The sequence below is a fragment of the Muntiacus reevesi genome, chromosome 4 (genome assembly GCF_963930625.1).
Source record: "Muntiacus reevesi chromosome 4, mMunRee1.1, whole genome shotgun sequence".
Classification (NCBI taxonomy): domain Eukaryota; kingdom Metazoa; phylum Chordata; class Mammalia; order Artiodactyla; family Cervidae; genus Muntiacus; species Muntiacus reevesi.
This window is the reverse complement of record NC_089252.1, coordinates 158,780,305-158,852,393: the sequence shown is the minus strand read 5'-3', so window position 1 is coordinate 158,852,393 and position 72,089 is coordinate 158,780,305. Positions and strand designations below refer to the sequence as shown.

The window sequence follows — 72,089 nt, the reverse complement described above, 5'->3', positions numbered from 1 at the left end:
CTGGTGAGAAGAAGGTGCTTTTCAAAAAACAGTGCAGAAAAGTGAAACAAATTCATGGAGAGGGCTGCCACAGAGCCACGTCCCTAGATCTGGGATGTGGCGGCCCAGAGGAAAATTCCCAAGAATCCTAAGTCCTGTGGATGGCCAGAGGAAGACTTCCCAAGAATCCTAGGTCCCGTGGATGGCCAGAGGAAGACTTCCCAAGAATCCTAGGTCCTGTGGATGGCCGCCCTATTGCTCTCCATGCTCAGAGCCTCTGTGCTGACAGAAGTGAGCCAGCTACAGAAGTGAGTCCCCAAAGTCCCCTTTGAGACACCTGCTCCGAGGGCACTGCACTCAGACGATTGACGTTATGACTTGTCCTGAGGTTTCATGCTACGTTCAGTCTCCATGGCAACCCTGACTCTCTGGGTACCACCCCAGGGCAGGCTGGGATATTATAGAGCTGCTATCTGGGAACTCTAGGTCAGACTGTTTGCTGGATGAACAACAAATCCCTACTGCTTTGACTGAAAAAATGTGAAAATCACATCTAAGAACCAAAAATTCCTGGAGGAAAAAAAATCTTAAAGAATATTCTTCAGTGAAAAATTTATATTATACCTTGCTTATAATTAAGGAAAAAAAGATGGAAAAGAGAAAAAAGATGGCAAGGAAGCATTTTAAAATGCTGACATGGTTTTGATAATGGGCAACTTATTTTTCTATCTGTTTTTTTCCAAAATATGTAATGTGTTTACTTTTTAAATGAAAAACATATATATTTAAATTCCCCCTTTCTAGGATGGCTTATATCTTTCTTTAGGAGTTAGAAGGGGATAGATGACCAAGAGGAGAGAAGTCAATCTTCTCTGCCCTTTATGACCCTGAGTAAATCATCTGATTGCTTTGATAATTGCTCATTTTTAAAAATGGGGAAAATAGTAAAACAGTAGGACTCTATAAAGTTAAGGTGAGCAATGAATGGATTAATCTGGGTAAAATTTTTACTACAAGTCTAGCTCACAGTACATGCTCCTGATAATGTTAGTTATTCTGTGTGTGTGTGTGCTAAGTCACTTTAGTCATGTCTGACCCTTCGACCCATTGGCCGTAGCCTGCCGGCTCCTCTGTCCTTGCGCTTCTCCAGGTGTGATTGACTGACTAGCTCATAGTGATATTCTCATAATCGTCAGCATTATCGTGACCACCAGAGGGCACGCCTGGCTCTGGAGTCCACCGTGGGGAGCTGGTCGTTCATGGGACCCCGGGATTCCCATGTTGCGTGCCTGTTCTTGGTGGGTAGATGTGAGAAAGAAGCACGCGGATGCCCCTTGCTCGCTTGCTGATCTCTGAGATACCAGCCATGTCCTCGGAGAGAAACTAGCTTTAGATCAGAAGTGTCTGACTCTCTCTAGCAGTAGTGGCAGCTGACCACGTCACTCTCAGGAATGCACTTGCGATTCAGATCTTTCCTCTGGAGTTCCCATGGCCAAGCAGGGATGATGTTCCCCGTTCAGCACTGAACAGGGACCTCTCAGGGATGGTGAGGTTGGAGGAGCGGCAGGTGAGTGGCCTGAGGTTTCTACTGCTTGGGTTGGGTGTGGGGCACAGAGGACAGGCCTGTGTTCTCTGTTTTACTGGTCGCTGGCTCTGGAAAGCCACATGGAAAGAGCATAGAATCCTGGATTAGTCGAATCCCGAGGCAACTTCATGCAGAGATGCAGCTTCATTTTCTGTCCGATCTCTCTCCAGCCCTCACCTCTCCGCTAAGCTCCATACTTGTCTGTCTATCCAGCTGTCTACTTGGATGGGGTTTAATAAACCCAAAATAAAACTGTTTCTTCTGACTATTAACAGGAAGCAATAGCTATTAATACTACTATAACAAAAAGAAAACAGAGAATGAACCTGTATTCTCAAAGTGTCATTCATTTACTAAACAAGCGCATCCTGAGTGTCCACCCAGTGCCAGAGAGTAGACTGATCTCTGGGGTGGAAAGCAGGTACTGCAGTGATCAGAAGAGGCACAATCCCCCATCAGGGGTTTATGTGAGGAGAAACTGAGTGACTCTGGCAAGGAGACTGGCTCTGCTGCTCTGCTGCGCACTGGTGAAAAGCGAAGCCCTCAGAAATGTGAGGAGTGTTGTGCTCGCTTCTGGGTACGTGTCTGAGTAGAGCCATTGTGAAACTGACATGTCTTGAGTAGAGAGAGAGCAGGTTGTAAAGGGGCTCAAGGCCAGGAGATGTAAACAACAGTTTGGATCTTGGTTTGGCAAGACTGGGCTTCCCTGATAGCTCAGTTGGTAAAGAATCTGCCTGCAATGCAGGAGACCCCAGTTCAATTCCTGGGTCAGGAGGATCTGCTGGAGAAGGGATAGGCTCCCCCACTCCAGTATTCTTGGGCTTCCCTTGTGACTTAGCTGGTAAAGAATCCGCCTGCAATGCGGGAGACCTAGGTTTGATCCCTGGGTTGGGAAGATCCCCTGGAGTAGGGAAAGGCTACCCACTCCAGTATTCTGGCCTAGAGAATTCCATGAACTGTATAGTTCATGGGGTCGCAAAGAGTCAGACACGACTGAACAACTTTCACTTTGACTTCAAGATTTGGTCTCAAGAAAAGATGTGAGCAAGTGTGAGCTGGGACCTTATATTGTGCTAGTCGCTCGGTTGTGTCTGACTCTTTGCGACCCTGTGGACTGTAGCCCGCCAGGCTCCTCTGTCCATGAGGATTCTCCAGGCAAGAATACTGGAGTGGGTTGCCATGCCCTCCTCCAGGGGATCTTCGCAACCCCGGGATTGAATCCAGGTCTCCCACATTGCAGGCAGATTCTTTACTGAATGAGCCATCAGGGAAGCCCAAGAATACTGGAGTGGGTAGCTTATCCCTTCTCCAGGGGATCTTCCCAACTTTGGAATTGAACCGGGGTCCCCTGCATTGCAGTTGGAGTCTTTACCAGTTGAGCAACCAGGGAATCCCTGGGACCTTAAATAGATGCAGCAGAATGGCATTCTTCAAATGTCTGGCGCTGGGCCTGAGTGTGGAGAAAGAGGGACTCATTAGCTGTGGATCCAGGGGCAGATTGAGAAACAGTGGATCTGGTTGCCAGGAGGCAGCTTTGACCCCAGGGTCGAGAGGCCATCTCCTGACTGTGGTGCTTCAGTGTACAGCGGGTCACCTGGTGGAGGTGAATTGTCTTTTACTCAAGGGATTCGGCCAGATGAATCTTGGCAGGGATGTTATAAGGAGGATTCTATCAAAGGTAAGGCACTGCTCTAGGTGACCCCGAAATTCCCTTTTCACCCTAAGGTTCTGGGAACAGGCAGATTGACAGCATAGAAATGCACCATGAATGCATTTACTGTCACCAGCCTGGAGCTGGTGCGCTATTAGCAACCTCTCAGGACTGTTCCTGATGTCCTGCACATGAAAGGACTCTCCATCCCATGATGTCCCAGTAATTCCAAAAGATAGGAGCAGCTGGATCTTGGGGGCCCAGAGGCATGACGAGGCTGAAGCCCCAGCTCCTCTCCGCCTGGGGCCCTAGGCTTCTAGTGCTACAGCCTTGCCTCTCTGTCCCATCCTGACCTGCCTCCTCCCCCGACTAGCATCCCCAGACACCAGCTTGCTTGGGAGGGGAAGCGGCTCATTCATTACCTCCTTGATCTCAGATAACACAATCATCTTTCTTGCATTTTCCCTACTCATGACTCTTAGCTGCCAATTTCTTGGTTGTTCTCTTTGGTAGACAACCTATTTGGAAGAGATTAATGTCAACAGAAGTTTAAGAAATGAATAGGTATGCGTGGGCTCTCGTTAGACCTTGGATTACCGAGGGTGTGATGCTGGGAAAGATAGAAGGCAAAAGGAAAAAGGGGCAGCAGAGGATGAGATTGTTAGATAGCATGCCCGACTCAATGGACACGAATTTGAGCAAACTCTGGGAGGTAGCGAAGGACAGAGGAACCTAGCGTGCTGCAGTTCACGGGGTTCACAGAGTAGGATGACCTCAACTACTGAACAACCACAAGCGGGGCTCTGCGTGGAATGGAAGGAGAGCCGGGCTGCCCAGGGCACTGGGGGTGCTGAGCGGGCCCTGGCAGCCGTGTGGGACACCCTTCGCCTTTCTGCCTTCCCCCTTTCCTCTCATCCTACCCCGTGCTTCCTTCTTTTGTTTTCCTTGTTACCACATTAGACTCAGGGACCTTTGCCCCTAGCAAGCTTTGCCCCACTGGACTACTGCCTTTCAAAGTTTCCCGGGTTCACATCCATCCCTGCGGCTGGGACTGGCAGGGCCAGCAATGCCCTCCAGGTGGGGGCGCCTAAAGCTCACAGGGGTGTCCTCTGGTCTGTGGCCAGGCCCTGGTGCCAGGGGACCGGCCTAGTCAGGGGGTTGTGCTTGGGATAGGTATTGTTGTTGTTGTTGTTTCCCTTATTTTTGCATGACTTGGGCCTTCAGGAAACACACGCTGAGTTGCGGTGACTCAGATAGTTTAAAGGGCTTCCCAAGGGGCACGAGTGGTAAAGAATCCACCTGCCAGTGCAGGGGATGCTAGAGCCTCGGGTTTGATCCCTGGGTCAGGAAGATCCAGTGGAGAGGGAAAGGGCTATCTGCTCCAGGATTCTTGCCTGGAGAATTCTAAAAACAGATTAGCCCGTTGGGGGTGAGCTACAGGCCATGGGATCACAAAGAGTGGAAGGACAGGACTGAGCACACCCACACACACAAATAGTTTGAAGAGACTGGAGCCCTGAAACCACAGTCCTGATTGTGTCCCAAACCTTCTCCCCTGGAGGCAATTTCAAGAGCATCTAAGATCCTCCGGCAGAATTCAACATCACTGTGACCCTCGGCTTTAGAGGGATGAACTGGAGATGTGATCAGGGGCTTTCCCAAGCTCAGCATGTGAAATGCTGCCACCTAGAGGCGGGCCGAGGCCTGTCTTTGGCCTTGGCCTTTCCAAGTGGAGTTTGCCATCTGCTGCTTTATCAAATGGGCTTAAGGCAGGAAATTTAAGAAAGCATGTACCTAGATCTTTGACTCTGTGAAAGAGTCATTTTTGTACTTCGGGGAAGAAACATTAAACATTCTCATATCTTTCATTTATTTAAAAAAATTTTTTAGCCTTGCTTCAAGGTATGTGGGATCTTAGTTCCCTGACCAGGGATTGAAACTGTGCCCCCTACGTTGGAAGAATGGGGTCTTAAACACTGAACCACTAAAGAAGTTGAAACACTCTCAAATCTTACTTTTGTTATGAAGTCCAGCCTATTTCATTAAATAATAATAAAAATAGTTCACAATTGCTGGGCCATAACCTTGCACAGACCCTGCATTAATTGCTTTAAATCCACTATTTCATTTAATTGTTAAAACAACCCAGTGAGGAAGGCACTGGCTTTAATGTCATTTCACAGTTGATGAAATTGAGGCTAAGGCGTGTCAAGTAAGTTGACCGGTTGTGCAACTAGCAAGTGTCTGAGCCTGAATACAATTGTGTACCTTGGCTTTTAATCACAATACTATTTAATAACATGGTGATATAATAATGAGAGCAAACATTCATTAAGTGCTTACTCTGTGACAGGCAATGTACTATGACTTTTGTAGGTACTAACTCATTTAATACTCACAGTAACAGTGTTGCTATTATCCCCATTCTATCTGTGAGATAAACAAGTCACAAAATGGTTAAACAACTTCACAAGCAGGGATGGATATGGGACTTGAACCCATGTAAACTGAGTCCAAAAGCTAACCTTCTTGCCCTTAATATTCTCTTCTTAATGTGGGTTGATTAGACCACATTTGAAATTTGGTTTTATGGGTAGAACATAAAGTAAGAGCAAGCGCTTGCTCTGTTTTCTGTGTTCTTGGTATCGTGTGGACCACAGAAGACTGGATTTGCCTTACATAACATTTTACCACTGACCACCAGAAGTGTACCCTGTCTGCTGAAAACCACACCAGAGAATTGTGAGCCTGGTACCCAGCCAGCCCCGGGCTGTGGATGCATGGTGGCCGTGATGCCCACATGTTCCATGTCTGCTCTCTTTGATTCCAGAGGCCCCGCGGCATGGGATTGTGTGTGTCAGCAGCTTTCAAGTTCTAGATGTCACCACCAACTCTGGACAGCTCTGGATCTCAGGAGCTGTGTTTGTGCCAGAACTGTCCTACATGTCTGATGGGGTCACAACGGGGTGGAGTTTGCGAAAGCTGCTCATGGGGGGTGGACTTGGGGAATGGACGAGGTAGTCCTGGTGGCTGTGGGGAGAGAGACCTCGGAAGTTGATGGGACAGTGGGAGAGTTCCTTTCTTTTTCTAAAATCTTGTTTCTTTATTTGGGCTGGGCCTGGTCTTCGCTGCTGTCCAGCTTTTCTCTAGCGGTGGGGAGTGGGTTGCTCTCTAGTAGCGGTGCGCGGGCTTCTCCCTCTGGCGCTCCTCTTGGGGAACACGTGCTCCAGGGCATGTGGGCTCGCTAGTTGCTGCCCCTGGCTCCAGAGCCCAGGCCCAGCAGTCGTGGCGCGTGGGCTTAGCTGCTCCGTGGCACGCGGGATCTTCCCAGACCAGGGATCGAGTCCGTGTCTCATGCATTGGCAGGTATGTTCTTTATCACTGAGCCACCAGGTAAGCCCCAAGAAGTCCCCTTCCAATCTGATGCTTCCTACTCTTTGTTCTCAAACTCCTTGGGGCCCTTCTCGCGGGCTCTCTGGGTACCCGAGAGTGTATTATGAGGAGCGTCCCTTTCTGGGAAAGCGCCACACACAGGAGTGTTCTGCTCTCTTGTGTTCGGTGCTTCTCCTGACTTCTGGTCTTTCCCCAGTTTCTTGTCCCTCCTGGCTTTTATGGACTTTCTTTCCTAGGTAATGAGTGGGTTTGATCTTCTTCCCGGCCATCACTTGCCCCCTCTCCAATAGGATTTGCCAACTATGGCTTAGCTGTTTCTTCTTCCCCTACTTACTGACCTGCCCTTTCCCTTAGGAGAGTGAAGTCGGCTTGTAAAATTTACACATCCTTTCATCTCCCCTCGCTGTGGAGCTGCCCCCATTATACCGCGCTCCATCTTCCTTGCTCTGGAGCTGACCTCAGAGTGACCGATGGGTCCGGAGGCCGATGGCTGGAAATAGCAGGAGGGCTCTGGGCTGCGTCCCCCCACAGTCAGGCAGGCAGCCTGCCAGGGGCTGTGACCCGCGGTGGTGGCGACGCGGACCCGAGTGGAGAGGCTCAGGTTTCTCCAGTGGGAATGACACAGAAATGACTTGCTATTCTTGGGTCATCTGAGATGTGACAGCCCCGCATGGCCTGCTGCCCGCGGGACCTGTCAAGGTTAATGTCACGAGTCTTCGTGTCTCGAATGATCTGCACTGTTGTTGAGCCCAGGAGAATACAGAGACTGTACCGGTCAACCAGAGATGCAGGTCAGAAAAGAAACGAATTGGCAACAGAGGGCTGCTGGAGTCTCCAGCAGTAAGTAGAAACATGCTCTGAGATCATTAGCTTTGCACCTTCTTATTCTTTTCCTCTTTGCACAGTTTGGGAACTCATAGTGGTTGAGGTCTCCATGGAGCTGGTGACGCTTAAGTAAAAGAATCTGAACTCCTGATACCCACCAGGGCCAAACAGGCAACACCTGATTGAAGCAGGTCTAGCAGAGGGCATAGTAGGACTATTAAACTGGAGAATCCTGGCTAAGCAAGAGCTATGAGAAAATCCGATTCAGACCACCAACCGCCACTTTCCCACTGCAGACTGAAGTTGTGTGTCTAACTTTCTCTTAGACTGCTAAGTAAAGTAACTTATTAGTTAACATTTTCCACTTAAGGGGCTTCCCTGGTGGCTTAGATGGTAAAGAATCTGCCTGTAATGCAGGAGACCAGGGTTCGATCCCTGGGTTGGGAAGAGCCTCTGGAGAAGGGAAAGGCTACTCACTCCGTTATTCTTGCCTGGTGAATCCTATGGACAGAGGAACCTGTCAGGCTACAGTCCATGGGGTCACAAAGAGTGGACGTGACTGAGGGATGAATGCGCGCGCGCACACACATTCCACTTAATGTTAAAAAAAAGACAAAATCAGATTCAATAAAATTGTTTTTAAGTGCTTCTACTGTTGCACTTTCTCTTCATGGAAATGGTTCTGGGATGCTCCAGTATAACCCCCCCACCCCTTGGGTGATGAACAAGTGACAATGACCTCATACCGAGTTTAGGCCCTAAAGTCAGCATAGAGTGAGAACACAGGGAGAGTGAAAACTGCTCCTGCAAATCTCTTAGGGAGGTTCCCTGTCAGGCATATTATTAATTACCTTTTTCAGGAAGTCCATATGGCCTGGATGTTAAAAATTGTTGGAAGACTTTCATTTGAACAGCGGATGAAATGGTTGGCTTATGTTTAGGAGCCAAGTTGTTTGGAAAATTCTCGTGCTGTGTCTTTAAGCACCAGAATCACTCTCGGCACTTTGGAATCGGGACTAATTGAGTGGGCTCTGCATCTGGCATCTCCCAGTCACTCGGAGATCTGTGTTCCCTGTAGGGAGGGTGGGAGTGAGGGGATGGGGACCTTTCTTTTATGCACATCCGCAATGCTCCTCTCTCCTTTTTTAAAAAACTTTTATTGGAGTTTAGCTGATTAACAATGTGGTGATAGTTTCAGGGGAACAGCCAAGGGACTCATCCATGCATGTACATGTATCCATTCTCCCTCAAGCTCCCCTCCCATCCAGGATATAATGTTGAGCAGAGTTCCCTGTGCTATACAGCAGGTCCTTGTTGATTATCCATTTTAAACATAGCAGTGTTCACATGTCTGTCCCCAACCCCGAACCGAACCTTCCCCCAACCTGTCCCTCCCAGAAACCACAAGATCGTTCTCTAAGCGCACAGTGCTTCTCTTTCCTTTGCTGAGCTCGCTTAGATGAATACATTCGATGTGATTCGAGCATTTGGAAGGATACACCTACACACCTCACATGTGTGCAGAGAAGGAATCAGTGGTCTTGTGCTGAATACACTTGTTTCAAGCTTTGACTAGTGGCAAAGTACAATCCTAGGTTAAAGCCAAGAGTTGAAGTTTGTTTCTGTGAAGGCAGGGATCATGAGAACAGGTTTAACTTCAGGGAAGGTGTTTACAGAGACATACACTCTGGAGTTGGGCTGTTCTTTAGGGAGACAATGCATTTCCTCATAGTCTATGTGCAAAACCGATTTTGCGTCCCTCCCCTGCCCGTTATTAGCTCTGTGACATGAGTACACTCTTTCACCTCCCTCAGTTTCCTTATTTGTAAAATAAGTATAGTGATACCTCACAGCTCATTAAAAGGACTACATATGGTAATGTGCATAACAGCATTTCAACCATAGCATTTGATGCATAATAGGTGTTCCAAAAAGGTGGCTCCCAAGGTTTCCCACCAAATTCTGGAGCTATCGTGGAGCTGCTCCAGTGGTTATGGTAATTGATTGCTCATCTGCATACAGACATTTCTATCCTAACCTGTTTCATTGGGTTTTTTTGGATGCAGTATAGAGTGGGCTCAGATGGTAAAGAATCTGCCTGCAAAGGGGGAGACCAGGGTTTGATTCCTGGGTTAGGAAGATTCCCTGCAGGAGGGCATGGCAACCCACTCCAGTATTTTTGCCTGGAGAGTCCCCAGGGACAGAGGACCTTGGCGGGCTACAACCCGTGGGGTCGCAAAGAGTGGGACAGCACTGAGCGACTACGCACATACAGCTCATTCATAAAGTAGTAGAATCAGCAATGAGCCCGAGAGACCTGGACTGAGACCCCAGATTGAAATTTTAACTGTTGAGAAACCCCTGGCAAGTTATTTAACTTTTCTACTTCTCCCTACATAACAGGTGATAGTACCTGGTGAAGGTTGATTTAAATGATGTACGTGAAACGCCAGGCACACCCCAAATACCCAATAGATGTTAATCCCTCCCACCCCCACCACTGCCCCCCTTCTCTTTTTGTTTTCTTTCTGCCATTTGGGTCAGTTTTCTCAATATTCATCATCACTGTCTCTTCCTTCGTCCCCGTCTATAAAATCTCCAGAACTGTTATCGAAACAAGATTTTGAGAGAGACCTTAAATCATGTAGTCTAACCACTTATTTCAGAGCTGAGCAAGGTGAAGTCCTGAGGTTCCAGAAACTTGACCAAGTTCACACAGCTAAGGTTGTGGTTGCCTTTGATTGAGATTTTCAAGTTTCCTAACTTTAGCTCTAGAACTAATTTGCTTTATTCATTCATTCATTTTTTTATTTCAATCATTCATTCATCTAACTTTTTTTGGAGTTGTTTCAGACACTGTTCTAAGCCCAGGGTTACACTGATTGAATAAGACAGAGAATGGAGGTTACAGCCCAGTGGAAAAGGCATGGATGCCTCCGAGGACCGGTCAGCATTCTCCCCATTTCCACGGTACCTGTGAGACTGACCTCTCACAGCTGAACCCGAACATTCTTCCTTGGCAGAGTAGCAAGGGGCACATAGCCTCTGAAGGGGAACCAGGAGGAGCGAACTTAGGTTGAAAAGAGGTGAATGTGTCATTCAGGAACTTGCCTGCATCCTCACCTTCTGTGGTGATGAAAGTAATCAAGCTCCAGTTTTACTGGGAAGAATGTGACTAATCTTTTGCTTGAAGGTGTTTTCTAACCTTGAAAAGTGCTTTCCACTTTGGAGTTTGTAGGGTCCCCGACCATGTGTATGAATAGCAAGCCTATCATTAGTATCAAGGATGCTGGGTTTCTTGAGGAATAATGAGAAGGTGGGTTCTCTCATTCTCTTCTCATAAGAGAAGTTCTCTTCTGAAGTCATCTGCAACTGTCTCAAGCCTGGCAGCTGATCCCTAAGGCCAGGGCCGGGTGGCAGTGAGCACGGACACCCGGGCCATCTCTGAGCACAGCCTGTTACAGAGTCAAGACTCGTGGGAGAGAGAGTGGGGAAGCCTGAAGGCTCAGGGCAGATCTCAGGCCGTGAGCAAGTGACACTGGGCTCCTGGCGTGGTGCCTCCTCCTCTGCTAATCCATAGCTTGATCGTGGACTCCACGCCTCTGGATTCAGTCCTGACTCCTTATGAGTGTTGAAGGACCCCAGGCTATCCCTGTGACACCATCATTGCTTCTTCTTTACCAAAGGCTCCTTATGTATCAAGCGATACCTGTGCAGCTTAGTCAGTCTGATCAAAGAGATGGCCTATTTTAGTGAGTTTTTGTGCAGAGGTGGGTATAATAGGAAGAGTTTAAACACTCTACACACAAAACGGGGAAGACCACCAGTTGAAAGATAACAGGAGGAGAATGCATTTTGAAGAAAGCTTGTATTTAGTAGGGACGAGCATGGGTTCTACGAAGTTAAGGCTCACCCTTCCTTTTTTCTATTCATAACACCCTATCCTTCAGTCCTCTCAGATGCTATTTTGTTTCATACTAGTGTATCTGATTTATAAGAAATACATGGAGCTAGTAATATGTGGTTATTTAGTAGAGAGTGTTGTGGGGGGGGGGGGAATTGGCTCATTCTATGAAGAATAATAAAACCAGATCACTACCTAACATTATAAATATGACAGAAGAAAATGGTGGGAGAGTATTGTGATATAGATATGGAAAGACTTTCAAAAATCTAAAACAAACCAAAAAAAATGAATGAACTTGATCATATTAAAGTTAAAGATACCTATTCAACAAGCAACACCACGGGCACTTTTACTGCACACACAAGAAACCGGAAGAGATTGTGGTTACGTCCCAAACTAACAAGGATCTGCTATTATTCTAGAATATAAAAGGAACTCTCCGGAGCCAACAAGAAAAATATAGAATCCCCATTAGATGAAAGGGCAAAGCATTTGAAAAGGCAATTTTTCAGAAGAGGAGTTCCCCAAAGAATTAACAAGCATATGAAGAGATACTTGATGTCATTTAAATCAGAAAAGTGTCATGTAGTAACCAGTAATGTTTAATTGGCAGGTAAACCCTGGTTAAACAGCAAGTAGGCGCCATGTTACACTTGTTAGGCTGGAAAAATTAGAAATGTAGGTGATGCCAAGCGTGTGGCAGGGAGGGGGTAGCGGAGACAGAATGTGCAGCTTGGGGGCGAGGGGAATGCCAGCTGGGGCTGCTATTCTGGAGCACCATTTGGCAAGAGTCGTCAGGTCTAATGTATCCTGGCCCTGTGACCCAGCGACTCTGCTCATGGGCTTACACCTCAAAGAAATTCTCCTAAGGGGCCATAAAGGAACACATCTGAGGTGCTTACTGTGGAGAGCGGTGGAGGCAACCTGGGGAGTAGATAAGTAGGCTCCAAGACATCTTAGACCATATGGGAGTTAGAAACAATGGATTAGATGTTACAGGGAATTGTGTGCGTGTGTGTGTGTGTGTGTGTGTGTGTGTGTGTGTGTGTGTGTGTATGTTTTTGGCATCCGACTCTTTGCAACCCCATGGACTGTAGCCAGCTAGATTCCTCTGTCCATGGACTATTCCAGACAAGAATACTGAGTGGGTTGCCATTTCCTGCTCCAGGGGATCTTCCAGATCTAGGGGTTGAACCTGCATCTCTTGCATCTCCTGCCTGGGCAGGTGGAATCTTTACCCTTGCGCCACCTGGGAAGCCTATACAGGGAACTTGGGAGGGTCTTAAAGCATCATATGGAATAAATGTTTAGTAACTAAAGAGATAGCTGGGAAGTTTGAGATCAACATGTGCACACTGCTGTATTTAAAATGGATAACCAACAAGGACCTACTGTATAGCACAGGGAACTCTGCTCAATGTTCTTTCGTAGCCTGAGCGGAGGGGAGTTTGGGGAAGGATGGATCCATGGGTATGTATGGCTGAGTCCCTTTGCCATTCACCTGAAACCATCACAGCTTTGTTAATTAGCTAAACTCCAATACAAAAGAGAAAGTTAAAAAACAAAATCAACAGAGAGATGGATGAAGCCTATGGTATAAGTACTTATAGAAGTTAAGATACCTGGCACACAGAACAGTAACACATCTTTTGTAAGAATGTGAAGGGCTTCCCAGATGGCTCAGTGGTAACGAATCTGCCTGCAATGTAGCAGATGCGGGTTCTATTCCTGGCTTTGGGACGATCCACTGGAGAAGGAAATGGCAATCCACTCCAGTATTCTGCCTGGGAAATCCCATGGACAGAGGAGCCTGGTGGGCTACAGTCCATGGGGTTGCAAAAGAGTCAGGCATGACTTAGTGACTAAACAACAGTAAATATAAACAAAGGGCTTTACATAAATAAATTAAAATGGTTGGGAAGGGGATCAAGATTGGGGATGAAAGGAAGACATACAAAGAAGCAAGTTGACTGAACTTCAGAAACCATTTTGATTTTTACCTAGACCTGCAGAAGAGAGTGACAGATGGGTGGGAGAGGATGGAGGGGCCAGTCTCCCACCCCCCAGCTTTAGCTAAATGCCTGACAGTCTGCAGTCACTAATGTTTCATGAATGATTTGAATCAAAGTTCAGCTGGTGCCATTATTCAGAACTTCACTAATCCTCTGATGTTATTCTGGAAGTGCTGGAGAACGTATAAGGTAGAGAGACCTGTGAGTTTGCTTGGCCCATGGACAGGAGGTAGAATGATCCTACCCACTGTAACTATTCTCTACTGAAAAATAAAATGGCTGATTATCTGTATGGTTTATTTGTTTGATCCTAAGTAAGACATATATAAAGACCAAAGCTGGATCAGGTGTCAGTCCATGGTCTAGCAGTTTATTGGCACAAACTTCTGAATAATATTTGGCATAATATACTGTTGTTGCCCTTTATATAATATACATTCTGAGAAAATTATAGTCATGCTAGCAATGATGTTAAATTACTCTTACAGGTAAGAGCCATCCATGGAATTCTCTAAGGGTGAACCTCAGGGTTTCCATCTAGTTTTTCTGGATTTGACATATTGTTTAGCATCATGGGAGAAATGGTGATTCATTCATAGTTTATACACAGAAAAAGAATTTAGCCAGTTGCTGGGCTCATCTGTTGTCTTGTGGTTCTATTTCTTCCTCTAGCACTTCTCTCTTCATGCATCTGCTTGGTGGCTGTCTCATTTTTACCTTTCTGTTGTTGTTTAGTCACTAAGTCACGTCCGACTCTTTTGCTACCCCGTAGACTGTGGTCCACCAGACTCCTCTGTCTATGGGATTTTCCAGAATACTGGAGTGCGTCGCCATTTCCTTCTCCAGAGGATCTTTCCAATCCCTAGATCAAACTTCTCTCTCCTATTGGTAGGCGGGTTCTTTATCACTGAGCCACCAGGGAAGCCCATCTTTCTATTGGCCTAAATTAAATTTCCTAACCTGAGTATTTGGGGCTCCATGGTTGTTGTGAGCATCTGTCTTGTACATTGCAGGATGTTTAGCAATATCCCTGGCCTCTACCCGCTAGATGCCAGTAACACTCCCCAGTGTGACAACACGTCTCTAAACATTGCCAAATATTTCCTGGGCACAAAATCACCTCAGGTCAATAACCACTAGCTAGACAAAGAACTTGGGACACATCAGTGTTTCTGTTCAAAAGCTATTTTAGAAATGTTCTTATCCATCTTCAGGAAACAAGATACAACATGCCTTTTGCTGCTTCTGTTAGGTAAATATCTTACACGTGTGTGTCAGTCACTAAGTTGTGTCTGACTCTTCTGCAACCCTATGAACTGTAACCCAGCAGGCTCCTCTGTCCATAGGATTTCCCAGGCAAAAATACTGGAGTGGGTTGCCATTTCCTTCTTCAGGGGATATTCCCCATCCAGGGATTGAACCAGTGTCTGCTGTATTGCAGGCAGATTCTTTACCATTGAGCCGCCAGGGACCACTAGTTGGTCAGAAAAATGATTCCAGGGACTTTCCTAGTGGTCCAGTGGTTAAGCCTCCATAGTTCCAGTGCTGGGGCACAGGTTCGATCCCTAGTTGGGGAACTAAGATCCTGCATGCCACACAGCCAAAAACAAAGTGAAACAAACAGAAAAGATGGTTCTAGGTAATCATCTGGCCAAAATGACTTATGGTGGAAGGAGAACTGGGGCCCATTTTCTAAACTAATTCAGAAACAAAATACAAAAATGAAATCTCCACACAGAATTAATAGAGTAATTAAGGTCAATGTGTTTTTTGTGCCCCTGTTTTCCAGGGTAATTGCTTCAGTTTTCTTTTTGCCACAGCTGGAGTTGTCTAAGATTCGCAATATAAGAACAATCTTGGTATTCTTGAATGGCTTCTTTTGACTCAATAATCATTGCCATGAAAATACCGTCCTAAAAATTAGGGTTCATAGAACCAAGAAAAATGGAAAGCATGTGAAAGGATTGACGATCTACCTGAGATTGTTTGAAAGACAAAATGAGGAAAATCTGTGGTTATTCCTATTGGTACCACAGCACGGGCACATCAGAAAATGACTGAGGTTGATCGTGTAGAGGATGATTGTGAAGAGGGAAGGGAATTAGATTTTAATTGTGCTCTTGTTTAGAAATTTCTTTTACAGTTGTAGTTATTATTCACTCTTTGCTGATATAGGGCCAGGTTTAGGAAGATTGGTGCCCTGAGAGGGTCCTCTAATTGCAAACCAGAGATGTTAAATCCTCAGACCTCCCTGGTGGCCCAGCGGTTAAGAATCTGTCTGCCAATGCAGGGGACATGGGTCTGATCCCTGGTTCAGGAAGATTCCACTCGCAAACGGGCCACTAAGCTTGTGTGCTACACCACTGAGCTGTGTGCTCTAGCGCCGGTTCTCGGCAACAGGAGAAACCGCTGCAATGAGAAGCAACTAGCGAGAAACTGCCGCTCCCCAAAACTAGAGAATAAAAAAATCAAAGAAAGCAAAACAAAAAAGAAGGTTAAATCCTCTAGAATTATAGTGAAAAGGACAAATGCAATTGATCATTCTCTAGATCCACTTTTTTTAAATTAGATTAGAACATCTCCATGTTCTAATTCTTTTTTTTTTCCTGGCTGCCCTATACGGCTTATGGGATCTTAGTTCCCTAACTAAGAGATCAAACCCACAGCACCTGCAGTGGAAACTCAGAGTCCTAGCCACTTAGCCAGGAAATTTTCTAGTTCCACATTTTGATTGAGAGAATTGATATGTAAAATGGGTTAGGGGCAGAGTTTGTCACCATGGTGATGAGGCTGCTATATTGTGGGGACTGAAGGTATGAGAAAAACTGGAGAAAAGGAGGATGTATGAGACATCAAGAAGCATTTGGGGGAGGAAATGAAGCCAAAAGAGAAATTGGAAGCTTTCTGGATGAAGGAGATTAGAATCCTGGAGAACAGGGGATCCTGATAAGCAAATGACTGATGTCTTTTTTTCTGCAGTTGGTGCCAGATCTATGAAGACATCAATTCCCAGTCAGACCCATCACCCACACAGTGCTGCCTGGGGCTCCCTGCCTTTCACATACACTCCCTCAATTCCTCACGATGGCCAGTAAGGTGGGGCAGAGAAGAACCCATTTCACAGATGGGAATAAGAGAGACAAAAGGAGGGGGCTCACTGAATCACTGAAGTTCACAAAGGCCCTGGGAGACGAGCCACACACTGGGCGTCTCTCTCATGCCTCGTGGCTGCCTGGCCTCAGCAGATTCTCAGAGAGCAGAGTTTATGATGGGAAGCTCTCAGAATGATGACTGAGGATTGAATCAGCTTCTCTGGAGAAGGAGGAAGTTAGAGGGGGAAACACTTAAAAAGAGAGGTGTATGAAGGTTGAGTGAGTTTTTTCTTTAGACTAATGGTAAATTGTATATTTCTCCATTCTATTTAAAATATATTTTCCAGAGTTTAGCTGAGCTGGGCTGCATTGGATGCCTGGAGTAGTGGAGGCAGTGACCCAAGAAATAGACAGGACCATTACAGAGAGGAGAGAACAGCCTTCTTTGTTTTGGAGTGGGCAGTTATCCCTAAATTCTTAGATGACAGAGAAAAAGCTCCTGGGCCTTTATCTTTACTGACCTGTGGACCCAAGCATCAGGGCAGAGTTGTCATTTCTGGAGAACAGAAGGAGAATGCAATAAGTAGGGCTTGGCCTCATTGCACCTCTGGCTTGTGGATTACATTTAATGCAGAGCAGAGCTGAGCCTGTTCTTGGAAAGGATAAGCCCAAATGACTAAGCTGCTGATTGTTATGAACATTCATCCAGCAGGTGGAAGTTTCCAGAATTTAGGTGAAAATGGGCTCAGCGGAAAATAAAATCAGGCACAGGAGAAGAAATTATTTTGTTTTTGCCACTTCGGTCTGTCTGCATAAACTCACTTTATAGGGAATTCCTTCATCTGATCTAGGCAACTGTTGGCTGGAATTTATAGCTGAATTCAACCACATGGACTCATTGAACGAGCCATTAGTCAGTTTTCAGTACAAGGAGGAAATAGAAGCCACCTCAAATTTTGATGAAATACTGAGGAAGTTAAATAATTCTTTGGACAAAGGTGGAGGGAGGCAGAGATAAATGAACCCTCTTAGTACTCCACAAAATGTATGATTCTAGTTGTGTATAATTTATCACCTTGGATTTAGGGACAGAAATTGATTATATTTCAAAAGCAGCTAAGTAGAAGCTTATTTGAATTTGAGCAATAGATAAAGCCAAAGAGAAGAGATTAGAAGATTTAAGTTGAAACATCCAAGAAAATAGCATTTAGAGATCGGAAGAGGGACACCCCTTGTGGTCCAGTGGCAAGAACCCGCCTTCCAAATCAGGGTACTTGGGTTCCATCTGTGGTCAGAGAACTAAAATCGCACGTACCATGGGGCATCTAAGCCCACGTGCTACAACTAGAGAGAAGCCTATGTTCTGCAACTAGAGAAGCCCATGTGCTGCACCTAAGATCTGATACAGCCAAATAAACAAGTAAGTGTTTTAAAGAAAAGAGTGTGGGAAAGGTTAGGGATCCTGTGTTATAGCTGTGTTGCATTGGGGCCTGACTTCATAGTCTGTAGATAATGCTTCAGGAATGCAGGTACCTTTCCCAGGTGTAACACTGTTGACCAATATAGAGAACCATCAATGGATACCATTTCTTCCAATGTTATGACCTTTTAGCTCTTTGCAAAAAGTTAGTTCAAGTAAATGTCATTGCTGTCATGCAGCTGGGGTGGCCCGTTAGGTGCCATGTCTTGTAAAAACGTGCTATGTATAACACTGCATGTTGGGAGAAGTTGGGGGAGGGAAGTGAGGGTTCTGCTAATTTTCTTCTGTCACCGAAATGAAGAGGACCATGGCTAGGCTTCATGCTGGAACACTGCCCTCCTGTGTGCATGCATAAATGGTCAAGGTGGACTTCAACGGGGAGGCCTGGGACAGGCCTCCAAGGCTGGAGAGTCTTATGCCCGGCTCCCGTGGGGCATCCTCCAGAAATCTGGGCAAAATGCTGGCAGATCCAGGGCCCTACAGACAACATAGCAGAGGGATGAAGCATGCTGGACCAGAGTGTGGGCTCTGAGTCAGAGAAACCTGGGCTTGAATCTGAGCCCTGCCATTTCCTAGTTTGGTAATTTTAGTCAAATTATTTCTCTAAAGCCTCTGTTTTCTTCATCTTTAAAATGGAGATAGGGACTTCCCTGGTGTTCCAGTGGTTAAGACTCCATGGTTTTAACTGCAGGGGGTTGGGGTCCAGGAACTAAGATCCCATATGACATGCAGTCAAAAAAAAAAAAAAAAAAAAGAAAGAAAGCAAACAAGCATTGGTCTAAGGTATATTATTTGAATAAGAGAATAATAATAACTAACATTAAGAAACAGAAGACTTCTTTAAAAAATAGATTAAAAATAGGTAAAAAATAGAACCTATGGCTGATTCATGTTGATGTTGACAGAAAACAAAAAAATTCTGTAAAGCAATTATTATTCAATTAAAAAATGAATAAGTTAAAAAAAACTAAAAAATAAATAGGACTGTCATAGCCAAGGTTAAAAAAAAATAATAGAGCTAATAGTATATCAATTCATGGGATTCCTGTGAGTATTAGTAGGATTATCTGTGAACTTTACATGCTATTGTGAACACTCAATAAGTGGTAGCAATTAGGATTATTTTGTTTCTTAAGCTTGCAGTCAATCATCATCACATGACCAAAATAGAGCAGTATTCTTTAGACATGGCCTTCCGGGCAAAGTTGGGAGCCCCCAGCAGATAAGACCAAGAACTCCTTGGAGGAGGTTAGTCAATGTTCCCTCCCCATTGTGATCCTGGACTCCCTAACTCAATACCCTACTTCATCCCAGACAACCTGCCAGACACAGTAACTGGCCCCGTGTTGTGACATAATGGGGATTTTTACTTAAAGAGTCGGAGTGGAACGGTTTTAAACCTTGTTATTTGCTTCTGAAGCACTTGGCTATGCAGCTCTCACGCCCTCATGGCTTCTCCATGCTCAGGACCTAGGACTGGTTGCAGAAGGAGACGGCCGCGACTGAGAGGGGGTGGTGGGGAACAGAAAGCTCCCACGCTCCTTCCTGTGAGGCTGGGAGAAGTCAGGCTGGATGTACTGACACTTTAATTGCTCCCTCAGAAACTTTGCCAAAACCTCCTTGAAAATCATGGCAGGGAGTAAGCAACAGGGTCGGCCGGAGAAAACGTCACAGCCTGAAAGTGGGGGACGGACTAGGGTCACTGGAGAGGGAGCAAGACGAGGGGCACGAGAAGGATAAAAGGATGAGGAAATAAAAGCAGAGGAGAGGAAAATTAAGTGCTGAAAATTGAAACGAAAATTGAAGGGAGATGGAGCTTCCTGATGCTGATGAAACTTAAGAATTAGGAAATGATAATAGTTACAGAAAGCGGAGTGAGATGGTGAGAAAGCCTCACACAGGGAAATTGGCCTTAGGAGGGGGCTTTTGAGGCATCATATGATCCATCTCCCTGTCTTTATAACTGAAGAAAAGAAGAAAGGGGGGATAAAAAGGGGAAGAGAGAATCATTCATTTCCCTTTTGGCAAAACTAGGGGATCGGACTGTGATCTATAAAGCCTTTTTCAAAGCTTAACAATCTATGAATTTATAAGGCAATCTATGAATTTATAATTGATAACAATCTATGAATTTATATGATTCCATATTTAAGGTACATCACTGTGGTCTGTGTAACTTCCATGAAAGTCACTTTGTGGTAGATAGCATGAATGTGTTTGATCTTCCCATAATGTCAGTATCATAATGCCCTTCAAAGTTTTAAGTAGCTTACACAGCATGATCATTTCAAAAAAAAAATTGACCAGCCTCCAGGTATGTTATGGAACTACTGCTTGAACTTTTGGGGAAGTAAGACTCCAGGCTAGAACCAGGTCCTAGAATGTTCTGGCCTTCCCTTGGGAGACTCCTCCGTCTGATCATTGCTGAACTCTACAATATCCGTTTCTTTGGTGTCCAGGTTTTCCATTAGATACAGCACATCGGGAGAGACTCGAGGACCAGCCGCAAAGGTGATTCCACTGGTCTCTGAGGCTGTTTCTGGGTCCAAGAAAGGAAGTGGCTCAGGGTTCATGGGATCCAGACTCAGGCCTGCCAGGGAGGTGCGGCTGGACTCCAGGAGCCTCCACTTTTGGGGGGACTTGTCCTTCTCATGAGGGTCTTCCTCAGAGGCAGACTTGAGGCTGTTTTTCTCAGCTTTGACTGGACCAGTCTGGGAACGAGGGTCCCTAGGAGGCACCCCTCTCTCGGAGGAGCACGGGACCGACCCCACAGGCTCCTGCTGCTGCTCAGGCCTGCTGGGCTGAAGCCCTGCAAAGTCGGAGCTCTGGATGGAGGCCGTGGAATCGCGGTGGTCGTGCTCTGCCACAGGTACTAGTGCCCTGGAGGCTGTGGCCAATACCTCGGAGGCCTGCGGCGTTTTGATGGGGGAGCCCCTCACGCTGGACTGTGGACTCAGGCTGCTCTCTCGGATGGTGGCCAGCTCTCCCAGGCTGGAGTGCAGCTTGGGGCTCCCCTTTGGAGACCGGGGGTGCCTCCCGGCGGCCGAGGCTCGGTGATGGCTTCTTGGAGGCACATCCAGCAGATCCCTGGTTGGGCTGAGGTCGCTCGGGGGGAAGAACATGGAGCTGTCGCTGGCCTGCCTCCCGTAGCTTCTCCTCCCGGGGCTTGAGGCGTGTTCGTGAGCGCTCAGGAACCTCTTGACTCTTCTAATCACCGAGCGGCGATGACCGTGCTTCTCAAAATCCCACAACCACTCGTCACCCGGCAGGTCAGACCCAGACAACCTGAAACACAGGAGGACAAAATGCAGGCAGAGCAGCTTCAGGGCTTGACCTTGGGGCCAGAGTCTCAAAATTAAGGACCACGTTTGCGATTTTCACATTGCAGATTTTGAAATGGAGGAGGGAGTGAGGTACTTTAACGTGAGATAATCTAGCAGAGGTTCTCAAACTTTTGGGTCACCTTTTACACTTTTAAAAATTACTGAGTACCCTGGAGAGATTGGTTTATGTGGTTATAGCTACTGCTATTTACAGTGTTGGAAATGATGACTGAGGACAATAAAAAAGCACAAGAATGTACAAGCGCACATTCCATGAACTCAGTGATGACATCATCACATAGCATGTAGCCTCTGGAAAATTCCATTGTATACTCACAAAAAAACAAGAGTAAAAAGGGCATATAACAGTTTACTGTTATTATGAAAATAGTTTTGACCTTAAGGACTTGGATCTCGGGGTCTTGGTTCCTGGGGGATTTCTAGAGGTCCCCGCCCAGACTTGGAGAATCACTGATCTAGAAACTTGGACATTAAAAAAAAAAAGATACAATATGTGTTCTTTCTCTTCTGTTACAGGTGAACTAAAGTCATGTTTTCCCAGGGTACATATAACCCCTCAAAACAATGGATCCTAGCTAAATTCAAGACAATCCAAACAACAGCTAACATTTACTGACCATGCCCGTCCCATGTACTAATTCAATCAGGGTATATATAACCCCTCAAAACAATGGATCCTAGCTAAATTCAAGACAATCCAAACAACAGTTAACATTTACTGACCATGCACCTCCCATGTACTAATTCAATCAATTATCACAATAATCGTGTATGTTTGTGTCATTATTCACGCTCTGCAGGTGAGGAAACTGAGGCCCTAGAGATTCATTAAGGCTATATACAGTTAGTGAGGGCTAAACCCAGAATATCTGATTCCAAAACCTTTGTTTTTTCTCCTAATAATCCATTTGTGTATACTTTATAAAAGTTGGTGGAAGTTAATGTATGATTAGACAGAGGAAGTATATTCAGGGAATGTTTGAAATTAGACATTAAGCTTTCATTCTTAACGGAAGTGGAGTGCTAATTCTGTATGCATCGCAGACATTTTAACCCATAGTAACTGACTGTAAAAACAGTATGAAGCTAACTAGAGCCTTACTTGCCGATTTGCTTCCCTCCAGCACTAAAAACAAAAACCAAAATGGTAGCTCAAGAACTGCCAAACAAAACACACTCTGCCCCTCATGCACACTCCTTTCTATTTGCAGAAACAGAACTTCTTGTGTCTTATTTTCCATCAAAAATTTCAACCATGGAATTTGAAATAAAGTTAAGGAAAAAGACATTTGCATGACATGACAGCAACAAATAATTGTTAAAATGGTCCTCTCTCTCAAACATGTGTCGCCTTAAAAAAATTATAAGTACTGTAAGCGCCAAAGCCTTTGTTCTTAATCCCTTCTATATGAAGTCTGCTACGTAGGGGTCAAATGTTGAGGTAGAGCCCAGGGACAAAATAACATGTACAATATATTCTTTGCACAGAGGTCTTTGATATCGTTCCTTGCCCATGCTTTGTGTTTCTGTACTTGTGGAAGGAGTGCATCCCTGGAGGTGGTATGGAGGTGGTTGGGCTCCACTGGTGATTAAGTCTGGTTGATTTGGTATTTTGAAGAATACTCTGTTGAATTTTTAACCTTGAGACATAAAATAAACAATCCTGGGCTTCCCCGGAGGTGCTAGTGATAAAGAATCAGCCTGCTAATGCAGAATGCAGGAGGCACAAGAGATGCAGGTTTGAATCCCTGGGTCTGTGAGATCCCCTGGAAGAAGAAATGGCATCCCCCTCCAGTATTCTGGCCTGAAGAATCCCATGGATAGAGGAAGCTGGAGGGCTACAGTCCATGGGCTCGCAGAGTCGGACACGACTGAGCATGCACACATGTACGCGCAAATAATCCTACCATGTTTAACCTTCTCCTTCAAGGCTGAAATAAATGGATGATTGAGATAACAGTAAGGGATACTGTTCAGTAAGGTAGGCTCCTGCCTTGGATCATGTGGTTATTTGTGTCGCATCTCCATGAATGTGCAGTCTTCTTAAGGAAGCTCCAGGAAGAACTACTTAAAGACTTGCCCTTATACAGATGCTCCTGCTGACTCTGGGAGCAACAGTGACGTGGCCATCCCATTCCAGTGTTCGCATTGACGTCTGCAGTGACAAGATGCTAAAACTGGGTGCCTTTTATGAGACACAGAGGAAAAAATTGGAACAGCATAATATTGGTGTAACCTGAAAGGGCAAAGTGAGTGGCCAAAGAAAACGTCATTCCTCCATGTTAATGAATAAAAGATGGACGATTGTGATGATTAACTGGCTAAATGTGGTGGGATGGCATCTGATTACCACCTTGTACTGTTATTCTAAAGCCCTGGCAGTGCCCTTGGCTATCAGATAGCCTTCTGGCCCAGCCTCCAGCCGGCACAGCTCAGATTCTGTTACACTGACTTGAGAAACGCAGGTTCATGCTTCAGCAGCCTTGGTGACACTCCTTGGTGCATTTCATTAGGTTAGATCTCCATTAGGTCAGTCATACACCAGGAACCCATTTAGTTACAGAGGACACGGGAGCAGTGGATCCCTGAGATCGACATGCTGGACATGCCCTGGGAACTGAGGTGTACCTGACAACATCTCTTTATAAGACAGGTCTCTGTCCTCCATGTGGGATCTTGACTTTTTATTTGGGATTTGTTAAAGTGAAGATGTTAGTCACACAGTCATATCTGACTGCTTGCCACCCCATGGACTCTATCCTGCCAGGCTCCTCTGTCTCTGGGATCTCCCAGGCAAGAATACTGGGGTGGGTTGCCATTCCCTTCTCCAGGGGATCTTCCTGAGCAAGGGATTGAACTCAGGCCTCCTGCATTGTTGGTAGATTCTTTACCATCTGAGCCACCAGGGAAGCCTATCTTATTTACTTCTTTTTTTCCCCTTAACTACTTCTAAGCCACACAACCTTGTAAGAATGACAAAATCTTCTAGGAAAAAATGTTAGTATTATTATTACTTCAAAACTTCATGAATCCTATAGAAAAACCTTTCTAATTATGCACTGATGTAGTGGATGTATACACTCAACTGAGGCAAAGGATTAAGGCCTTGGGTCATACATTGGAGAAAAACAAATCAGTTGCAAAGTGTAAACACCAGAAAGGTCAGTGTTCTTGCTGTTCTTCTACTGATTAACCCGCTGACATTGGGCAGGATTACCCATGAGGTCCTATCGCACCTTCCTGCCTCTGAGACTGTGGTATGGACATGTGAGATTTATCCACATACCTAACTGAATGCATTGAGCATCTACCACAAACACATTTGTTGCCTTAAACTCTATATAACATAATTTAAAAGGAGGAAGAAGACACATTTATAAATAGCTAAATTGGGGACAAATTACATTAAAGAAACATTTATTTGGTTGTGTGGGGCCTTAGTTGCATCACCTGGCTTCTTTGCTGCGACGCACAGGCTCAGTAGTAGTTGGGCACAGGTTTAGTTTCCTGAATGCATGTGGGATTTTAGTTCCCTGACCAGGGATCAAACCTGCATCCCCTGCATTGCAAGGCAGATTTTAAACCACTATACTGCCAAGGAAGTTCCCAGAGTAAGTTGTTGAGTTGGTCTTTGATACTGCATTGGAATCAGATAAACAGAGAAGGGAAAGAATATTTCAGGTGGAAAAAGTGACTTGAGCAAATGAGACAGCAGGGAAATTTAGGTGTTTGTGAATAGGAAATACTCAGATTTGTGTCAAACACAGAATAGTGTCAGGCGTAAAACTGGTAGTCCTGGTCCGTATCATAGAGTCACATATACCATGTGGAAGGATTGGGACTTTCCCCAGGGGCAGCGGGCAGCTGGGGGTTGTCTCTGCGAGTGGAGGGCCGATCTAGAGTTGTGTCATTTGGTGGTCATGTCCCAGGGGAAAAAGCTACATGGAGAGCGACACTGTTGAGTGTTCTCGTCCAAAAATGCTTTGGACAAGGAACCGGAGGTGGGAACTTTCCATACCATTAGTCAGAGAGACCTCTTAGTGGGTCTTTGGAAGAACACTTGGTGGTCTGCGGTCTGGGGGCAGTTTTATGAACCTTATGCTGGAGTGATGAAGGAAGCCCTCATGCTCTCCACGTTATCAAAGAGCCAAAGTGAAACTCCCCTGCACAGTGGGCTTAATGACCTTTCTTCCAAACGTTTTTGTGATGGAATATTTCATTGCCAACCCCCAAGGCCCATCTCCTTTCTCTGACAGTCATGGTTCCCGATACGACGACAGAAACTGTGGTTTGAGAATAAAGTGGTTTAATGATTAAAATATGCAGAATAGGGACTTGCCTGTGGCTAAGACTCTGTGCTTCCAATGCAGGGGACCTGGCTTCAATCCCTGGTCGGGGAACTAGATCCCACAACTAAGTCTGCATGCCGTAACTAAAACCCAGGGCAGCCAATTACATAAAAACAAGCATTTAACAAATGCAGAATAGAATATATTAAAGATTCTTTATTCCCAAGTACCTTTTTAAGTCTTTTTAGACTTTCTTCTCCTCCTTATTTAATTTTTAAAATGTACCTTTAGTACAGGATAAGTACAGTCCAAATATAACACCACTTAAAATGCCCCAAAACAATTATAGCAGAAACATTATGTCATAGAATGTAAGCACCCTTATTATATTGCTATATATTAGAGAAGGTCAGCTGAAAAATCTAAGTCTTATGTCCTGGAATTCACTCGGACTGAGATAGGCAGGTAATTAGAGACTGGAGGACATTCATGGAAAGCTCCATGCAGCCGTTAGTGTCCAGAGGATGGAATTTGAGAATTACCTCTGTGGATAATTTATTTCAGGAGCTTGCAGAGCCAGGATGACTGCTGCCTAGGCTGATGCTAACTAGCTGTGTGACCTTTGGAGAGTCACTTAACCTCCCTGTGGCTTAGCATCATACTTGAGAAACTAAGTATGATGTATGAGAATCTAAGCATGACAACAATACTCAACTTGTTTTACAAGGGTGTTTGCAAGTTCAAAAGGAATAATAAATGTGGAAAAGTTTTGAAGGGTAGACGATATAAAAAGGACTCTGTCAATGACTGGCAAACTTTCAGAGAGGATTTCTAAGGCACCACTGACTACATATGATTGGAAGAAATAATAGAGTCTGTCTGAAGGTCACTCCCTTTTATCCTTAAGAGTGTCCTTTAAAATGTTACTACACCTCCAAGCTGCTACCTAGCAATTAACATGTTGGAAGGGATGACTACTGTAGTCATTTAATGATGAGATGAGGATGTCGAGTAGATGGAGGGCAAATGAAAGGATAGGAGGAACTGGTTTTTTTGCAAGAAAGTTGATAAAACCAATCAGATGGCGGGACTGCCCTCACTTGCCTCCCAATATTGTTTTTGGTGCCATTTGCAGACATTGTCAAATCCCGCAAAAAAAAAAAAAAATTATGGCACAATATAAATCATCAGTGTAGAAAAAACAAGAATGAGAAAGGTTGTGGCATGTATTGGGCCATTTTTGAAAGGGAGGAGGAGTATACATCGGGGAGAGAGAAGAGGTTATATTAAGCTCTGCGGGCTAGTTGGTTCTGGAAGGAGGGAGAGCACGCATTATTTCTACAAGTCACATCTACACGTCAGAATTGGGATGTATTCTTAATTTAATCTCAAGGGTTAAAAAGAAACAGATTTTAAAATACCTATTGAGGGCTTCCCTGGTGGTCCAGTGGCTAAGAATCTGCCAGCCAAAGCAGGGGAGATGGGTTCAATCCCTGCTCCAGGAAGATCCACATGCTGCAGAACAACTAAAGCCCAGGCGCCACAGCTACTGAAGCCCACGCTCTAGAGCCTGTTCTCCACGAGAGAAGCCCCCACAATGAGAAGCCTGCACACTGCAATGAAGAGTAGCCCCCACTTGCTGCAACTAGAGAAAGCCCACGTGGCAATGAAGACCTTTTACAGCCAATAAATAAATAAATAAATAATAAAGTGATAAAGGTTTAAAAAATATCTTTTGGATACCTACGAAACCAGCAACTCCACAGTCTCCCTGGCCAATAACTAATATCTGAGGGCTCTGATATAATTAAAGCCTCTTGAAAAGGTGCTTGGGTTGCCCAGGGGTACAGAAGAACACTTGTCACTTCCTGTTGCCTCAACAAAGAAGAGGCTGGGTACGGGATTGCAGAAGATGGCAGCTGACATCCAGACTTCTTGGGGTGTGTCTAACATGGAAAGACCAAAACGGCCCCCACGGCTTGAAAGTTTTAATGTAGTTTTTCAAAGCAAGCCTTTTGCAAAGCAAACCCCTTCTCTTTAGTGTGATCAGGTAAATAAAGAATTTCAAACAATAAAACAAGATGATGTTTATCTTTCTTTCTTTGTGGCCATGTTTGAAGTGGCATTTTGACAATTTAAATTCAAATAATAAGAGGTCATTTGAGCAGAGCTGAAATGAGGACTTTAGGAAAATGATATTTAAAAAATGGGCTCTACGTCTCATGTCAGATTTATTGTTTTCAAATTGTGAGTGTCCTCAAAGTCAAGCAGCTGCCTTGGAGGGAGCCAGGAATTTGCCTGAAAATCTACCAGGGGAGAGATACGTGTCCAGGAGTATTTATTCATGGGCAAAGCATATGTACTCTTCAAACCCATTAGAGGTGCACACTGTTATTTTTAACCTTCTGCACTGCAGAATCCCTGTCAAAGCTAACCAGGGATTTATAAAATGAGTAAAAACCCTCATGCTAAGCTGACAGGGCAGGCTGACAGAGGCTGTAGTCACCCAGCGACCTGCCGGCCTGCTCCTTCCTTGATGAGAGAGTTTCAAGCAGTGAAGCATCATGGGAAGTCGCTGAGCCCAGAGAGCCGGCCATCCTCCGGAGGCCTTTCAGTTGCCTCTCTGCTAGTGTGGACCAAGGATTATGGCAAATCTGGTTAAATAACAGGCATATCCAGCCTCACATTATCACTTGGCTTCTGCTGACCCATTCTATCCTGGCTGTCGCAAGAAGAAATTGTGGCCCAAAGTTACAGTCCTCACCTTTCAATACTGTTGTATCCTATGTGAGTTTTGTTAGAAAAGGACATGAAGCTGTCTGTACCCCTCATACCGCTTAGACAGGGAAAACTAAGTGTCAGCAGTGACCCTGTGTCGGTACATGAAAAAATCCCTGAGCAAGTTCTAAAATTACGAACTTAATGCACATTCACATCCTTGGGAATTTCCATCTCTCCTTCCTTTTTGGTACATTAAGTGAAAATCAATGTTCCAAGAACACATTTTTGTTGAAGTTAGTGATTCAGATTTTGATATACTTTTGGTTGTTTATGGCACAAGCATGCAATAGTATATATGTATATATATATATGACTATGTATTTTCTTGTTAAGTTAAAATGTTTGAATATAGTTGGCTAAGAAGGGATTACTGAATAAAACATCCATCTAGAAGTATATTTAACAACATTTTGACACAGTCTGCTTGCCTGAATACATATTTTGAAAATTTAAACTAATATCACTAAGAATACTTCCGAATGTACTACACTATCTTAAATGCTTTGTGTACATTAAATACATGTATGTATAATTGCAAAAAGTAGCTGTATTATTTCTACATATTTTTAGAACTTTTGGAATGATTTCCGGGTACGTGGTTGTAGTTTGACAGAACTGAATAAATCTTAAGTCCTCAACTCCTAACCAGAAGGAACTCTAACAGAAATTTGAATACCTCTCCTCTTTATTAGGGGCTTCCCTGGTGGCTCAGATGGTAAAGCATCTGCCTGCAATGTGAGAGACCCAGGTTCGACCCCTGGGTCAGGAAGATGCCCTGGAGAAGGAAATGGCAACCCACTCCAGTACTCTTGCCTGGAAAATTCCATGAACGGAGGAGCCTGGGAGGCTACAGCCCATGGGGTCGCAAAGAGCCGGACACGACTGAGTGTTTCCCTCTTTATTAGGGCTTCCCAGGTGGTGCTAGTGGTAAAGAAGCCACCCGCCAATGCAGGAGACATGAGACTGGGGTTAGGGAGTGTATTAAAAAGCAAAGACATCACTTTGCTGACAAAGGTCCATATAGTCAAGGCTGTGGTTTTTCCAGTAGTCATCTACTAGATGTGAGATTTGGACCATAAAGAAGGCTGAGTACCAAAGAACTGATGCTTTTGAAATGTGGTGCTGGAGAAGACTCTTGAGAGTCCCTTGGACACCAAGGATATTAAACCAGTCAATCCTAGAGGAAATCACTTCTGACTATTCATTGGAAGGACTGATGCTGAAGTTCCAATACATTGGCCACCTGATGTGAAGAGACGACTCATTGGAAAAGACCCTATGCTGGGAAAGATTGAGGGCAAGAGAAGACGATGACAGAGAATGAGATGGTTGAATAGCATCACCGACTCAATGGACATGAGGTTGTGCAAGCTCCGGGAGATAGTGAAGGACAGGGAAGCCTGGCATGCTGCAGTCCATGGGGTCGCAAAGAGCTGGACATGATTTAGAGACTGAACAACCTCTGCTAAGTGGATACTTAATTGACTTCACAGACCGATTCCTTGAGAACACTACTGATATGAGGAAGTTTTGACATATCTGAATCATGGCAAAAAGTCCAATACAACAGTGATTTTTGAAGAGGACTTCAGTCAGCAGGTTTAAAGTTGCGACTGAGAGCTGCTCTTAAATTAGCAGCACCCTGTGAGCACAGCCCCACGTGGATGCCCCTCACAACACACTTGAGCGATTCACTTCTTAAGCAGCGCAACCTCTCTTCTCCAGAATTTCAAGTCCTTTAGTTGTTATGGATGAATATTTTGTTAGGGTTTTTCCAATACCTTTAAGGGATCTTTGCCGCTTTACTCTTGGCTGCTTTGATTTCCAACATAGGATTAAAGGGAGTTATGAGACTTCAGGTCTTTAATTTCCATGTATTCCATCCCTCAGAGCCTTAAAAGTATGTGCTAATAGATAAATCCAAGTATCTAAAAAATAGTAAGAATTTCGGAATGAACTCATGATGGTAAAATGTGAAGACAAGCATTCTCCCTCAAGCTAACTGTGGTAGCCTGGGCCTGAATCTTATTTTTCATTTGCTTAAAAGAGAGATTTATTTTCAGCAAAGTTGACTTGAGTGTGAATATTCTAGGTTTGATTTGGTTCAGTTCAGTTCAGTTCAGTTGCTCAGTCGTGTCCGACTCTCTGCGACCCCATGAACTGCAGCACGCCAGGCCTCCCTGTCCATCACCAACTACCAGAGTTTACCCAGACTCATGTCCATTGAGTCAGTGATGCCATCCAACCATCTCATCCTCTGTCATCCCCTTCTCCTCCTGCCCTCAATCTTTCCCAGCATCAGGGTCTTTTCAAATGAGTCAGGTCTTCGCATCAGGTGGCCAAAGTATTGGAGTTTCACCTTCAGCATCAGTCCTTCCAATGAACACCCAGGACTGATCTCCTTTAGGATGGACTGGTTGAATCTCCTTGCAGTCCAAGGGTCTCTCAACAGTCTTCTCCAACACCACAGTTCAAAAGCATCAATTCTTCGGCACTCAGCTCTCTTTATAGTCCAACTCTCACATCCATACATGACCACTGGAAAAAACATAGCCTTGACTAGACAGACCTTTGTTGATTTGGTTAGGTAAGGTTTATCAAGCGTTAAGTGTCTGCTACTGCCTTAAGAGGACCTAATAATGTTTTCATGTAAGGGTTTGGGTATATTTTCTTGATGTGCATCTTATGGACAACTCTTCTTCTGGTTGCTTGTGGGTGCTTTATTAATCTTGATTGCTAGTGTTTCCATGGTTAAGCTAATGAACCATGCCTCAATCAAAATAGCAGATCAGAAAGCATTCTAGATTATGACAAAGTAGAAACTAAAGAGCTTCAGTTGAAATCATCTTAGGTATGGTAATGGGAATGAAGTTCAAAAAGGAAAGATTCTTTTTCATTGTTCAGTTATTTCATTGAATGTTTTACTAAGTGGAAATTAGAGGCTGTATAATAAATAACATGGTTTATTAAATGCTCAAGACAAAAATATCTATGAAAGCATTTCTATTCTGGGTGCTAAGCACAAGGATTGGGAGATGGAACTTCAGCATTAGTTTGGTGCTAGAAATTATAAAATGCTGTTTTATTTTTTTTTATTTTTTTATTTTTTACTTCTCTGTCGGTTCTTTTTTTTTTAATTTTTTTTTTTATTAGTTGGAGGCTAATTACTTCACAACATTTGTGGGTTTTGTCATACATTGACATGAATCAGCCATAGAGTTACACGTATTCCCTATCCCGATCCCTCCTCCCACCTCCCTCTCCACCCGACTCCTCTGGGTCCTCCCAGTGTACCAGGCCTGAGCACTTGTCTCATGCATCCCACCTGGGCTGGTGATCTGTTTCACTATAGATAATATACATGCTGTTCTTTCGAAACATCCCACCCTCACCTTCTCCCACAGAGTTCAAAAGTCTGTTCTGTACTTTTGTGTCTCTTTTTCTGTTTTGCATATAGGGTTATCGTTACCATCTTTCTAAATTCCATATATATGTGTTAATATGCTGTAATGATCTTTATGTTTCTGGCTTACTTCACTCTGTATAATGGGCTCCAGTTTCATCCCTCTCATTAGAACTGATTCAAATGAATTCTTTTTAACGGCTGACTAATATTCCACAAAATTCAACACTCATTTATGATTAAAACTTTCCAGAAAGCAGGAATAGAAGGAACATACCTCAACATAATAAAAGCTATATATGACAAACCCACAGCAAGCATCACCCTCAATGGTGAAAAATTGAGAGCATTTCCCCTGAAATCAGGAATAAGACAAGGGTGCACTCTCACCACTACTATTCAACATAGTGTTGGAAGTTTTGGCCACAGCAATCAGAGCAGAAAAAGAAGTAAAAGGAATCCAGGTAGGAAAAGAAGAAGTGAAACTCTCGCTGTTTGCAGATGACATGATCCTCTACATAGAAAACCCTAACGACTCTAGCAGAAAATTACTAGAGGTAATCAATGAATATAGCAAAGTTGCAGGATATAAAATTAACACACAGAAATCCCTTGCATTCCTATACACTAACAATGAAAAAACAGAAAGAGAAATTAAGGAAACAATACCATTCACCATTGCAAAAAAAAGAATAAAATACTTAGGAGTATACCTACCTAAAGAAACAAAAGACCTATACATAGAAAACTATAAAACACTGTTGAAAGAAATCAAAGAGGACACAAACAGATGGAGAAACATACCGTGTTCATGGATTGGAAGAATCAATATTGTCAAAATGGCTATTCTACCCAAAGCAATCTATAGATTCAATGCAATCCCTATCAAGCTACCAATGGTATTTTTCACAGAACTAGAACAAATAATTTCACAATTTGTATGGAAATACAAAAAACCTCGAATAGCCAAAGTAATCTTGAGAAAGAAGAATGGAACTGGAGGAATCAACCTGCCTGACTTCAGACTCTACTACAAAGCCACAGTCATCAAGACAGTACGGTACTGGCACAAAGACAGAAATATAGATAAATGGAACAGAATAGAAAGCCCAGAGATAAATCCATGAACCTATGGACACCTTATCTTTGACAAAGGAGGCAAGGATATACAATGGAAAAAAGACAACCTCTTCAACAAGTGGTGCTGGGAAAACTGGTCAGCCACTTGTAAAAGAATGAAACTCGAACACTTTCTAACACCATACACAAAAATAAACTCAAAATGGATTAAAGATCTGAATGTAAGACCAGAAACTATAAAACTCCTAGAGGAGAACATAGGCAAAACACTCTCTGACATAAATCTCAGCAAGATCCTCTATGACCCACCTCCCAGAATATTGGAAATAAAAGCAAAAATAAACAAATGGGACCTAATGAAACTTAAAAGCTTCTGCACTACAAAGGAAACTATAAGTAAGGTGAAAAGACAGCCCTCAGATTGGGAGAAAATAATAGCAAATGAAAAAACAGACAAAGGATTAATCTCAAAAATATACAAGCAACTCCTGAAACTCAATTCCAGAAAAATAAATGACCCAATCAAAAAATGGGCCAAAGAACTAAACAGACATTTCTCCAAAGAAGACATACAGATGGCTAACAAACACATGAAAAGATGCTCAACATCACTCATCAGCAGAGAAATGCAAATCAAAACCACAATGAGGTACCATTACACGCCAGTCAGGATGGCTGCTATCCAAAAGTCTACAAGCAATAAATGCTGGAGAGGGTGTGGAGAAAAGGGAACCCTCTTACACTGTTGGTGGGAATGCAAACTAGTACAGCCACTATGGAAAACAGTGTGGGGATTTCTTAAAAAACTGGAAATAGAACTGCCATATGACCCAGCAATCCCACTTCTGGGCATACACACCGAGGAAACCAGATCTGAAAGAGACACGTGCACCCCAATGTTCATTGCAGCACTGTTTATAATAGCCAGGACATGAAAGCAACCTAGATGCCCATCAGCAGATGAATGGATGAGGAAGCTGTGGTACAAAATGCTGTTTTAAAACAGAAGCCTTTAACACATCTTTAAAAATGTTTAAATCAGATTCAACAGAAGGATGAGCTTTGTCAGTTACATCTTTCTTTGAATTAAGATATGATAAGGGACTTCCCTGGTGGTCCCAAGGCTAAGACTCTGTGATCCTAGTGCAGGGGGCCTAGTTTGATCCCTGCTTAGGTAACTAGGTCCCAAATGCCACAGCTAAGAGTGCCCATGCCACAACCAAGACTGGGGGCAACCAAATAAATAAATAGAAATAAACATTAAAAAAAGACATGATGATGGTTGGATGTGGTGGGAACACGTTCCTGCGTCACTGGCTGCACAGGTACCACTTCCCCTTGCCCTTTGCAGCATCCATCCTCAGTCCTTCCCTCCAACTTGGGCTCTGAGGACCCCCTCCTCGTGAGCAGCCCCAGCCCCTGCTGCTCCCCAGGTTTTCTCTAGGCCCTTCTCTGTTGATTCTCCTGGCTCCCATGTCTTCCCTCCCCTCTCCCTTCACTCTAACTGTCCTTTTTCATTCCTTTTTCAAAGCAAGAAGAGACATAGATTTGTTTTTTTATTATCTTTTACTTCATCTTATAAAGGCTTTTAGTTGGCAAAATCCCATGGATGGAGGAGCGTGGTGTCGCAAAGAGTAAGACAAGACTAAGCGACTTCAGTTTCATTTTCTATAAAGATAATACAATGCAATAATATCTAAAGACAGGGCTAGGATAAGGAACGGGCTTCCCAGGTTACTCAGTAGTAAAAAATCTGCCTACCAATGCAGAAGATGCAGTTTAATCCCTTGCTTGGGAAGATCCTCTGGGAAAGGAAATGGCAACCCACTCCAGTATTCTTGCCTGGAAAATCCCATGGACAGAGGAGCCTGGAGGGCTACAGTCCATGGAATCACAAAAGAGTCAAACACGACTTAGTGACTAAATAGCAACAACAAAGAATAAGGAACACTAACAAGATGAGACCAACAGGGAACCTAGAGATACAGGCCGAAAAATCTCACAGGCTGACTAAAGGTGGGCTATGGATTTGGTTTTCAGTTTTCAGTAGCCAAAATGAAAAGTCCATCATCAATTATAAGATCCATAGTCTGTAAGAGAAATAGTGGAAGAGTTACCAATAAGAGGCAAAGCTTCTTTTTCTCCCCATTGATGGCTGAGATAAATTTTTCTGTGGGTCCTTTGATAAAAGGGATGCTAAATCATACAGTGGACAGTACTACAGTAAATACCATAGACAGTCTTGGTGGATCTGTCCAGGCAAGACCAGGGCATAATAGCGAAGTGAAATTCTGTAGAGATTGGTTAAAGTAATTCCAAGCATGGGCGGTAGCGTAGGGAGGGCAGATTCCCCTTCTCCTGTAAACATGCTTAAGGTGTTCCCATCCTAAAATTTTATAAAACAATTAAGAAACATGAGATTGTCTTTGACTTTGTGTCTCATTGGCTACTGTCTAGTGTATCTCCTCTCCACATTCCAGACTTCTCAAAAGAAGAGTTCATGTATAGTTAATGAGTTAAGGAATTATTTTGCGTTTTGGGTCTTTTGTTTTTAAGTCATGAAAGTGGTATTGTGGTTATATTTGCCTCACAGTGGGTAAAGATGAGTGGGAAGATGTGTGAAACCAGGTTGGCCATGACTTGATAACTGAAGGGACGTGATGGCTACCTGAGATTTACTATAGTTTGTTTTCCACTTCTGTATATGTTTGAGTTTTTGTATTATAAAATTATTGGAAAAATAGGTTACATTGGCAATCTTGATCTCCTTGCCTCCCAATCACCCCTCAGCCTGCTGTAATTTAGCTTCTGCCTCACACTCTCACTTAAGTCTCCAATCGCTTTAAAATGCAAACGCCTATGGTGTTTTTCAGGCTCCAAGTTGAGACTTCCACCCTTGGTCTCTAGGACAGGGCATTCTCGGGGATCTTCTCCTGCATCTGTAGTGAGCATTCCTACTCTCTCTCAAGGACCCCTTTATTCTGATCACCCTTTAAGTGACAGTGTTCTACCCTTTGTATTCTGGCCTACTCACTTGACCTGGTTCCTGGGTGCTCCCACCACCCTGGGGTTCTAACACACCCACGTAGTGATAACAGTTAAAAGCATCCCTCTGTGCTTTTGTCTCTGTGCTCCCGGCCTGTTGGACTTCTCCATGTGAATTGCCCATAAATGCCTTAAATGCAACCCATGCGAAAGGAAGCTGGCTCATATTTTTCTCTTTCAGCAGCTCTTTCTTACTACTCTCTATCATCCTTAGTTCATTACCAGTCACTCCATCATTTTAAACTCCTTCTCCTCTCTCAAATCTGTCCCTTTTGCCATCTCCACCGTCAACATACCTTGAAGCACTGTGCTACTTTGGCCCTTATGCTTTCCTGTCTAAACTGTACCAGTGGCCTGCTCACTGGTCTCTCTGACTCTAGTCTTATCCCTAGGCATCCATCTTTCAGCCAGTTGCTAGGACAACTTGTTGAAAACACGAATGTGACCCTGTCATTTAATAGCTTTGGAAAAAGGCTGAAACTCTTTACTCAGACTCTAAAACCCTCTATGATCCTTCCTTATCTCTCCCTCCAGACTCATTTCTTTTTTTTTTTTTTTTTTTTTTTTTTTTTTAATATTATTTTATTAGTTGGAGGCCAATCACTTTACAACATTTCAGTGGGTTTTGTCATACATTGACATGAATCAGCCATATAGTTACACGTATTCCCCATCCCGATCCCCCCTCCCACCTCCCTCCCCACCCGACTCCTCAGGGTCCTCCCAGTGCACCAGGCCCGAGCACCTGACTCATGTATCCCACCTGGGCTGGTGGTCCGTTTCACCATAGATAATATACATGCTCAGACTCATTTCTTGACTCTTCTGCTTTGCATATCAAATTGTTATTCTAATAGAAACACGTTTCGCTGGTGGCTCTGAAGTAAAGAGTCCTCCTACCAATGCAGAAGACGCAGATTTGATCCCTGGGTTGGGAAGATACTCTGGAGAAGGAAATGACAACCCTCTCCAGTATTCTTGCCTGGAAAATCCCATGAATAGAGACACAGAGTAGAAAAATCACTGCCAGGGGCTAGGAGGTTGGGGGAAATAGGGATAAAATAGGTAAAAAGGTATAAAGGTTCAGCTGTAAGATGAATCAAGTCTGAGGATCTAATTAAAACACATTGAATATAGTTGATTACACTGTATCGTGTAATTGCAATTTGCTAAGACAGTAGAACTTAAAACATTCTTACCAAAAAAAAAAAAAAAAAAGACAAAAATGTGAGGTGAAGGATTCATTAATTAATGAGATGGGGGAATCCTTTTACAATGTATACATATAGCAGATCACCACAATTACACCTTATCTTATAATTTTATATGTCAACTCCATTGCAATAAAGCTGAAATTTAAGAAAATTGTTGCTTTGAATACACACTATCACTCCTTTCTGTCTTTGCTCATACCTAGAATGTACTCTCTGCTGCATCCTCCCACTTCTATGTGCTATATGCAAATTCATTCTTTTTTTTTTTTTTTGACTGATTTTCTTTTTTTTTTTTTTGACTGTGCTTTGTGGCTTGCAAGATCTTAGTTTCCCAGCCAGGATCAAACCTGGGCCCTGGCAGTGAAAGCACCAAGTCCTAACCACTGGACCACCGTGGAAATCCTTCCAAATTCATTCTTTTTTTAAATCTTATTTTAATTTTTTAAATTAGACTGTAGTTGATTTGCAATGGTGTGTTAGTTTCAGGCGTACAGCAAAGTGAATCAGCTATATCTATCTATGTGTCTCCACTCTTTTTTTAAGATTCTTTTCCCGTATAGGCCGTTACAGAGCATTGAGTAGATCTCCCTGTGTTCTGCAGTAGGTCCTTAATAGTTATCTATTTTATATATAGTGAAAGTGTTAGTCACTCAGTCGTGTCTGACTCTTTGCAGCCCCATGGACTACATGTAGCCTGCCAGGTCCTCTGTCCATGGAATAGTCCAGGCAAGAACATAGGAGTGGGTAACCACTTCCCTTCTCCAGGGGATCTTCCCCACCCAGGGATTGAAGTCGGGTCTCCTTCATTGCAGACAGATTCTCTACCATCTGAGCTACCAAGGAAGACCGTATAGTCGTGTCCAAATTCATTCTTAAAGATGCATATTAGGGACTTCTCTGGTATTCAGTGATTAGCTCTGTGCTCCCAATATACGGGATGCAGGTGTGATTCCTGGATGGAGAATTAAGATCCCACATGCTGCATCTCGCAGTCTAAAGAATAAAAACTTTAAAAAAATGAGATGCATACTACATTCCCCAACTGAAAGAGGCTTTCTTTGACTTAGCAGACCCCATGAAGTGTACCTTCACTGTATTCCCATAAAACTCTCAGCATTTCTCTATCACTGCATTTACCACATTGTTTTATAAGTAGTCTCATTATGTCTGAGAGCTTAAAAGACATGTGTTTTTTTTTTTAATTTGTTTTTGTTTTTGCCTATTCCTAGCATCTGGCATAGAACTAGGCCCTAAAAGAAAATTTTGCTTGAATAAATGAACATGTAAGCTCCATATGTGAAGACACAAGGAAAATGAAAATTTAAATTTGCACTTGAGATAAAAATGAGGAGAGGAATTTATTTCAGTAATGTATATTTGAAAAATGTGTAGAAAATAGAGCAATATTTTGAACATGTTCCTGAATATAGAGAACAAAGAAATTGTCTCCAAGGAGTTTCCTTTTTATTTGGAAATGCGTAGCATGCTAAATGTGAAAAAATGTATGAGGCGGAGAAATTTCTCAGGTTGCCCTTGGATAGTAATATTGTTATTCAGTTATTGAAAGACATTGCCTCCATTTTGGAATTTCTGAATCATGGGAATTGTGATTACAAACCTGAAATACTGATAGGAAAAGATGAGGGAAATCTGATTTCTGAATTAAATATGCTGGGAACATATATCTTAAAAAGAATAAGAAAATTTAAAAAAAATATTCAGGAAGGGATTTTAAATGAACATTGAGATGTTTACATCCATACCATGCTGACATCTAGTCTTCATCCAAATGCAAGAAAAACTTGGCTCAGTCACCATCAACCGCCTGTGCTACAATAATCCTTACTTTTACTGTTTTTTCCCTGAACCTCACTCAGATGATTTACTTGGTATTGATGTTGTATTTGGTGAGTGAATAATTCGATGCTTAGCGAATTACCTTTTACGATTCCAGAGGACACCTATTGTCTTCGCCAGCCCAGCAGACCATTCACCCTTCTCCTGTAACAGCTCCTTCATCTTTCTTGCCAGCATCACCTGCTCCATATTGTTGGTTGGAGCTGACCATACCCCTTGGTCCAAAGATGGATGCATGCAACAACATAAGCCAATCAAAATATCGTGTTTTCTTGTTTATAGTTATTGGTTCAGAAACAGATATGTTCGCCAAACCTAGCCAACCATAAGGAATCCAGTACTTTAGTTTTCAGAGTTGGAAAAGAGATGTGGTTTTTCCACAGCATTTGTTGAGAAGATAGGTTGTATACCTGGAGCTGCTGGCTACCATCTTGTCTGTCTGACCTCAGGAAGGCAGAGCCTGCCCAGAACCTGAGCCAGTGGAGAGAAAAGTGGAACCGAGAGACAGAGAGGGCAATGCAGGTCTTGATGACATACGTGAGCCTCTGGACCCGGCCGCATCCAAAGCTAGGCCACTTTCTGGATGTGACCCAAGAAATCCCTTTTTGCTTAAGCCCAGCTTGAGTTGGTTTTCTGTCATTGACAACCAGAAACATCTTGTCTAATAACATACTCATGGAAAAAGTGATGCTAAAGGATTAAAGAGGACATTCACATTCTTGGTGACTTCCAAAACCCTGAATTCCTGCAGTGACCTTTCCTGGATTGTGAGGCCCCCCCTTCAGGGTCCTCATTCATGCAGAAAGTCAAGACCAAGTAAACGTTTGCCTAGTTGTTTCTTGAAGAGTTCGTTCTAGTTGGGTCTAGTTAAACGTCTTACATAAACCTCCCCTAAAAGACCCTAGGGGGTCTGCGCCTGCGAGTAAAGAAGCAATAGTAACTAGTAGTAAATAGGCCATCTTAATTAGTAGTAAATGGGCCATTATAACTAATAGTAAATAGATTAGATCTGATAGACAGAGTGCCTGATGAACTATGGACAGAGGTTCGTGACATTGTATAGGAGACAGGGATCAAGACCATCCCCAAGAAAAAGAAATGCAAAAAAGCAAAATGGCTGTCTGAGGAGGCCTTACAAATAGCTGTGAAAAGAAGAGACATGAAAAGCAAAAGAGAAAAGGAAAGATATACCCATTTGAATGCAGAGTTCCAAAGAATAGTAAGGAGAGATAAGAAAGCCTTCCTCAGCAATCAATGCAAAGAAATGGAGAAAACAATAGAATGGGAAATACTAGAGATCTCTTCAAGAAAATTAGAGATACCAAGGGAACATTTCATGCAAAGATGGGCTCTATAAATGTCAGAAATGGTAGGCACCTAACAGAAGCAGAAGATACTAAGAAGAGGTGGCAAGAATACACAGAAGAACTGTACAAAAAAGATCTTCACAACCCAATTAATCATGATGGTGTGATCACTCACCTAGAGCCAGACATCCTGGAATGCAAAGTCAAGTGGGCCTTAGGAAGCATCACTAGGAACAAAGCTAGTGGAGGTGATGGAATCCCAGTTGAGCTATTTCAAAGCCTAAAAATGATGCTGTGAAAGTGCTGCACTCAGTATGTCAGCAAATTTGGAAAACTCAACAGTGGCCACAGAACTGGAAAAGGTCAGTTTTCATTTCAATCCCGAAAAAGGAAATGCCAAAGAATGTTCAAACTACCGCACAATTGCAGTCATCTCACAAGCTAGTAAAGTAATGCTCAAAATTCTCCAAGCCAGGCTTCAGCAATATGTGAACCATGAACTTCCAGATGTTCAAGCTGGTTTTAGAAAAGGCAGAGGAACCAGAGATCAAATTGCCAACATCTGCTGGACATCGAAAAAGCAAGAGAGTTCCAGAAAAACATCTATTTCTGCTTTATTGACTATGCCAGAGCCTTTGACTCTGTGGATCACAATAAACTGTGGAAAATTCTGAAAGAGATGGGAATACCAGACCCCCTGACCTGCCTCTTGAGAAATCTGTATGCAGGTCAGGAAGCAACAGTTAGAACTGGACATGGAACAACAGACTTGTTCCAAATAAGGAAAGGAGTACGTCAAAGCTGTATATGGTCACCCTGCTTACTTATCTTATATTCAGAGTACATCATGAGAAACGTGGGGTTGGAGGATGCAAAAGCTGGAATCAAGATTGCTGGGAGAAATATCAATAACCTCAGATATGCAGATGACACCACCCTTATAGCAGAAAGTGAAGAGGAACTAAAGAGCCTCTTGATGAAAGCGAAAGAGGAGAGTGAAAAAGTTGGTTTAAAGCTCAACATTCAAAAAAAAAAAAAAAAAGCTCAACATTCAGAAAACTAAGATCATGACATCCGGGCCCATCACTTCATGGCAAATAGATGGGGAAACAGTGGCTGACTTTATTTTTGGGACTCCAAAGTCACTGCAGATGGTGATTGCAGCCATGAAATTAAAAGATGCTTACTCTTTGGAAGGAAAGTTATGACCAACCTAGACAACATATTAAAAAGCAGAGACATTACTTTGCCAACAAAGATCCATCTAGTGAAGGCTATGGTGTTTTCAGTAGTCATGTATGGATGTGAGAGTTGGACTATAAAGAAAGTTAAGAGCCAAAGAATTGATGGCTTGAACTGTGGTGTTGGAGAAGACTCTTTGAGAGTCCCTTGGACTGCAAGGAGATCCAACCAGTCCATCCTAAAGGAGATCAGTCCTGGGTGTTCATTGGAAGGACTGATGTTGAAGCTGAAACTCCAATACTTTGGCCACCTGAGGCGAAGACCTGACTCATCTGAAAAGACCCTGATGCTGGGAAAGATTGAGGGCAGGAGAAGGGGAAGACAGAGGATGAGATGGTTGGATGGCATCACTGACTCAATGGATATGAGTTTGGGTATGCTCCGGGTTTGGTGATGGACAGGGAGGTCTGGTGTGCTGCAGTTCATGGGGTTGCAAAGAGTTGGACACGACTGAACGACTGAACTGAAGTGAACTGAAATAGGCCATTGTAACTAGTAGTAAATAGGTCATCTTATCTAGTAGTGAATATGCCAATTTAACCACAGGATCTCTCTGACAACTGGTAACTGTTTGCTTCATTCTTACCTCCTGGTTAGCTTTCAAGCATTTCATTTTCTGTGACAGATTTCCAGGCTTAGTTAAATTTGAAAAATAGCTTAGACTTGTTCAATCTTCCTGTGCCAAAGTTTGACATCCACAAATAAGGGATCTGTACTAGTTGATAATTATAATGCTTTTCAGTTATTTATAGAGTGTTTTTGTGCTTACCATCTTGTTTAATCTTCCCAATAATCATTTGGATTATGTATTTTCTCCAAGGTCTTATAAATTCCTAATACTATGTTTCTATATTTAGAAATAGGAGGAATGCATATTTTTGTTTTATTAATATTTTTTGGCTGCGCCACACAGCTTGCGGGATCTTAGTTCCCTGGCCATGGAGTGAACCTGGGCCCTTGACAGTGAAATCGTGGAGTCCTAACCACTGGATCACCAGGGAATTCCCAAAATACATATTTTAATACTTTCTAAAGAATATGGACACTTGCATAGGAATGTGAAATTATGATGATTAAGATGAATATGTAGATCAAGATTAAATCTTGAGACCAAAAAAAAAAAAAATCTTCATTTTATGAATGCATACTCAATTGTGTCTGACCCATTGTGAACCCATGGACTGCAGCCCACTAGGCTCCTCTGTCCATGGGATTCTCCATTCAAGAATATTGGAATGGGTTGCCATTTCCTTCTCCAGGGTATCTTCCTGATCCAGGGATCAACCCAGGGATTGAACCCACATCACCTGTGTCTCCTGCACTGGTCGGCAGATTCTTTTCCACTGAGCCATCTGAGAACGGATGCAAGTGGCACTTGCAGTCCAGATAGAGTCATCACGATGACTCCCCAGCCCTATCAGTGGTGCTGGTCTCCTTTCTTTTTTCTTTTTTTTTTTCTGGTCTCCTTTCTTTCACAATTCAGATCTTCAAATACTTTGCATTAATCAACGATGGGAGAGGAGGGGAAGGTTAAAGCTTATAGAGTGATCTAAAAACAAATTGACAGGAAAACATCTATTAATTTTCAAAACTGAGAAGGTTGCCAGATAATCTGTGAAACTACCACTGCAGAATATATTACAAAAGAGTGAGAAGTGCAGACGGCAGGGAATTGCTATTTATAGAGACTGAGCAATCTGCTGGGGTAGGGATGAGTACCTTGGGCAGGAGGAGACGCTGGACAGGAGGGCCCAGGCTTAGCGGGCATCTAGAAGTAGAAACAAGGCCAGCCTGGAGTAGCTACCTTTACCAAACTGAGCTTGGAGAGCAGCAAGGCGAGTTTCCTGACTCCTACGTTGACTCATTATTTGCCACAATGCCTGAAATTATACCTTCAGTCATGTTTTTCTTTGAGTCTTCAAGAGATTTCAGCCTCAGAGGTTCTAGGGGCCCTGGGAGACATTCAGGGCTTCCCAGGCTCAGTGATAAAGAATCCACTTGCAATGCTGGAGATGCAGGAGACATGGGTTTGATCCCTGCGTCAGGAAGATCCCCTGGGGGAGGGCATGGCCACCCAGAACAGTATTCTTGCCTCTTGCCTGGAGAATCCCATGGACAGAGGAGCCTTGGCAGGTTACAGTCCATGGGGTCACAAAGAGTTGGACATGACTGAAGCAGATTAGCAGCAGCAGCAGGCAGCAGGCAGGAGACATTCAGCTCAGAGTAAAGCATTGTATGGACTGGATTGAAGCTAAATATTCTCATTTTAGTTCTAAAAACAAGACAACAGGCCCCAAATGGAGTCACTTATGCTAAGCACCATGTCACGAAACCAAAACTTAGTTTTCCCAGAAATGGAATCTTAAGCCAGTCAGTCAGGAATTGCTTGATCAGCACTGGTTAGGTATTCTGCCTGTTAGACCCCTGCCGTCTCCTATAGGAAAGTGACCTTGCAATAAACAGTCCAGTTTTTTGCCATGTATAACTTCCTTATTCCTGCTCCCTTCTGCCTATAAAAGGCTTTCATTTGTATGGTTCTGTGGAGCTCCTTTGTCTTTGCTAGGTTGGATGCTGCCCAATTCAAGAACCAGTGAATGAAGCAATAAGACCTTTAAAATTTACTCAGTTGGATGCAAACATAGAAAACAGACTTGTGGACACAGAGAATGGGATGAATTGAGAGCGTAGCATGGAAACATATACATTATCATATGTAAGATAGATCACTAATGGGAAATTTCTATAAAACACCGGGAGCTCAATGTACTCTGTGACAACCTAGAGGGGTGGATGGGGTGGGGAGTAGGGGGAGGTTCAAGAGAGAGTGGACATGTGTATACCTATGGCTGATTCAAGTTGATGCACGGCAGAAACCAACACAGTGTTGTAAAGCAACTATCCTCCAATTAAAAGTAAATACATTTTTAAAAAGCTTAAGGAGGGAATTTCAAAAAAATTTACCCAGTTGAATTTTGCTTTTTAACAGTAGCAAAAGAGAAGGGCTGAACAGTGTGAGAGGGAGAGAAAGAGGGTCACAGGTGGCAACTCTAGACACGCTCTCACTTCATAAATCTGCCTAGAGCTGGCCTCAGGGAAAAATGAACTACAGTTTCGCCAAAAATTTTTAAGAAAAAAGTTTTAAGAAAAATTCTGTAAAAGTTTTTCCTTTTTCTATAATTTTTTGGAGGGGTTCTTTTTACTTTTCTAAATTTGTCCACATTCTTCTTTTTAAGTTACTTGGAAACCATGGCATCTGCCTTCAGCAAATACACTTAAACTTCCTCCACATTCACACATTTCTGCAAAATCAAATACATGATCAGATTTAATAAAATTATTCAAGAACTGCACATGATTTACTGCAGGCCTCAGCCCGTTTATTTAAAGCTCACAGTACATATGGACAGATTGTTACGTTCAAACCACTGAACAGAGACTGGCTTGTACACTAAACAAGTCAGCTTGATCAAAGCATAATCTTTGAGGAAACTTTTTGATAAAATTTACCTTAAGGCTTACTTGTCTCAAAATAGTCCAGCACAGTGCCTACACATGGTATATGCTCAATAAATACTTTTTAAAATGCATTCCATTATGACGGTCATAATTAAATAATAAATAACAATTTAATTAAATAACTACTCCAAGTTGGAAGGAAAAGAAAAAAAAAGATAGTTTCACAACTATTAGAAAAATTTCCTGTGGTATAAAAGCAAGGTGAAATGCAAATTAACCCCAAATACACACACACATACATAAACACACACACTCTGTATTTAAACCAGAAACTACAGTCATTTTCATTTCTCACTCTCTTGGACATATTAATTATGTCTGAAAATTTGAAAAAGCTACCATTCTGGGATATTAATAATTGAGAGTTCTTATGAAAGTAACTTCAGGACCACAGTATAAAAAGATCAGAATGGTGACTAACTTATTTTCTAAATGTTGGTGAGTTTTAGAAATGCACTTACCCCATTTGGACGGTTGACCCCAGAAATGAGGGTATGCAGTAGTCAGCAGCTGCCAGTGTATATGGTGGACGAGCAGCAGAATCATCCCAGTAAATATCCTTCTTCATTTTGGGTAGGCTCATGTGCATTTCATCCACAGCCAAAAGAGAGACCTAAAATCATCAGTATAGTGTTAGAATAACTCTGATATGAATTCATGAAGAAAGAATAAGTTCCAGTGGGTGAATGAAGTTTGGAATAGCACAGAACACAGTGTGAATGAGTGAATATATAAACGTCCACAGTTTATATTTGCTACAACTAGAGCTGCTACAGAGAGTTCTTCATGTCGTTCACTTGGCAGTGGGGGTAAGTGGGGCCATAAAGCTGCCCAGACTAGATTCATCGAGCCACATACCCCAGAGTGAAGCACATCTTATCTGGATGTAGGAGAGACACCTTTTTATTCTTTGCTCAAAATTATCTAATTGTCTAGTGGGTATCCTGACAGCAACCACATAATCCCAGATATTACAGGAAGCTGAAGATTTCAATATACCATTTCACTGATTCCATAAGTACATTTATTATACTTGATATCACTTCTTATTTGCCATGAATTTTTTTGTTTGATTTTTTAGAAAAATATATCAACAAGTCTATACTGCTTGTGGTCATAATGGTCTTCTCCTCTTGACTTTGGCAAATTGATGCTTGAATAAACTATTAAACTTCTGGGAATCCAATTTTTACAGTGAGTGGTATAGGTGTTACAATTCCTCCTTAACAGGCTGACAATGTGATTATTGGGGGTCATACAGAGGTCATGATCTGTGACCTGCACCAGGGTAATAGGGTGGGCTTCTGTCCTTGGAATATACATTCCGCCCATGGTCCCCATAGTGGGAGCTGTTTCAAGGATACAATCTTGAGAGAGCAATGTGTTGTTGAGACCATCTGGACTGACTACATGACTGAGCCCCAGTAAGGCTTCTATGTCAAAGTTCAGGATTCTGGCAGGTAGATGTGGAGGTCTATTCACCTTGTATCTCCCCAAGACAGGCCTCTTGAGTAAGTTCCCTAGCTTGTTAAAACTGTCACATTCCAACCTAACTTGGTCTGCCTTTTTTTTTGGCCCCCCCTTCCCCTCTGTGTACAGGGGCTAGCTTGTGAACCAACAGTAAAATGTTTGATACTGTTTAAGAGCTGAGTAAGGACTTGAAACAAATGGACAAGCTGAAGGCTTTTTCTTGGTTAGGTTTTCAGGAGAGAGAATCATTGGAGGGGAATCTTGCCTAAAACAAAAATTCTCCCATGCGACCTCTTCATGAACAAGTTCTCTGGAATAATGTTTCAGTGTCAAAGCCCTGGGGTCCATCTGGTACCACTGAGGGAGATTTTGAGACACAGGCTGGCCTGGCCCCACATTCTGTGTCCAGCTGCTGGACATCTGACTGTAGGGATCTACAAGATGTGCATTTTGGAACTCACATTGAGTTATGGCTGCCACTTTATGTCACTGTTAATCTTTTTAGGTGGCAATTTAAAATATTGGTCTGTACTGAGATGGAAGAGGCTATGTAAAGCTAACAAAGAAACTTACAAAGAAAACTGGCTTAAAGTTCTATTGAAAAGGGATGGAATTTCACTGGACCTGAGATCCAGTGAGGTTTGTAAGGTTCCAAAAGAACCTGGAAGCAACAAACTGAACAGCCACACCTCTTTCGTTTGTGGCCAAAGCTCTCAACTTCAGAGGCCTGCGTTCAGAGTCTGTTTAGATTATTAATGTTTGTAAAGGAAAGAAAAGCTTCTCCAACCTGCAGATTTCTGTCAATGCACCAGTTAGTTTCAAAATCATCATCATCTTCTCCAAAAGGATTGATAAGCTGCTCAGCTACCTGCAATTAAGAACATAGAATGAGTCCACCATGATGCCTGTGAAGACTAAGAGCGAGGTTGGAGAGGATTCCTGTTTCGCTCTCTGATTTCTTTTGTCACCTTTCACAGCAGGAAGCCTGGAGCAGAGTGGGAGTGGGTTGGTAAACACACAGGCATTTATCAGTCAGCAAGACTGAACTCTCAGACCGCCAATCATCCACCTGCGTGGGTCTGCTCTTCAAAGGCTCTGTCTATTCAGCTGGTGACAATGCAGATCCTATCCAGGAGAAGCCATGGGCTGTTTAGGAACCAAAAGACTGATTCTCCGGTACAAATCAGCCAGCAAATATCGAAGGAGTTCTGACAATATGCTAGGCACTTCAAGGGGTGCAGAGCCTGTGCTCTGAAAGAATTTACAAAAGCCCAGGTGATGAGAGAAAATGTTTAACTGTGGGCAAGGTCAAAGAGCAAAGAAAGATTTAAATCACAATTAAAGAAAATATTACAAGGAGATTTCACAGTAACTGGACATAACTACTAAGTGAGTGAGTCAGACAGTGAGTAAGTCATAAAGCTGGACTTTTTCTTACTTAGTTTTAACTTAAAGGATTTACTGCAACTTACTTAGAAGTTACTTAGGTTTTTTTTTAAATCATATATCTTCTAATAGTTGGTCAGTATTAGACGTTCTTACCATGCTCCTGAATTGAACAGCCTTCTTTTAAAAACAACGTTTTTTGGACCGCACTGCAAGCTGTGGGATCCTAGTTCCCGACCAGGGATCAAACCCATTTCACGCTCTGCAGTGGAGAGGCAGAGTCTTAACCACTGGACTGCCACGGAAGCCCCTGGCTTCTCATCTTCTTGATGAGAGATTTATATGCCAAATGAGGCTCACCTGTTTTTTTTTCATTCATTCCCTTTGATTTTTTTATTATTTGGATGTGTGTGTGTGTGTGTGTGTGTGTGTGTGTGTGTATGTGTGTGTGTGCATGTGTGTGGTTTTACATTGGGCTTAAATGTGAAAAACTTACAAGTGTATAAAAAAGAAGTGCCATTGATTAGTTGGGTTCCTAGATTCTGAGACTTCTTGGTAAAAAAGATTTATCTATGTATTTTTTAGGATTTAAGTCTAATCACTTAAAGCTGTTCTCAACAATGAGTGAACATCAAAATGATCTGAAAAGCTTTTTTTAAAGAAAGTTGATGGCTAGGTCCCTCCCTCAGAGATTCTGATTTAATGGGTGTGAAGCTGAGCCAGGCATCAGTAGTGAGTAGAGCTCCCACGAGATTTTAATGTGTGGCCTTTGTTGAGAACCACTGATAGAGAAGGATACACCCCTGTTCTAAGGGACAGCCCTGGCCGGGCTGGTGCCTGGATCAGTCAGCTGCCCAGAAACATCCATGAAAGAGTCCGTCAATGCAAGTTCCAAGAGGTTGTCTACCCTTTCTTGCCTGGTGCGAGCATGCGTGCTAAGTCACTTCAGTTATGTCTGACACTTTGTGACCCTATGGACTTTAGCCCTACACGTTCCTCTGCCCATGGGATTCTCTAGGCACGAATACTGGAGTAGTTTGTCATGCCCTTCTCCAGGGGCATCTTCCCAACCCAGGGATTCCAACTTGGGAAGCCTATTTTTGCCTGGGGTTTTCTTTAAATAAAATGGGCCGCTGGATGGGTCCTGAAAATACTTTCGTTACATCCAGACTTTCACTTTCTTGACATCAGTCCTGCATATGGTATTACAGTCTACCTTTAACTACCAAAATGATATCCACGATTTTGAATTGACTGTCACAAAGACAGCCTTTACTCACTTTGAGGCTCCACTTCTAGCAAATAACTAAGTAATAGACTGTTCATAAGGTTAAATTGGGTTTTCTACACTTTAATATTTATAAATGTTAGAATGGTCAAGGCAAAATAGCTGTTTAGAAATTGAGATGCAATCCACTGCATGGGAAAACTCCCTTCTCTCATAGCCGCCTGTCTCTTAATGGAGCTAAGATTTTCTTTTCATATTTTGCATTCAAAAATATTTTATAAAGGAAAAGAATGTTAATATTTTATTTTGGGGGGGGGGCCACTCTGCACAGCATGCAGGACCTTAGTTCCCTGACCAGGGATCAAACCCGTGTCCCTAGCAGTGTAAGCGGCAATCTTAACCGCTGAACTACCAGGGAAGTCCCAAGAATGTTAATATATTAGAGAGCACTTCAAAAGGCAGGAACTGCTGACTGTTCCTTACAGCCTGGCTGACCACTTCACATGCACAAAGTAAAAGCTCAGCACAACTCAGGCAAAAGGACAATAGAAGACCAGAATGATTGAGGATTGAGTGTTTGGGCCAATTGTGGTGATTTTCTGTTTGAAAAGGTAGAATGTACTTTTTCTCTAATGAGAAATGAGAGCTGTTAGTCTCTCTTGCTCTTCGTCTTAAATGGGTAAAAATAATTGAATCTCTGTCATCTGGTTAAAAATGTTTTTGCCATTTGGAAAGGAAATGCCTTTACTCTTTGGAGGGTAACTTGAAATGCCAACATATTTATTTTTTTCCTGGTTAAGATTCAAACCAATGAAAGTAAAGGCGTCTGCAGGGAAAAGGCTGCAACAACCTGGAAGACCTGGATGTGCATGTCGACACGTGTTTTTTGGAAGGTCAGACATTTGGAATTCTACTTTATTAAAGTTACTTTCAAACTGTCCTTAGATTTCAGTTACCTTAAAGAAGGCATAATCTTTGACCTTTTCTGTCACTTACTAAAGAGAGGGAAGAATCAGGTTTCTGATATTGTTACGTACATTGGGGTGGAAGAGAGATGGTGGTGGGAACAAATAAAATTTAATGCTGATGACTGGACTAGTTCTTTTCATTGCTCTGACCTGCTTTTAATTTCCTGGCAAACCAAATGTTGTCATTAATCCTGATGTTTCTGGTTTTGATTCCGATGAATTCCTTCGAGTCTCAGTTCTGGTTTTAAAAATGGAATTCATTTAATGTCGTGGGGCAGCTAGTGGGATTTCAGGGAATAGAAACTAACTATTTAGAGTTGAGCAGAGCCAAGATGGTTTAGTCACTCAATCGTGTCTGATTCTTTTCAAGCCATGGACTGTATAGCCTGCCAGGCTCCTCTGTCCATGGGATTTACCAGGCAAGAATACTGGAGTGGGGTGCCATTCCCTTCTCCGGGGATCTTCCCGACCCAGAGATTGAACCCACATCTCCTGCATTGCAGGCAGATTCTTTATCACTGAACCACCTGGGAAGCCCAGAACCAAGATAATAATATAATAATCATGCTTAAGTCTGAGATACAAGACTTCTTATTTACTTTCTCTTACTCTGCCTAGTCGCTTGCTGTGCTATAAAATATCAATGCAGGTACACTTAATACTTTAACTACATTATTGTAATCCTAATGGGAGCACACAAAGACTTAACACAATCAATGGCCTTAAAAGAGTAACGTCTTTGCATAAATGAGCTGCTTCAGATCTCCGCAGTACAGTACTCACCACATCCCTGCCTCTCGAACTCCCAGTTGAAAAATAGTAACATCTCAGCTATTAAATGTTAAATCTACCTTGGAGTCATTCATGAACGAATGATTCAGTAAAGGATCAGTGTGCAGAGTTTGGAACAGGACCTAGATTGTAGAGAGGGTCTCAGGCACGGAGACTGTTGGCTACCTTGAGCCATCCTGCATAGAAGAAGAACTGTAGGAGAGTGAAGATTGGAATGTAAAGATCTAAGTCATGACCCGCATAGCCTTTGGTGGGATCCAGAAACTGGCGTCCGATCAGGCAGGCAAAGAAGAAGGTGTAGACAGCCAGCGTGACCACCTGAAACAGAGAGAAAGCCTGCTGAGAGCACAGCCCTGGCTGCCCCCAGAGAGCCAGCATGCCAAAGTGGGTAAGGGGAAGAAAAAACCACGTGCCAAGGATTTGATACCTGGGTGTAAACCAGCGGAATCCCGACCCAGTCATAACCAAATAAGAGGCTGCACCAGGAGCGAAATCGGTTCATTTCCTAAGCCAAAAATAGATAAAACATGATTTACTAAGATGAAGGGTGTGGTAAATAACATTTATTGGGATTCAGAATATGGCTGTGACTTTTAGAAATACACCTATAAAATAATGATCGCGACTTCGAAAGAACTAGAAATTGGTTCTGAAGTCCACTCCAAAAGGAAAATTTTGAAAATGACAAGCTATTGACATCATTCAATGATGTGCAAAAGGGATAAGTACAGTTGTACAGTTTAAAAAATATTAAGATAAATCGGGATGGTATAGAAATATCCCCTACTCTATTGAATTCATAATTTCCCACACTATATATGTATATATATATATATATATATATACATATATAGGCCCAAAGGGGTGGTAGAAAGCAGTAGTTAATATTTTAAACAATCATTTCTAAATTATGTAGAGAGCAGATTATTTTTTGTTTCCTCTATCTCTTTTGAAAACACGCTTACTGAAGATCTTAGGAAAAAACCTAAATACATCCTATGCCTTTCCCAACGAAAGAAGACTCTAGAATACTTCTATTGACAGAAAATCTATCTCTGTTAAAGCAGAAAGGGCTGAGATCCATTGATTTCTTTCTTCTCTACTGAACACAAGTTATTATTTAAGACTGAGAAAGAGTATATGCTAATTTGGGAGCTATTTTAAAATCATTCACTTCTTTTTAGCCTAATGAAGGCAGGAGACTGTCATGGCACAAATCTATTTAGCCCATCTATAAATTTGTTTCTCAAATGCATTCAGGATTATTTCACTTAATGAAAACACAGTTTTGTTTCCTGGGTCATCTGGAAAGCTGATTAACTTTGCTAAGTCACTTCAGTCATGTCCGACTCTTAGTGAACTGGCGGACTGTAGCCCACCAGGCTCCTTTGTCCATGGGATTCTCCAGGCAAAAATATTGGAGTGGGTTGCCATTTCCTCCTCCAGGGGATTAACTTTGGGATATTCCAATTTGGGGGAACTTACTGGGGATTTGGGTCCAGGATCCTGGAATTAGGGATGGCAAATATGGCTCTTGGGAGCCAGAACCTTCTGAGCCCTTTGCAGACATTGCTGATCAATCAGGGAACACTTTCTTATAGAGCCTATTACAAAGCCTGTGTGTGTTAGTTGTTCAGTTCTGTCCTGTTCTTATCAACCCTGTGGACTGAAGCCCGCTAGGCTCCTCCATCCATGAAATTCTTCAGGTAAGAATACTGGAGTGGTTTCCATTTTCTTACTCCAGGGGATCATCCTGACCCAGGGATTGAACCTGAATCTCCTGCATTGCAGGTATATTCTTTACACATTCTTTACATCTGAGCCACCAGGGAAGCCTATTATAAAGCCTTCAGTTCAGTTCAGTTCAGTTGCTCAGTTGAGTCCGACTTTTTGCGACCCCATGGACTGCCACATGCCAGGCCTCCCTGTCCATCACCAACTCCTGGAATTTATTCAAACTCAAGTCCACTGACTCGGTGATGCCATCCAACCATCTCATCCTCTGTCATCCCCTTCTCCTCCTACCTTCAATCTTTCCCAGCATCAGGGTCTTTCCAAATGAGTCAGTTCTTCACATCAGGTGGCCAAAGTACTGGAGTTTCACCTTCAGCATCAGTCCTTCAAATGTATATTCAGGACTGATTTCCTTTAGGATGGACTGGTTGGATCTCCTTGCAGTCCAAGGGACACTCAAGAGTCTTCTCCAAAACCATAGTTCAAAGTAGGCTTTATAATGAATGATGAAAAAGTTGGCTTAAAACTCAACATTCATTACAAAGCCTACTTCTGCTTAAAACAGCCTCTAAGCAATCACCTCCAATCAACCTCAGTTAAAACTGTGTTATATTCTCCTCCTGCCTTTGAGGGTTCTAATCCCAGCCCAGTCTTTCTGGTTCCTTTGGAACCAGGATTGAACAAAGCAGACTCGTCCAGGTCCAGTCTTTTACATCCAAGTCCCTGCTGGTGTCTGATTCATATCTTTTAAATGATGTTTACAATGTACTTACAGTCATCAGTGATTGAAGATCAACACTGTCTCTGATTCTACCTTCCTTCCGGGCTTTAGCTGCAAGATTTCCAAACCAGATGAATGGAACCCAGTATTTCAGATGAGGAGATTTGAGGTGGTCGAATAATTTTCTTTCATCTGCTGTCATAAAACCTTTACACAAAATAAAAAGAGATAGGTTACATAGACTTGACTTAGCATTAATATTTGTCTTAGGTGCTCAGTCATGTGCTACTCCTTGTGATCCCATAGATTGTAGCCTGCCAGGCTCCTCTGTCCATGGAATTCTCCAGGCAAGAATACTGGAGTGGGTTGCTGTTTCCTTCTCCAGGGGATCTTCCTGACCCAGGGATTAAACTGGCATCTCTTATGTCTCCTGCATTGTGGGTGGATTCTTTACCATCTAAGCCACCAGGGAAGCCCCTTAGCATTAATATATTACCCTAAATATTTCAGTGTCTACTATGTGAGCATAGAATGGGGGATATTCAAGAAATAAAAAATAATGCGGTTCCTGTCTCAAGTAGTTTTTACTTGTATTAGAGAAAAGGAGTATTTACCTCTGTAGGGACTGCTTACATGCATTGCCTTATATACTGATATATAGCTCTGTGTGTGTGTGTGTGTGTGTGTGTGTGTGTGTGTGTGTGTGTGTGTGTGATCACAGGGCCAATAGGAAGCAAGGTGACATTAAACGTGGACTAGGACATCAGGGGAATGTCTCTTCTTTAGGATCTGGTAAAACTGAGAACAAGAATACTTAGAATTGTTCGGATTAAAAGAATAAAAGGTAATAATGTATACAAGGCACTTAGTGTTTTGCCCAACAGGTGAATCACATGAGTTTTCCTCCTGATGCTTCTTTTCAAATACCTAATTAACCAGGTTCTCTTCTGAGAAGCCTTCCTTGACTCCTTCCACCTCTCCCTTCAAATCACCACGGGGCTCTCTCTTGCCTCATGTTACGGTCATGTTAGACACAAATGTTTCCCCCGATAAGACCCTTTGGAAGGGCATAAAGCATATTATCTTCACAGTCCCCACAGCACTTTGCATATACTTTAAAAGTGTTTCTTTGATTTTGTGTGTCTCCATGTGTGTCTGTGTGTATGTATGTATGTGTGTGCATAACACAATTTGCTTCAGCTTTCGGTGACTTCTCTGAGCCTCAGTTTTCTCATGTGTAAAAGAGAGATAATAATGTCTACTTCACAAGGATGTTGTAAGAGTACCTGAGATGAGGAACATATGTCAAGATGTTAACATAACACTTTGCATGTAAATAACACTCAGTAAGTGCTAACACATAATATATTATGTGAAAGTTTACTCATCCTCCACCGCCTGCACACTGAAAGAAGAGACTTGAATAATAGGAGAGGAATAATAAGGTAGCAGGTTTATTTATTAACAAACATTTATGGAGTGTCTACTATGTAAAAAGCTTTGTTCATATAAATATGTGCTTCAAAAGCTTACTGTTTACACTTGACCTTTTATTTTTTTTTAATTCAATTGAGTAGTTCAGTTAGCACAAAAATCCTAACAGGCTGAAGAAATATCAATGGGGAAAGTAAGTCTCATTTTCCCAACCAACCAGTTTCCCTCCCTGAAGGAAATCACTGCAACCAGGTTATTGTGCATATTTCCGGAGAAGTGTCACAGATTTCATATAGGCCAAATTTTTAAAAACACAAATGACTTTATACTCCATACATGTCTGTCATTGGCTTCTTTGTTTCAAGTTATATCTTGGAGATTTTTTTGTTAAGATGTGGAGAGCAGAATCATTCTTTTTAATGGCTGCATTCTAGTTAACTTCGTACAATATTTTACACGACTAGTCTCCTTTTGAACAGAGTTTTAAGTTGTTTTCACAAAGCACCGGGCTGAGCTCCCCGTGCTGCACAGCAACTTCCCACCAGCTATCGATTTTACACGTGTGGTACATATATGTCAGTGCTGCTCTCTCAGTCCATCCCAACCTCTCCTTCCTACCTGTGTCCGTAAGACCATTAGGGAAAGATTGCTGACCCAGTGCTGCACCTTAGAGTCACAGGTGCCTTTGCCTTAGCTCAAATGCCTTTCAGAAAATACCAGTGCCCTTGCCTTATCCCCAGAGGTCTTGATTCAATTGGTCTAGAGTAAGGTCCAGGGGTAAGCAAGATTTTAAATCTCCCTGGGTGATCTAACGAATTGGGTCCAGACAGTTGCATGTTTACAAGTCTCTGCAGGAAATTCTGAACCACAGCGATGCTTGGAAAATCACTGCCTCACTGAATGAAGATTTTGTTAACTCAGTTTGAAATAAACAGAGTAACAATTACAAGGTGAGTATTTACCAACAAGAGACTGGTTTTAGATAATACTCAGGTTATTTACATTAGCTTCGAAAAGGTCTGCCCACGCCAGGAGAACTGAACTCTCTCTGGAGGGCAAAAATAAGAATGAGCCCAGGAATTCTTGTCTTGTTCCTCAGTGCATTTCAAAGTTGTTGCATGATCTAGATAGTCCATTTGGGTTTTTGTTTATGATTAAATCTAATGATAAGAAGTCAATAGATGAACTTGACCTGTCTTGGCTCTGCGCTTAAAGACCTACTGCAACCTTTCACCCTTTCCCTGGAAGCCTATTCTCAGACATTTCATATCAATTGTCTAACAGTTACAGTCTTGGGATTTATAATGCAGTTGCCAAAAATGACTACATTTGTATACTTGGCTGAAATCTCTGTCATTTGACCAAAGAATAACTTTACCTCTGGTTATTTTTTATTCAGGAGTATGGATCAAATTGTGCTGGCCAGTCCTTTCTTGTCTTCTTGGCAGAAAGCAAATGTGCAGAGTGAGGAATTATTTAATGCAAACACTAAAGCAAGAGTTAGTTACCCCCCTCCCCTCATCCCTGGCGTGTAGCAAACCCATTGGTTGAAAAGGGACACGTAAAGTTAGGAATGCAGGGGGTTTTAAATGTTCAGTCCCAGTTTACTGAGTACTTTGTTAGGTGCTGTGAAAAATGAACCAGACACTAATGTGTCCTCCAAGAGTATACAGGCAGAATAATTTTTATTATTTTCTTCAGGGTCACACGTCTTATAAAAAGTAACCCTGTCTTTGGAAATTGAGTTACTGGTCCCTTGAAAGAAAAGTCTAGATTGTTAGTGAAATCAATTCAGAGAACATTTGTTATTAAATGGAATGCTATCCTCATCAGTGCTTCAGACCATTTTAACCAGAGATCAATGATATTTTCAGAATGTGGTCATTATCCTCGTCTCTAAGGTTATGTTCACCACAGGTATCAATTTGCTGCAGTTTGGCAATACCATCAGTTGGCTGATCCTCATGTTACCCTGTTTCCTTCACATATCTATGTTCATGCCACATTTCCTCAGACCCTATCCACACTCCTAACATTGCTATTTTATCTTGCTATTGCATCTGCCTTGAATTTCTCTTGCTATCTCTTTTCCTTCTGGTTTTCTGGCTAGTTCAGCTCTGCTCAGCAATTTTCATATTGCTTATACCAAAGAACACTTTTTAATATTTCAAATTAGAGTAAAAAAAAAAAATATATATATATATATATATGGATATGTAATTATGCATACACACAGGAGCTTCCCAGGTGGCGCTAGTGGTAAAGAACCCGCCTGCCAATGCAGGTAGACAGAAGAGACACCGGTTTGATCTCTGGTTGGGGAAGATCCCCTGGAGGAGGGCATGTCAACCCACTCCAGTATTTTTGCTTGAAGAATCCCTTGGACAGAGGAGCCTGGAGGGCTATAGTCCATAGGACACAACTGAAGTGACTTAGCACACATGCACGCACACACACACACACATTTGTATTTTCTTGTGACTTGAATTGCAGCTTGATGGAGTAGGATCTGCTACTTTAAGGCAAAATTTTACTGCTTTAAAAAACCAAAGGACCAATGAAGTCCATTAATCAACAATATTCCAGCAATTGCAGATTTGGTTGCAGCTGAGACAGATCTTTTGCCTTTAAAGCAGAGATGCCCATGAGGCTCTATTAAGAGAAGAGCTAAGAGCTCTGCTTCTCAAAACTTTTAGCAGGGTTTATTGCCAATTCTTTCTGAAAGAGTAACTTGTGCATTCAGCATCTCAGCTGTTCTCAGAGAGGTGACTTCTTCAGAAGCATTGCAATGAGCCTGATTCATTTTCCTCTGTGTACTTTCCAAATGAATGGAATGAAGCCACCAGATTCAGCTGCAGCTGTTCTTTAAATTCAATGGTAGAAGTTCAGAAATCCCTGTCAACTGGGAAAACCAAGAGAAGGCAAAATGCGACTGAGAGAGAGATGCAATCTCAGTATGAAGGCATTGTGGAAGGTAGTATTCAGACATATTTTTTTTTTCTCTATGAACCACAGAAAGAAAGATATCCTAAAACAATTATTGGCTTTTCTGCATGAGGTGCCCCTTGATTTTTCTGCTCTGTTCCATTCCATTCCATAGAAATGCTGGCTCCAAGCCATTAAAATGATTTAAGAACCCAAGAATAAGCTACAACCCACAATTTGAAAAGCTTGAGATAAGATATGGTTGAGTAAAGTCAGTTTCTGGGGTAGCAATGCTGAACACAGACAGAAACTCCTCTATTTTCCTAATGTGAGCAAAACATCTCCAGTCAGCCATACCTGTCTCTAAATTAGTATCCCATTTGGTAGCTCACTGCTTTCTACACATGACTCACTGGAAATGCCATTCACAAAATCAGTGCTCTTAACTCCTCGGCTGTCCAGGTGGCCCAGAATTCCATTTGCGCTGGGTAAATAGACCTGAGACAATTTGCAGATAAAGTTGGAGGAGTCAATAGATGTGCTCTGGTGCAAGACTCTGCTGCATATTAGAATGGCCTTGGGAGCTTTTAAAACTCCCAGGGCCCAGGTCACACCGTATACCTATTGAATGTTACTCTCTGGGGATGTGAGCCAGGCATCGGTATTTCTAAAAGATCCCTAGTGATTCTATCTTATAAGAAAGTTTGAGAACAACTAAACCTGGTGCAGAATCACACAGCAAGCTGGACATTTTAGCATCCTTTCTCTGGGTCAAACATAGTGCTTCTGGAGAGCTTGTTTAGAAGTGGATTTCTGGGTCCCAAGCCCCAGAGAGTCAGATTCATAGGCTGTCTGGGAAGCTGTAATTTAAATAAGCACCCTTGATAATTCATTGAATGTGGTGATCTATGGTCATCCTTTGAGAGGCATTGATTGATGAGCCTTGATCTAACTCCTAAAACAGAGCTGTGAAAAGTGAAAGTCGCTCAGTCGTGTCTGACTCTTTGCGACCCCATGGACTTTATAGTTCCTACAGGAATTATCCAGGCAAGAAAACTGAAGTGAGTAGCCTTTCCCTTCTCCAGGGGATCTTCCCAACCAAGGTCTCCTACATTGCAGGCCAATTCTTTACCAGCTGAGCCACAAGGGAAGCCCAAACAGAGCTGTGGGAACCTTCAGACACTGAGCCGAGACTGCCATCCATGGCAGTTAATTCAAGGCTGTGTGCTCTTTCTGGCCCGTGTACATCCAGTGTGCATAGGTGAGTCAAGTTTCACTCACAAGATGACATTCAGTCTGTTCTGGGCTCATCATGTGAGACTACAGGCGTAACTGACTCAGACTGTTAAAGTTCGGCCAACAGAGTAAACGCTGGCACAGCCGTGAGTACCACTGTCCCCTTGATCATGCCTCCTGCAGCACAGAACAGTGGGAAATTTCAGAGAGACCAGGGAGCCCCAGCACCACAGAATGCATCCAAATAATGTGAACAGCAGACCACAGGGCAGAAAGTCAATATTATACAGAATCTATTCTGTTTTACTTAGTGGGAGAAGATCTCAGATTAAATGATCTAAGTGTGGGGCTGGCCTTCCAGTCAGTGTATCTAGAGTTAGAACTTTTATCTCAACAGTCATTTGATAATTGGGAGCTTACTCAATTGTATTTATGCCTGTTAACTATATATGTTGCTAAAAATTCTGATGGGATGTCCACAGGCTCTCTCTCATCAGAGCAGAAGCTCAAGGAACTTCACGTTAAGATTCCAGGCCTTTGAGAAGACAGAAGTGCCCTTTCCCCAAATTTTACTGTCTTTTAACCACTCTTACAGGCTACCGGGCACAGAAGGAAACTTATCCAGAAAAACAAAAATGCAATGCAGTGATGTCAATTTCAACTATAAATATATTTGTGCTTCTTTCTGAAAATGATTCATAGAAGAAAAGATTTGTAGCAATCTTTACTGACGGTTGAGGACAGGGACCATACCCAGACTTGCTTTCAGCTGCACTCCAGTGCTCAGCGCAATGCCTGGCATACGGTCTGTGTGTGCCTGCTAAGTAGCTTCAGTTGTGGCTGACTCTTTGTGACCCTGTGGACAGTAGCCTGCCAGGCTGCTCAGACCATGGAATTCTCCAGGCAAGAATACTGGAGTGGGTTTCCATGCCCTTCGCCAGGGGATCTTCCCCACCCAGGGGTTGACTCTGCATCGCCTTCTTGCATTGCCAGACAGGTTCTTTACCAATAGTGCCACCTAGGAAGCCCCAGTGTACTGTATCCACTCAATAAATCTTTGTTAAATGAGCAAACGCATGACAGATTTAGCAAACAGATTTAGTACTGTTTCTTTTAGAAGAATGTATACCATTTCCCTTTACCTATTTTTGTGCTTCTGGTGAGGAATTATGAAGGGAAATGTTTTCTTCTCCTGGTCACTGTGAAACTCCAGATAAAATATTTTGATTCAGTCTCACCGTAACGTAAACGCAATTAAGGCCATCACTTAAATTGGCAAAGATCTGGAATTGAGCCACTGACTCAACTTGGAATGAGTGACATCTTCCAAGGCAGGTGATTTAAGTGACTGGAATTTTCCAGGGTAGGTTTGTAGCCAAGAGGGAAAATAACAGAGGCTCCTGGGTTGCAGCTCCTCTGGCAAATAAATGTTTGAAAATGGACCAGTGCAGGGAACTTTCAGCATAATAAACACTTTTTTTTTTTTATGCATTCAATTGCTGTATTTCTATTTTCATGGGAGCATAAAGAACTTTTAATTTATAATCTGGGAAATGTAACCTGTAACATCAAAGTTTATGTACTTCCCAGAATAATGATTCTTCTAACTTCCTGGAATAATGTAACTTGAGTGTCCAACTTAACAGCAAGGAATGTGCAGGGACCAGCAGGTGAATGACCTAGTCCACAAGTGTGGAGCCCCTGGCTGGGGTCTTAGGGTAATATTTCCAGAATTTTCCAAGCTCCTCGGCAGCCACTGGCATGGGTCATCCTGTTTGTCGTGAGTTATACCATCCTGTTTGTCATGAGACATTCTGTCCCTAACTGGCCAGCTCCCACCTCCATATGAGGCAAGGTGGAGACCCAAAAGACCCCAACCAATGACCACCCCTTTCCATAGGAATTTTCTTTGTCCTGAGGCCATAAAAAGTGGCCACAAGCCCATGTAAGAGGTCTGCTCGCCCTCAAGCTGGCATGCTCTTCTAACGGCGTCTCTCCCTCTGCTCTCCCTTGAGTCAGCTCTTCCTACTCCGTCAGGAAGTCAGCCTGCTGTCTTTGCACTGCCTCTTACTACCTCAGTCCTTTGTTCTCAACAAATTCTCTCTTCTAAAATACTCTGTGTCTAGAAATTCTTTTCCAACCTGTGCTCAGACTGCTTCAACCACCAGCTCTAGTCAAGCAGTTGCCAGATGCTTCAGAAGAAAATGCTGCTCTTCATTCTCTCCACCCTCTCCCTCTTTTTCCCCTGCTAGTCCTGAATCTTTGTGACAGGGACCCTCTCTGAAGCTATACAAAGAGGATGGAAGGGAACTGCCATCGCCCTCAAGTCCACTGTTTCTCAGAGTGCGATCCAGAGACGCCCCCTTGCCTCGAAATCTCCAGAAGCTTGTTACATATGCTCATTCCTAGACCCCACCCTAGACCTACTGAATTGCTAGGGGTGGTATCTTAGGAGCTGCAGTTTTAGCAATACTGATTTAAGTTTGAGAAGATTTACTTCCCTGGTAGGAGGCTTTATGTGGGGAAGTCCACTGAGGTTTCTGTGCCCCCAACACTGCCCCCCCGCTTTGCCCCCTCTCCTTAGGGGTCCCCTGTTTCTACGACCAGCCCTCTCTGCCCTCAGGCGGAGCAGGTGCCCTGGCTCTGGGCTCGGGGCATCTGCCAAACATTTTCCACCATGCCTGAACTTCCTGTTCTTCCCAGAAATGTTGGCACAGGCCGAGGACAGGCAGAGAGGAGGAGACGTGTGCCCGGTTGGGGGCGCCTGGAAGCCAACGCCACGTGCAGACTGAGCCAGGCCTCTCTGTTAAAGAAGGCCGGTGCCACCAACAGACAGAGAGGCTGCCCCCCGACGAGGGTGGCAGGGGGGCAACCCGGAAGGACCCTGTCTCCGAAGCATGTGCCCCAGCTTGGAAGGCAGAGGCTCGAGCCTTTGCCCCACCACGTAATACATAAACCTGGTGTTCCTGTGGGCACGTGTGGATCCACCACCCCTTTTTCTGCCTTTTGAGAAAACACTTATGAGTGAAAAAGAGCAGTAGAGACCTCTGCTGCTACTGCTAAGTTGCTTCAGTCGTGTCCGACTCTGTGCGACCCCATAGACGGCAGCCCACCAGGCTCCCCCATCCCTGGGATTCTCCAGGCAAGAACACTGGAGTAGGTTGCCATTTCCTTCTCCAATGCATGAAAGTGAAAAGTGAAAGTTAAGTCACTCAGTCGTGTCCGACTCCTAGCAACTCCATGGACTGCAGCTTACCAGGCTCCTCTGTCCACGGGACCTTCCAGGCAACAGTACAGGAGTGGGGTGCCATTGCCTTCTCCAGTAGAGACCTCTATACTGTCAGAATTAGTCATGACCCCAGAGTGCACTTGCAAAGGCTTTAGCCCCCCTCCTATCTCCCTCACTTCTCTTCCTCCTTCAGACTCTTCACACAAGCCGACCAAAAGCCCAAAGTGAGAATGATGCTTGTTGTGTCCAGGCAGGTCCAATTCAGGTCCCCTAGATCAGGGGTCCCCAACCTTCAAGTGATGGACTGGTACCGGCCTGTGGCCTGTTAGGAGCCGGACTGCACAGCAGGAGCTGAGCGGCAAGGGAGTGAGGTGAGCTTCATCTGTATAGCGCCCCCATCGCTCGTGTGACTGCCTGAGCTCTGCCCCCTGTCAGTTTCTGCACAATGGTGAGCTGCATAATTATTTCATTATATATCACAATGTAATAATCATAGAAATAAAGTCAATGTAATGAGCCTGAATCACCTCAAAGCACCCCCCATCCCATCAGTCCATGGAAAAATTATCTTCCATGAAACCAGTCCCTGGTGTCAAAAAGGTTGGGGATTGTCACCCTAGATGATGACCTCTGAGCAAACTGCTGCCCGAAGCCACCCTACATCTCTGGAGCCTCTAGCATGGTCGAAACCTTGAATTCACCCTTTTTTTTAACTGTTACAGCTTTGTTTTTAGTAATGAATTAGTTGGTGAATGCCAAAGCTTTTTACCCCAGGGATGAAAAAAGGATTAAAAAATAAGCATCTCAGAAAAGATTCAGAACTTTTCAAACTCCAGTGTATAAACAAAGTGGCACAAGAGCATGATTAATTGCAGATTTCCTAGGCCTTCCATGGTTCTGATTCAGTAGGTCTGAGGCAGGAGCCAGGAGTTTGCATTTTAAATAAACAACTCAAGTTATTCAAGGTGTAAAGGGCCCATGGGCCTGCAGATCATACCTTGAGACATACTTGTTTAAATGCGCATCAAGGAGCAAATGATTTCATATGCCCTTGGAATGGTTGGGGTGCTGGTGGTTGGAGAGAAAGAAGTATTGGACTATTCTAAATGTCTTGGAAAGGGGGAGAGGGTGGATGCAAGTAACCAAAACAGGCATTTGTGTAAGTTTGATAATGAGTGAGCATTGGTGTTATGAAAAGTGCACCTAAAAGAAATGAATTCATATCATTAAACATCGTTCTTCCACTCATCTCACAATTTCTACTTGTCCCTCAGACCTGAGAACAACTCAGGCCTGCCTCGTTGAGCTCATGTCTGACTTGGGGTCCCAAAAGGGGCTTCATTGCCAGCTGCCCTGCCACCTCCCCACTTGCTGTTAATATGAAGGTGACGTTGAGAGGAGGAGATCTACTCTGAGAATTGGGCCTGGAGTCCCGATTCCTCTCAGAATATGCCCTCTTCTCTCCAAGGATGCGTCAGGACTAGAGGTACCTTTATCCATCAGAGTAAACTTTAGCTCTCACTCATCCTTTTGGAATGAGCCAAATCTTTCCCAGTTTTTTTAGAACTTTTTCCAGAGGTCGAAATTCTTATCTCATTCTATCCTTTGGATATTAGAGTAAGAAAATTAACCTGTCAAGTGGCATTTTCAACCTGGTCATTCTGAAGCAGTGTTCCACTTTTAACTGACAGGTGGCAGTTAATTTTTCTTTAAGTTCTGACCGGTTTTACATTGTAATATACCTGTTTGTTTGCCAGGCCATTTATACCCTTCATCCGACTCTGTAACTGACTCCTTGTGACTCATTGCTTTCCCACAACTTGCTCTGCACCCCTCACAACAGCCTCTACGTTCCTTCCATTTCCATCTTGACTTTCACAGCCTCCTGGTCAGAGATGATCAGGAAGACCTGGGATGTCACATCAAATGATTCTTCCTTCTAAAATGATCAAAGGCCTGTGTTATGCCTTTGCACTAGATGATTTCATTATTAAAAACAAGAATGCATGTCATACCATGTGCCAAGTAAGCTTCTAGACACTGCAAATATTATCTTATGCAATCCTCACAACAAGCTATGAGGTATATGAGATTAGAGGGTTTTACAAAATCACTATAACCTCATTTTATGGATGAGGAAACTGAAGCATTAGAAAGGTAAAGTAACTTAGACAAGGTCATGAAGCTGGTAAAGGGCAGAGAAGGAGCTGAACTCTCACTCTGTATTCTTGGTCACTATGTATATTGTTATCTGAGAAGACAAAGCCAAATCAAACAAAAACCTCCCAAACCTCCAAAAACAAGCAAAAATGCTACTCTTAAAATATATATACATATCTCTATGCATTTTCAAGGATATTTCAGAAAAAGAGACTGGATAATGAAAGCTAATTTGAGACTGTACTCAACATAAAGGCAAAATCATCTCATGGTTCCTATGTTTACTATATATTCATTTATACATTCCAATATTCTCTCAGATCGATCAAAGACAACTCAGCACAACAACCCATTTTAATTCTGTACATGCCAACAATGATCTCATTTAATCCTTATCCCCTTGAAGGCTGCTTTAACAGCTTCTTTGCTAAATATTAACCACAAAGAGAACCATCCTTCAAATGTGATTTGTTCTCAGCATCCTGTGTCCCGGAGCCCAGGTACAGAACTACATCTACTCTGAGGAACAGGAGAGACAACAGACCTCCACTGAAGCAGCCTTCTACTGCCACCTATCAGAGTCTGCGTCGATGAAAACCCACACTGCTATTTCCTCTCAGAATCTGCTATGTTTGGGCAAAAGTATTAAGTTAGGAGTTCTGAGTCTTAATTGAAAATTTGACTCTCCCATGAATGAGCAATGTCATCCAGGGCAGGTCACATCTTCTCTGAATCTCTCATGGCTTTATTGAGGTCCAGGTGAAATAATGCTTGTGAAAGTGCATAAGCTGTTAAGTGCTAGACAATGTAAGATAATATTACAGATGGTTTATATTTCTTTAACAATGATATATGATGAAACATGAAAATGGAATATGATAATTATTATAGATTGTAATATAATATTACTGTATGATGACTGTTGGCACCTTAATATGAGGCTGACTATTTGCTGTTTCCTTTGCCCTGCCCCCCAAGTAAACCTCTTGAGGGCAGGAACGATGGCTTATTCATTTCTCGCCTCTTAGGACTGTTTCTGGCACAGGATTGGTGTTTAGTAAATGTTTCTTGAGTGAATGAATGAATAAAAGATATTTTCAGAGGAGATGTGAAGGGTGAGAGGAGCCCCATGGAAGGAAATTCACAATTTGAAGGGTGAGAGGAGCCCCATGGAAGGAAAAGTAATTCACAATACCTGCTTCCACCACGTGGTCCATCGTGGGGAACCGCTTGTACACAGCTGTGCTCACCGAGCGGAAGATGAGCAGGGAGGTGAGGTTGACATAGCGCATCAGCGTCCTCCGGAGCAGGCGCCCGTGCTCGTCACTTCCGTGAACGCTGCTGGAGATGAGAAACATCAGCCTGTCTGGCCAGGGCAGATTCACGAACTGGTTCCACCATCGATTCACTACGAGAGTAACATAAAAGCCTGCAGAATAACAGGACACTGTAAAGCAATTCCTTACCGAAGACGCGTTGTTGACACTGATGCTTTTAGCAGAATTTTAGCCTCTTTTTAGAGATCAGGGTGCAAAAACATTTAGTTATCCATATCTTATGATTTTTCCCTCCAGAAAAAAAAAAAAAAGTACTTTGTGCCTGGCAATGGCAGAACACTCAGTAAGTGGGTATTAGAAGTCACATGTTGATGACAAAAATGGAGAGTTAGTGAAGAGAAAGCTTAATTGTCCAAGTGCAGATCATTACCTTAAATGTGTTGGGTGTTAATTTAGCAAAAGCAGTCTTGAAGGTAAACCTTATGGATGATTCTGCTTCTATTGCAAGCAGTGACTTTTCAGGCATGCCTCTCAGCTTGGAAACACTCCCATGCAGAGTCACTGGTGTCGCCGTCGCGGAGACAGCTGCGTGGCTGCATGCTGCGTGTGACCTATACTTACCAAGCACAAAGGTTACTGGAATTTGTTCAGCATATCTGTCACAGTAAATTGATAATTTTTCAAAGAAACGTTTTTGGGCTCCTGTAAGTAACAATCTGGAGCAAAAATAAAATGCACAGCCCTTTATGATATTATACTTCTGCACCTGCTTTGCAAGTGACATTCACTGCAAACAATTAAGCCAAAATAATCCCAGTTTTTTTTTAAAGGAGCAGTAACTTTTCCTTTTATACCTAAGCTGATGTATCTCGAAAGCTTTTTAACTGCTGAACGTTTTAAGTATTAATGCTTTTAGTACATAAATGTTATTGGTCGCTAGACAGTGGGTCATAGTAATCCATTTTATTTGAATGTTTTATATTTTTAAATTTTCATATGATTAATGCAAAATACTTCATAAAGGAGTCCATTATCCAATTATTAAACATGTGTACTTAAAAAAGAATGTCTTAATTATGCTTATTATTTGAATATGCTTATTAAGTAATTATTGAATAATAACCCTAGGTTTGACATCTTGATCTTACTTTCTCATGAATATTCTCCTCAGTACATTCTTGGTTGTGTGTGTTATACCTCAAGGGATGTTATGACTGTTTATTTTAGAGCCTAGAGTTATTTAAAATATAAAACAACAACAGTTGTTTTATACAGATTCAACAGTTAGAAGTGAAATTTTTATTATTATATGTGGTGAGTTTTTATTTCTATAGTATAAAAATATCAAAATTTACATTATAGATCTGACAGAAACCCATTTTCTGGTATTGTTAAACATGAATCCATTTAATAGAGCTATTATTGATATTTATGTTTCAAGGGGGAGATTCAGAATCAGAAGAGATATCTCAAGACAGGTTAATAATAATGATTGAAATCTGGGAAGAAAGCATCATGGATGAATTTGAATAAACGAATGAATGCAGCTGTTCCAAAAGAATCAGGACTCCCTTGGAAACACTCAGTATGGCATATGTCAGAGGCCTATTTGGATCAGTACAGCTTTGAGGAAGGAAGCGGAGGGATAATGAGGTGACAGTGAGCCACCAGTCAGATTGCTGGTGAAAAGCTGGGAGCTGGTGCTAAGAAGGTGTGTGGGATTCGTTCGGGGTGGGTTTGGAGTGCCCAAAGCTGAGGGTGCAGCTGTAGCTTTGGAGGGAGTGTCAGAAATTCTACAGTCAAGAAAAGATTACAGGCAAGGCATCACCTGGTGGATAGGCCTCTCAAGGTGAGGCTGATGACAAGTTACAGCCAGAATGGTTTCTGGTACTTAAATTGATTTGGTCAGAAAGAATTAAATGTGGACAGCACAGACCATAGAGCCTCACAGAGCCATGTTTGAGACCCAGATCTGCCACTTACAGATTTGGATTTTGAGCATATTTTTAAATCTCTCTGAGTCTCAGTTTTCTCATTTGCAAATGAGGATAGTAATAATAATACCTGTGTATCAGGGATGTTAGGAGGATTAAAGAATACATGATATATAAAACCACTTACCATATAATGTCATAGTCAATAATAAAGTGGTCAAAGGAAAAAATATTAAGCTAATAGACACATAGAAATTTTACTAGCTAGAAGGTACTACAGCAAGTATTTTGTCAAACGTACCCCCAAATACAAAGAGAGATAATCAAACTAGTGAATTCTGGTTCTATCTTATGATTTTTGACAAGCATAACTATTTGCTTATAATGGGATTAAACAATTTTAGTGTTGTTAGTGGATAAGAGAATGAAACTATGTCTATATTTGTCTACAGGTATGTCTGACTTTCTCGACAGATTCAGCCTGTAGTTCTTGGTAGAGCTTTGATCAAGATTAAAGGATCTATTTTAATAAGCTTTTACATTCGAAATTTAGAGAATGAAAAATGGCTTGAACTAATGATGATTGTTATAAACACAAGCACTTTTTGGTCTTTAGAAAAAATATACGCATACAATTTTGTGGGAAATGAATAAGATATTGGAGCCAAAATTAAGGCCCAGTGGAGCATCTCTGGCTATGATGCAACTGTTCTAAGAGCTATTCTATTCTAAGCAGCAGCAGCAGCAATAAATACACATTAGTAAAAATAAACGAATGAGACAATTATCCTGAAACGTCATGTGTCTTCTTCCACCATTTGATACTGTGAAGGATTGGATGCCATATAAATAAATTGTCAAAATAACACTGTATTTAGAGGATTCATTAAAAACATAATTAGAGGTTTTCAATAAAACTTCCCTTTTAAAGATATTTTGCCAAAATGTATACCAACATATACATTTTTTTGGAACAGTTTTGATATATAGCAAAATAACTGTTTTTGGTCATTACCGACCAGTCAAATTAACTTCCCTCTTCTCCACATGGGGGCCTGTTGCTGCAAGGAAGAATACAGGTGACAGCAATGACGCGCAAATCTGTTCATGGTATGCAGAAGGGAAAGAACAGACTGATAAGCACAGAAAAGGTGGAAATACAGCCTCAAAAACCTCTAACGTTCCTATTTTAAGTTTTAACTTCTCCCTGAGAAGAAATTATGCAATCAATATTAATTAAAAGAACTCATGAAGTTTCCCATTTATAACACTGATAAAATTTTTTAAGACTTTAATTTTTAGTCATAAAAGTATTTCATGGACATAATGTTGCTCAAATTACCTGTCAATCTGACAGGCAAAGTTTGTGAGGTTATAAAGAATAAACATCTTTTGTGAATATAATGTGCCCTCAACTTTGAAGATATGAAGAAAATAAATTCGTTTTTAGCCTTTTTCTTGAATTGAGATGTAAGTTTGGGGGCGCCATCCTGGATAAGATGTTGTCATTCCAGGAAAAAGGAAGGAAAGTTGCCTGATGTACACTATTCATGAAAGTGTTATGTAAGTAGTCGCTGCAAGCAGTCAAATCATAAACTCAAACTACGAATGATATCATTCAGAGGCACTCATAATGATTTTGAATGGTAAAAATCATCACTCAGGGAGGATCTAGGTATAAATCTTTCATTTTTTGCCTGGAGCAAAATTCCTGAAGCACAAATAATACTTCATCATGACCAGTTAAAGTGGGGCTGGAATAACCACCTAAACACGATGGGTTAGAGTCCATTTAACATCTCAAAAATGGTTAGGTGTGGATTAAGATATTCAGTCCCAGGGAGAAGAAGGCGACAGAGAATCATGCAAAGGAGGAGATTACACAATGCAAAAGTCAGAGGCAACCAAAGGACTTGGATTTTTGAGACTGTATTCATATATGATATTTGATGGTCATTTAAGAACACATGCAAAGGAAAGTACCTGTACATCAAGCTTATTGCTGTGTAAAGTACAGCAAAAACAATAAATTCTCTGTATAGTAGTTTGTAGATGCTGCCTCTCCACTTGAGGAGTAACCTATGAAATCCAAAAAAAGTCGCATTTGCTACTTTACTGGAGTAAGTGACAGTCATCTTGGATAGTTTTTTTTTTTTTTTCTAGAAGAGCAAGAAGACAAAACACAAGTAAAAAGCAATGTTTAAGACAGAGCATAAATCTGTATTTCAAAGAAATCCTAGTCAGCAACGAGTTAGGCTTCTTTACTATTTGCCTTTCTTAGCTTGAGCAATTTGGAATTTGGAGATAACCACGACCTCAGTGCTAAATCTTTTAGTAGCAAAGGGGAGGAAAGTAGTTCTGGAAAAAGTAATATTAGACATCTTAAGCTTGCCCTCGTGTCTAAATATTATTTAGAAATTATATAACTATCACTCAATAAATATTTGAATGACTAAATAAGATATATGAAATACATTGTAATATCATATATCTTCTGCATCCATGGGAAGATTTAAGGTATTGATATATGTTATATTAATTGATATTTTCTTTTTTTGTTGTTTTTTAAAGTTTAATTGTTTTAAATTGGAGGATAATTGCTTTACAACATTATGTTGTATCAACACATTGTGTTGTACCAACATGAATCAGCCATAGGTATACATATGTCCCCTCCGTCTTGAGCCTCCCTCCCACCTCCACCCCATCCCATCCCTCTGCTGCTGCTGCTGCTAAGTCGCTTCAGTCGTCTCCCCCCTCTAGGTTGCATAAAGCACTGGATTTGAGCACTCCCTGCAACAAACGGTAAGTTTCCACTGGCTATCCGATTTTATATACGGTAATGCATATGTTTCAATCCTACTCTCTCGGTTTGTCATTGATATTTTCAAAATCAGTGGTCAAACCCGAATCAGTTTGGGTCTTTATTTGCTAAAGTATGTAAATGGGCATTTATTTCACCTTTAAATTTCCTTGAAGGAAGTTACGGCTCTCTTAGGAATCAGGAGAAGCCAGCCCCTTTTGGGAATTTAATTGATGGGTTACTTTTGGTGGTTTTAATTTAAGTGTCTCTTTCGTGGGGCTCTGAGTGCACTCTGTGTACTTCAAAGGGTATAAAAAACATCAGGCCACTCTAAGTAAGGTGCATTTTCCCACTGAAAAGTCTCATGTACAATGCTTAGGTCACTTTCTCTTTGGAACTGAAAAAAATGAGGCCATTATTTAGGACTCTTTCCACCTGGATCTGCTCCATGGATGTGGGTAGGATGAGAACTGGGCCCCAAATCCTAGTTTTCAGTGAGTTCTCTGGAATTCCATTGCTTTTCACCAAGACACTAAACATTCAGGCTTTGAAAGATGCCCTGAAGCTGGTCTTTATTTGGAAATCCTGCTCCACAGCTTTCTGACATGGAGCACACAGAATATGAAATTTCTTTGAAAACTTTTGCTTTGGAAAGGGTCTATGTGGAGGATTTTACAGAGCTAGTTAGACTGAAATTATAAAGTTTTAGGTAGAACTGTACTTAACATAACTAATAAATCCTATAGCAGATTTCTTATATACATAGTACCTTAAGGCACACATTTTACTATCAACAAGGACATCTGTCTTTATTCAGATGTAAAGAAACAATCTAATTCCCATTTACCTAATTTCCCTAAAAAAACAAAAAAAACGTGAAATTTTGGAACTATATTCTGTAGCTGTAATTTTTGTAATCACCAACCTAAGCCTTCAACATGACTGACTTTTAACAAAGAAAACAGGACTTTTAGGCAAAAGTCAGTGCCATTACTTTTTTTGTGGGACTCAGGTTACAAAAGCAGTTCCATTGTTCCATCTTCATCTCATCTATTTGTCTAATATGAGTACAGCAAAATTGGGAGAGGAACATAATAAATTAAGCCCACTTTCATAATTTGTTATCATGGGCACCAGAGTTGTAAGTGAGTCCTCAAATAACTCTCCATGAACCGTCACCCTTCCATTACAGCTCTGTCAGAAAAACCCTGATCACATCGAGAAGAGGTCAGAGCCAAAATGCATAGGTTTACCCTGCGCACTAACCTATTTGTTTGGGTTGGAGTGTCCGGCGTCTCCCCCTGCAGAGGTGCCTTCGGGTTGGGGCTGTACTCTCGGCTCACGCTCCACGCGTGCACAGTCAGATTTTCCTTCTGTTCTCTGGCCACTGAGACGACTCGGAGTGTGACAAGGACAGGGGTTAAATGACTTTCCACTTGCGAAGGCCTATTTATGCCAATTTGCCCATCGGTGACAGCCATAGCCGGGAACAAACAGGAGCAACAGCTGCTGATGTGACTTTTTTTTTCTAATCTCTAATTATAACTCCACCTGCCACCCAAAGTGCCCCTTTGAATGAGTTGGAGGTGGCGAGAAGGAGCTGGGGTCATTTAAGACTGTTATTTTCATTCTGACCTTATCCTGGGATCAAGGAAGAAAGTCCTTTGCCCCTAACATGCTCTGAAGAGGCTCCACCAACCAAAAAAGGGAATTAGCACAGTCTGTGTGTGCTTAAAAGGAGAATAAATTCTCGTGAAGCCATAAACTGGGGCAGATAGGAACGTAAACAG

The 72,089-nt window shown here is 42.5% G+C and overlaps 1 protein-coding gene across 3 annotated transcripts; it reads right to left on the bottom strand.

Moving 5' to 3' along the window:
- Window positions 1-18,912: 18,912 nt before the first annotated feature.
- BEST3 (bestrophin 3) lies at window positions 18,913-71,702 on the bottom strand. 3 transcript variants are annotated; one of them, XM_065932179.1, is made up of 10 exons: window positions 71,566-71,702; window positions 69,480-69,575; window positions 66,184-66,278; window positions 65,481-65,714; window positions 53,354-53,508; window positions 51,274-51,351; window positions 51,012-51,164; window positions 47,260-47,340; window positions 45,464-45,615; window positions 18,913-21,209 (listed from the first exon to the last, which is right to left on the bottom strand). In XM_065932179.1, the coding sequence occupies exons 2-10, from the start codon at window positions 69,485-69,487 to the stop codon at window positions 20,288-20,290; spliced, it is 1,878 nt and encodes a 625-aa protein (XP_065788251.1). In that variant the 5' UTR covers window positions 69,488-69,575; window positions 71,566-71,702; the 3' UTR covers window positions 18,913-20,287. The 3 variants fall into 3 exon arrangements, with proteins under 3 accessions (XP_065788251.1, XP_065788252.1, XP_065788250.1); XM_065932180.1 differs by lacking the exon at window positions 66,184-66,278; XM_065932178.1 differs by lacking the exon at window positions 71,566-71,702 and having other exon boundaries at window positions 69,480-69,649.
- Window positions 71,703-72,089: the final 387 nt, after the last annotated feature.

What these genes read in the sequence shown, in the direction of transcription:
- BEST3 (XM_065932178.1), bottom strand. Translation starts at nt 69,631, where the DNA reads ATGACTGTCACTTACTCCAGTAAAGTAGCAAATGCGACTTTTTTTGGA. An exon ending in GGACCACGTGGTGGAAGCAG is followed by an intron (nt 53,509 to 65,480) that starts GTATTGTGAATT and finishes TTTTGTGTAAAG; the next exon opens with GTTTTATGACAGCAGATGAA. An exon ending in GGGTCAACCGTCCAAATGGG is followed by an intron (nt 21,210 to 45,463) that starts GTAAGTGCATTT and finishes CCTGTGTTTCAG; the next exon opens with GTTGTCTGGGTCTGACCTGC.